Genomic DNA, 72,089 nt, shown 5'->3' with positions numbered 1-72,089 from the left:
TTCTCTCTCTCTCTCTTTCTCTCTCTCTAGCGGATCAAAGTATTTTCCTATGCGTTGCAATTATTAAAACTATAGCTTCTAATATAATGAAAGTTTCCTGGCAGTTTGATCTTGCAGTTAAGGTATCAGTCTAGAAGCCAGGAGACTGTGTTCTAGTCCTGGCTCAGGTATGGGAAGCCAATGGGGATGACTTAGGGCCAATCACTCTTGCCCAGCCCAGTTCATCTCTTAGGGTTGTTGTTGTTGAGGGGAAAGTGGGAGGAGGAAAGAGTGTTAACCTCCTTGAGTTATTTGTAAAAATAATAAAGGCAGGATTAATAAAAATTGAGGTAATCCCACATTTGGCATCCAAGAAAACTATGCTATGAACTTTTTTCTCTGTAAATGGGATCTACTGCTACTTGCCTAGTCAGTATTCTTTTAGCACTCTTTAAGGAGCCAAGCGCTATTCAAAGTATAGAGTTGACAATACTGAATACAATGATCCCTCGCCACTTCGCGGTTCACCTTTCACGGACTTGTGGCATCACTGGAGCTTAACCTGTTGTGGAGTGGAGCTTCCGGGAGCCCCTCGCGAGGATTCCCAGAGAGAGAGAGAGAGAGACAGAGGCAGAGAGATTAGAGGTAAAGAGAGAGGGGGGAGGTGAGGGACAATGTGTGTGTGGGAGAGAGAGAGAGATTTATTGTCCCTTCTTTGCGGATTTTCGTTTATCGCGGGTGGTCGTGGAACATAACACTCGCAATAAACGAGGGATCACTGTACTCAAGAGCAAATCCTCTAACTAGGGCTCCTGCTATATATAAATCCCCAACAACTTCCATCTATCCAAAAAGTCACAATCTCCCATCTCAAAGACACTAAAAGAAATAGCAAAAACAAAAGTCTTAGGATGCTAAGATCCAGAGGTGGGCTGCTGCTGGTTCATACCAGTTCAGATGAAACGATAGTTCTGACCAGCGGATGGGTCTGCCCACCCACCCCCTATGCTATCCTGCCCTATATAACCACTGTTTGAAGCCATTCACATGCACACAAATTCATGTTTTCAGTTCTGAGCGAACCAGTTGTCACATTACGTGATTCCCACCTCGTCTAAGATCTAAGGTTTATATTAGTATTTTTCTGCAAGATTTCCATCTTTAGAGGAGAAGTCTGACTAAAAGTCTACAGAGAGGGGCAGCATACAAATCAAATAAATAAATTAATTAATTAATTAATTAATTAATTAATTAATTAATTAATTAATTAATGAATAAATAAATAAATAAATTCAATCAATCAATCAATCAATCAATCAATCAATCAAAGGAATTTCCAGGTTTCTGAAGCACTTTGCTGCTTGGATTGCCTCTTTAAGATTGCTTCTGCCTCATCTCTCTTCTTGATTCTGGGAATCATATCTGTGGCTACTCCCTAACACATGTATCTCCTTGCTCATCAGTTGGACACTACCAAATCTTTTCTGCACAATGTCAGACAGCTATTTATTTATTTATTTATTTATTTATTTATTTATTTATTTATTTGTTTGTTTGTTTGTTTGCTTGTTTATTTGTTTGTTTATTTATTTATTTATTTATTTATTTATTATTTAGATTTGTATGCCGCCCCTCTCCGCAGACTCGGCTAACAGCTAACCCCTGTTATTGTCAAATGTTTTCAGATGCAGGAGCTGAGGCTACATAATCAATCTTTGGCAAATAATGGGTTTCCCATTTCCGGAGTGAAATCTATGAATTTCTGGGTCATCCCTTTTTTCCTGAAATCAAAATAGTAGGGTATGAGCAGCAGAAGAAATATTCTTTCCATAATGTTCCTTCAGGCTGATTCATTCTGCCTTTGAAGCTGATTCCCTGCAACGTCTTGTTAAGCCCATGAATAGAATGTGCAGGAGAAATTGCACTGCAAGAAACCTGGCTGGGCTCTGTCTTGATCAGGCAAGCCTAATATAACATCTAATTAATTCTTTCTCATTTTAATTACATTTCTCTTGTGCCTTAATTCAGGAAACATTTGGCTATTCAAATAATTCAAACATTTTCTGCATCATGCTATCCTGTTGTGATTCCGTCCGAGGCCCCTCAGGGAACGGCTGATCTTCTGTCGGTTTCCTGCTCAGAGGGGGAGGATGAGGAACAGGAGGTGCAGGCAGACGAGGAGGAGGAATCCCAGGCTGAGGAAGAGGGGGAACAGCCAGAGGCCCCCGAGAGGGAGCTCTCCCCAGCAAGCAGCCTGGATTCCTTAGAGGAAAATGCACAAGCAATAATCGATCTGCGACAGAGAAGAGCAAAACAAAGAAGGGACCAATTGGCTAGGTACTTTCAGCACTAAAGAGGCAACAGCTGGGTTTGGGTATGGTGCTCTCTGGAAAGGCTAAAAGGCAGACCCACCCTTCCTGGCTTGTGGAGTATTATCTTTGGGAGTCCTGGGACCTGGCTGTGATCTTTGGCGTCTTGGAATTCTGGTTTGTGACTTTGAATACTGAAACCTTGGGGGGGAAAGGTGGGGGTCTTATGCTCTACAGTGGTGGGTGTGCCAGCAAGAAGTTTGCTGTATTGTCTGGACATCAGGACTCTGCTGTAAAGTCTCCTAGCCTGCCTGTTGGGAAGAACAGGTTTTTCTCTGTGTTTATTTTTCAAGCTATAAAGTACTTTTGCTTTTACCAGCGTGTCTGGCTGTTTTTTCCAGTTGGTGTTGAGGTCTGGGGGAACCCAGACAGAACACTATCCTATTCTGCTGGAAAAGATGACACGACAATATTAAAATATCTACAGGTTACTGCCACTAATGAATGTGATCTTCCTGAAAACTCAGCACGGAAGGAAGGAAGGAAGGAAGGAAGGAAGGAAGGAAGGAAGGAAGGAAGGAAGGAAGGAAGGAAGGAAATTATTGCCACACAAATCCCAGCGGCCGGTTGAGTCCCACAGAGTTGGCCTTCTCCGGGTCCCGTCGACTAAACAATGTCGTCTGGCGGGACCCAGAGGAAGAGCCTTCTATGTGGTGGCCCCGACCCTCTGGAACCAACTCCCCCCAGGGATCAGGACTGCCCCCAACCTCCTTGCCTTTCGTAAACTTCTTAAAACCCACTTCTGCGTCAGGCATGGGGGAACTGAGACATCCCCCCCCTTGCCTATGTAGTTGTATGTATGATATGTTTGTGTGTATGCTTTTTTATATACTGTATTGGGTTTTTTTAGGCTTTTTAATGTAAAATTGTTATTTTAAACTTTAATATTAGATTTCTTACTGTATATTGTTTTTATCATTGCTGTGAGCCGCCCCGAGTCTGCGGAGAGGGGCGGCATACAAATCTAATAAATAATAATAATAAATAATTATTATTTCCTCCTTTGCTTTGATCCTCTTATGATTTATAGGGCAACTCTTTTAGATTTATAGCACTACAAATATATTGTCTAAACTTTTCATGAGAGACTGAAACTTATTAAAATGTGTATATTTCCCTGAAATGTGGCAAATAAATGAATAAAACACAGCACATTATGTAGACACAAGTATTAAATGAGGACAATTAATCACCGAGAAAATAAATCAGCAGTGACTAGGTCATTCTGCACAAGAATGAGAAGTGGCTTGGCACGCAAACTAATCCATATGGGGAAACCTGTGCATTTTCCTTAACTGCAACCCATTATCTCCTAAACACAGCTCACATTTCTCTTAAGAGACAAAGAGAAATTGATTTATGCCCATTAAACACTACTGACTATGGCAGATTGTGTACCAAAGATTTGAATCAATGCAATCAGCTGTACATAAGGAACCATAAACTGTTTTATTTTCAGAATTACTACCCACTTCCTGATCATCTCCCCAAAAAATTGACCCACAGAGAATTCAAAATCCAAAAGAATCTTAAGAGCTGCAATATATGACAATGAAAAAGCAAGAGATAAAAGAGGAAATCTCGATTTAAAATAATTATTTAAGTTCATTTTCAGCAACCGCTGTAAGTTTTGTGGAGCCTTTTTTCATTGTTTATGGCTAGATTATATTTAAAAAATCCAAATTGATTAATGAAATGAATATCAGTTCACCAACTCATTATGTCATCAACTGACTAAAGCTGCATAGATGAATTTAACAGACATTTTGAAGAAATAGCTTCTTGGCCCAGCTCCTGCCCCAAGAAATGTGCAGGTGGATGTGGGGGAGACATCCACATGCTGCAGGCCCATTTTGCTCCCAGTGGAATCTGCCGATGAAGTCTCCTCTGACCAAGAAGGGCTGAGTGACAGGGAGGAGGAGAATTTGGCAGACAGCCCAGGAGGAGATCAATCATCTGTATCATCTCTGGATTCTGAACAAGAATTAATGACACATCCATGCATGCGTAGAGTGATGCACAGGAAGCAACAACTAAAGGATTATTACAAGAGAAAATGAGGCCACCTGTGGTTGGGTGGGGCTGCTGTAATTAGTGCTGCTGCTATAAAAAGCAGCGTGTGGGTTTGGCCATTATGGAGAATTATCTGATCGTTGTGTTTCATGAATGTCTTGCTGACTCCAGCCTTTGTTTGTTGACTTTTCACCACTTTGAAACCAAAGCAGAGCAAAGTGTGTTTCACTTCGTGGAAGAAGGGCTGTGACTTTCTTCACAGCTGCAAGTTAAATACTTACGAACTGATAAGGGACTTGTACAAACTACCAGGTTGTTTTAGGACGAGTGCTCTTTGTAATACAAAAAGAGCGCTTAGTTTATTTTGAATTTTGTGATAAAGAACATTTTTTTGAATTTTCAAACATGTGTGTGTCTGAAATTTGTACCTTTGAATTTTCGGAAGGCTCCTACCACAGAGTCCGGCAGAACATCAAGTATATCAATGTCGTAGCTGCAGGTGACATCTGAAAGGAGGCATTCCCACCTGGGTGAAAATAAGAGCCCTACCATCTATAGATTGTGTTTTAAAACATATTGTTCCAAGATTTGGGCAAAGGCCTGGAAAATTTTAACTAAGTAGGCAGTCAGCTATTGGCAGCAATAAGCACAGTTATATTTCCATTCTTTTTCATTTCTCTTGTAAGCCTTTGCTATTAAGTGTTGTGATTCCGTCTGAGGCTCCTCAGGGAACGGCTGAACCTCTGCCGGCTCCCTGCTCAGAGGGGGAGGAGGAGGAACAGGAGGAGGAGGAGGAGGGCCAGGCAGAAGGGGAGGAGGAATATCAGGCGGAGGGAGAGGGAGAACAGCCAGAGTCCCCGGGGTGGAACTCTCACCAGCAAGCAGCCTGGAGTCCTTAGATGAAAATGCTCAAGCCATCATCGATCACAGGCAGAGAAGAGCAGAACAACGAAGGGGACAATTAGCCAGGTACTTCCAGTCCTAAATAGGTAACAGCTGGGTTTGGGTGTGGTTCTCCCCAGAAAGGCTGAAAAGGCAGACCCACCCTTCCTGTCTTGTGGAGTAGTATCTTTGGGAGTCCTGGGACCTGGCTGTGATCTTTGGCGTCTCTGATTCTGACTTGTGGCCTTGAAGGCTGAAACCTTGGGGAAAAAGGCGTGGGGGCTTATTCTCTACAGTGGTGTGTGTGCCAGCAAGAAGTCTGCTGTATTGTCTGGCCGTCAGGACTTTGCTGTGAAGCCTCATAGCCTGCCTGTTGGGAAGAACAGGTTTTTCTCTGTGTTTATTTTTCAAACTATAAAGTGCTTTTGCTTTTACCAGCGTGTCTGGCTGCTTTTTCCAGTTGGTGTTGAAGTCTGGGGGCACCCAGACAGAACATTAAGTGATTTGGGAAAGGAAACTATTTAAGTCATCTCCAGCTCTATAGCAGGTTTAACTGATAAATTAAGGTAATTATTTGAAGTCAGCCTTCCTCTGCTTTTATATCTTCCATGCCTAGCCTTCTCTTTATGGTAGAAGGAGGAGGAGGGGGAAGGAGAAGGAGGAGGAGGAGGGCTGGGGAACCATCTGGATATTTGTTTGTATGTTTGTTAAACAAATTTATAACCCTGGTTGGACAAAAGTGACATTTGAGTATTGAAATTAATTCACACAACATGGAATCAGTTTTAGTTTTTACACTGCTCAAAAAAATAAAGGGAACACTTAAACAACACAATATAACTCCAAGTAAATCAAATGTCTGTGAAATCAAACTGTCCACTTAGGAAGCAACACTGATTGACAATCAATTTCACATAATGTTGTGCACATTCAACTTTGTACAGAACAAAGTATTCAATGAGAATATTTCATTCATTCAGATCTAGGATGTGTTGTTTGAGTGCTCCCTTTATTTATTTATTTTGAGCAGTATAGTTTCCATTGTACTACTAAAGGCCAAGAGCAGCTCTGGGCTTGAAAAGCAGTCATACAAATTCTGGGGGGAAAAAACTCAACTTATTGGAATCATGATCAGGAGTTTCCAAACTTTTGGACCAGATGCCAGAGATGGCATGAAGTATGCCCCTTCAGAAAGCAGAGCAGGCAGGATGCCATCTTTCAAATGAAGTCCATTACTGCTTAGGAATCCCGGATTATTTGTATGTGATTTGATTCTCCCTTGTACTCACAAACGCACGCGTGCAAGCATAAGCAACCTACCTACCAGCACAATGTAATTAGCAGCTTGAATGTTACCAACTTTCCTGGGAAATAATGACTCAGGCTCTTTTCGTTGCTGCTAATGCTGCAAGGCTGGCAGCCATCCTTGTATTCAGATGGCTGCCCCTCCATCCATCCCTTTGCCCATATTTCAAATCTGATTGCATATTTGCTTGTCATACCAGATACAGTGATATCTTGTCTTACAAACTTAATTGGTTCCGGGACGAGGTTCTTAAGGTGAAAAGTTTGTAAGACGAAACAATGTTTCCCATAGGAATCAATGGAAAAGCAATTAATGTGTGCAAGCCCAAAACTCAACCCTTTTGCCAGCCGAAGCACCCGTTTTTGCGCTGCTGGGGTTCCCCTGAGGCTCCCCTCCATGGGAAACCCCACCTCCAGACTTCTGTGTTTTTGCAATGCTGCAGGGGAATCCCAGCATCGCAAAAATGAGCGCTTTGCTGGCAATGGAAGTCCGGAGGTTTGGTTTCCCAGCGAAGGGAGCATCAGGGGAATCCCAGCAGTGCAAAAACACTGAAGTCCTTGAAACCCCACCTCCGGACCTCTGTGTTTTTACGATGCAGCAATTTCACTGAGGCTCCCCTCGCTGGGAAACCCCACCTCCGGACTTCCGTTGCCAGCGAAGTGCCCGTTTTTGCGCTGCTGGGATTCCCCTGCAGCATCACAAAAACACGGAAGTCCGGAGGTGGGATTTCCCATGGAGGGGAGCCTCAAGGGAATCCCAGCAGCGCAAAAACAGGTGCTTCGGTGGCAATGGAAGTCCGGAGGCGGGGCATCCCAAGGGTGGCGGTGGGTTTGTAAGATGAAAATAGTTTGTAAGAAGAGGCAAAAAAATCTTAAACCCCGGGTTTGTATCTCGAAAAGTTTGTATGATGAGGTGTTTGTAAGATGAGGTATCACTGTACCACCTTTACTGAACTAACACAGGAAGAAGACAGCCTACCCAAAATTATTCCTGGGTCCTAAAATAAATTGCACTTAACTAAAAAACTAATAAAGAAAAATTAGATGAGGAGAGAAAAGAGCCTCTATTGAGTGAGTAATAAAAAATGAAAAGTTTATTGATTTTAAGCATTGTTGTTGTATTTATAACTATATGTTGTTTTATTTTATGGTGGAGAAAATAAAATATTTTATAACCCTCCCCCCCCCCAAAAAAAATCCTGTTGTCATCCACCATGGTGATGATTCAGAAGAGAAGTGCTTTATGTTTTCGTGATCAGGTGGAGATGGAATGCAGGGCAGTGATGGCTTTGTATCACCTACAAAGCCCTACATGGCTTAGGACCAGATTATTTACGGGACCATCTTCTGCCTCACATGTCCCAGCGACCAATTAGATCCCACAGAGCTGGCCTTCTCCAGGTCCCATCGGCCAAGCAATGCTGGCTGGCAGGACCAAGGGGAAGGGCCTTCTCTGTGGTGGCTCTGGTCCTCTGGAATCAACTCCGCCTAGAAATTTGCACCAGCCCACACCCTACTGTCCTTCCAAAAGGCTTTAAAAATATGGCTGTGCTGGCAAGCCTGAATCAGAAACCATGTCAAAAATAATGGAAAATCTTTATTTATTTATTTATTATTTATTTTGTCCAATACACAATGAGGGTTTTAGTGGGTATATATCTATATGCACATAGTAAAATACATGATAATAATAATTAATAATAATTTATTAGATTTGTATGCCGCCCCTCTCCGAAGACTGATGAAGGTTATAGAGGAGATACTCATTGTAAAATATATCTAAGAAATAATAGAAAAGAAGGTATAGTAATAGAACATATCAATGAAAGAATAGAAGACATATAGGAATAAAGGTATAGGAGATATAGGAGAGCAATAGGACAGGGGACGGAAGGCACCCTAATGCACTTGTCCTCGCCCCTTACTGACCTCTTAGGAATCTGGATCAGTCAACCATAGATAATCTAAGGGTAAAGTGTTGGGGGTTTGGGGATGACACTATGGAGTCCAGTAATGAGTTCCATGCTTCGACAACTTGGTTACTGAAGTCATATTTTTTACAGTCAAGTTTGGAGCGGTTAATATTAAGTTTAAATCTGTTGTGTGCTCTTGTGTTGTTGTGGTTGAAGCTGAAGTAGTCGCCGACAGGCAGGACGTTGCAACATATGATCTTGTGGGCAATACTTAGATCTTGTTTAAGGTGTCTTAGTTCTAAACTTTCTAGGCCCAGGATTGAAAGTCTAGTCTCGTAGGGTATTCTATTTCGAGTGGAGGAGTGAAGGGCTCTTCTGGTGAAGTATCTTTGAACATTTTCAAGGGTGTTAATGTCTGAGATGCGATATGGGTTCCAAACAGATGAGCTGTATTCGAGGATGGGTCTGGCAAAAGTTTTGTAAGCTCTGGTAAGTAGTGTGAGATTGCCAGAGCAGAAGCTACGCAGGATTAGGTTTACAACTCTTGAAGCCTTCTTGGCTATATTGTTGCATTGGGCTTTGGCACTTAAATCTTTTGTTATTAGTATACCAAAGTCTTTAACAGAGTGGGGATTATCTGTGATAATTTGATTATTCAGTTCATATTTGGAGTTCAGATTCTTCTTCCCAATGTGTAGGACAGAGCATTTGCTAATTGAGATTAGGAGATTTCTTGTCAGAAAGTACACCAGAGAGAGACAAAAACAGATTTGCAGGCTCTGTATTGTCCAGGAGCCTCAAGCTGAACATCCCTAGTTTCATAGCTTATAATCAGTTCAGCTGCCTCTTGACTTTGTTCATTGCTTAACATCGGCTATGCAACTTGTGGCTGAATGTAATGTGTGAACACAGATAATATTTTGCTAGATAGATGGGGATGGGAAGGGGATGGGACTGGATAAAGGACAGCTTCCATTGTATTGCAAGGATTCCTAGCGGACTTAAAAGGAGAGATGCTTTTCAGAGGAGTCTCCGGGTTTAGTAACATCCACAGAAAACAGAAAGTTCTTGTTCCTAGATTAAGGTTTACCAAGATTTGGGCGACGCAAGCCAAAAATATTAACAAGAAATGACATGGTTTTTATACTTTTTGTGAAAGCTCTCAGGCTTGCAAAGGCAGGAGGAAGGAAAGAATAGCTGCATACAGCTCCCCCCTCCCCCCCCCACACAAACACATAGACACACACAGAGAGAGTTTCTGTTTTGATTCATGGCAGTATTATCAGCCTGCACCACTACAGGGAGGAAAATGCTAAATCCAGAACGAACAAGAAAAGCTGTTTCTGAATAAGATAAAGAACTTAAAAACAAACGCTATTACGTTCTGCACAGGGAGTAACAAAACTATTAGCGAGAAGGATCAAGATTTCAGAGCACCATTTCTAGCACCTAGCAGTGTCCCGATATAATGCCATCATGAAGCCAATCAGGAAAGAGAACACCTCGAGGGGGAGGTGTGGCCATAGCCACAGCACTACGGATATGAGTAAGAGGGAAGATATTGGTATCAAAAGAAGCAATTAAACGATAAAGGGGGTAATGGGGAAAAGGGACTAGGAGGAATTAAGAGCAGATTTACACAAATAATAAAAAAGAAGAAAAGCAATTTGGAAAAAAAGAAGTTAATGGCATAAAAATAAAAGAAAGAAAAAGAAAAGGTTAAGAGAAGAGGTTGGAAGGGGAAAACCTACAAGAAATGGAATTTTTGAGAGTAGAATGGATGAAAAGGGGAGGTCAATAGAACGGGAAAAACTTATTTATTACTCATTATTTTATATTTCATCATGTCAACACTATTAGTTGTGTATAATTTATCAGCATAATTATCTTGTTAAAAGGTTTTTTTATGAGTTAATAGTTCTATATTAGATTGGTACATGATGGTTTGAATTAAATTGTGATGATGAAAGAGAAAAAAGAATAAAGAATAGGAAGGGAAATAAATTGGACTATATTAGGCCAATTGTTGGAAGATTATAAAATTTGAATAATCACTACTTTTCTTCATAAGATTTGTTTTTATAAAAGATTTGTATAACTTATAACATTGATTTAATGTTGAAAAGGGTTTAGATATTTACTGAAATAGTTGGAATGCTACAAGAGATTTATAATTATCATTTTTAAAGTTCTTTATATAAGATTATATAATTTATAAATAGGATTTTTGTTGCAGGCCTTTTTTATAATTATAATTAGGGGTTCTTTTTTTCTTTATTACTGTATATTGGGAAATTGGTAATGTTATTAACCAATGGATTGAAGTATAATGATGAGATTAGAATTTGTTTAAATATGGAGAATGAGTTAAAATAAAAATTGACTAATAAAATTGAAAGGGAGATATGACATGGGAAAAGAGATCAGGAATTTAGGGCATTTAGAAATGACAGAATATTTTAAAAAATGATGAGCAAAGATATAAATTGAAGTAAGGGCCTAAAATTAAGAGGTACAAGAGATAATGAGCATATCTGGAAGATAAGCTATAGCGATTGATTTGAAAGAAAATTGAAAATTAAAGTTGGTAGACCCAGGCAACAAAAATAGGAGGTAAGGAGGCAGCATTAGAATAACTAGAAGAACACACACACACACACTCAGAGAGGGGAAAGGATATAAGTTTAAGATTAGCACCGATGCTGGTATAAAGTTAAGGTTTTGAATTTATTTTATTTTAATTTATTTTATTTATTTGTTTTGTCAAGTATGTATTGGTGGTATACAAAGATAGAATAATATTTATATACAAGACACTCGTAAAAGAGAAACATTAGGACAAGGGACGGAAGGCACTCTGGTGCACTTATGCACGCCCCTTGTTGTCTGGTAACTATAAAATGGATTAGAGGTACTCAGGGAAGGATAAGAGGGAGGAAGAGGAAGTAGAAAGGAAGGGGGACAGGGAGAAGGGAAGAGGGAGAGAGGAGAAAGAAAGTAGAGGGAAGAGAGGGAGATAGAGGGAGTGGAGTAGTATGAAATATAGAAGGAAAACAGGCAGGAGATAAAAGTACAAACAGTGCAAATTTAGAATATTTGTTTATGGCCTTTTGGAAAGAAATGTATCATTATGTATGTTTTGATATTATGGCATGTGTATGGATGCTTATATAAAGATGGTGAATTTTTTTAAAAAAATTTTAAAAAGGAAAGAGAACACCTCCAATGGTTAGCCATGCCTCACTTGATGCTTTCAGAGCTCCTAAGGGGCTTGATAGAAAGGAAGGGAAGTGAAAAGTATTTATTGCCCCACACATGAAAAGCACAATTTGGTTTTGCTTTGAAGCAACGTTTATTGTGTGTAAGAAAATAAGATTGGAAGTCCAATTTTGGACTTTTCTGTTTGGCCTAATAAGTAAACAAAGCAGGGGAACTAATTTTGGTTCCAGATAAGTGCAGCAGTCCCGTTTTTGAAGGATAAAATGAGCTAATCGAATATTGGCACTTCTGTTAGGGATAAAATGAAATATCTATACGATAAATATATAGATGTATTGATAATTACCTTGCTACATAAATGTATTCACATAGAAGTATGGGATAAATGAAAGTTGTATAGGATATCTTTTAGCCATGAGGAAAATCTGTCTATGTGGTTAATATAATAATAATAATAATTTATTTTGTCCAATACACAATGAGGGTTTTAGTGGTATATATATCTATATACACATAGTAAAATAGATGATGAAGGTTATAGGGCAGATACTCATAGTAAAATATATCTGAGAAATAATAGAAAAGAAGGTATAGTAATAGAACATATCACTGAAAGAATAGAAGAAGAGATATAGGAATAGAAGAAAGGTATAGGAGATATAGGAGAGCAATAGGACAGGGGACGGAAGGCACTCTAGTGCACTTGTACTCGCCCCTTACTGACCTCTTAGGAATCTGGATAGGCCAACCGTAGATAATCTAAGGGTAAAGTGTTGGGGGTTTGGGGATGACACTATGGAGTCCGGTAATGAGTTCCACGCTTCGAAAACTCGGTTACTGAAGTCATATTTTTTACAGTCAAGTTTGGAGCGGTTAATATTAAGTTTAAATCTGTTGTGTGCTCTTGTGTTGTTGTGGTTGAAGCTGAAGTAGTCGCCGACAGGCAGGATGTTGCAGCATATGATCTTGTGGGCAATACTTAGATCTGGTTCCTAGGAATGAGAAAAAATTGTTTGATGGCACATAGTGAATCCATCTATCTATCTTTGAGGTACTTTGCAACTTTGCTCTAGCAACAGAAAAGTTTACTGTGGAAGCCTGGAGCATAAAGTAAATAGATTGCAAAATTCAAACTGAGTTTGCTAGTCTTCAACACACATATGCATGCGCGCGCACACACACACACACACACACACCTAACTATAGCAGAAACCTTCCCTGGTAATATCTTTTCTCTTTCATGTTCCCTTGATATTTTCTTTATTTCATCACTAGACCATGAATGAGACAATTCTAAATCATCCTTAGCTATACAAATATTAAAATTGTATTTTTCTCATTATTCCAAACCCATTTAAGATGCATAAAATCTGATAGGCTTTATTCCTTGCCATTACCCAGCAGGGAAATTGGGTGACAGGAGTAATTGGAAACAGAGGCAACCATAGAAATCAGTAAGGGGACAGCAAACATCACTCCACCATAGTTTTGTACTTAATCAAGAATGAGTAGAAACTTGAAGTTGAACTTGATAAAAAGAAATCACCCAGATTTGGAATGAACTTAGATGTCTATGGATATTTTCAGGTCATGGTTGTTCAGAACTGAAGACATTTCTTGAATGAGAAGCAAATTGTCTTCGAGAAAAATCAAAGAAAATCCAGCTGCCTTTTGGAGAAAAAAAACCTTTGGGGAAAAAATAGAATTTGCTTTTTCAGGACAAAGTTATGTAAATATCTCTTTCAGTTCTGGAATGGTCCAATATGAATTTGGACCATCACCAAAAGGTTAAGAAAGTCTAATTTATCTCAGACATCTGGGAAGAAATTGTGAAATAAAAGTGGCTCCACTAAAAATAGAGTTACCCACCATGACAAATTGAAGAACCAACAAATAGACCTGCTATTTGTAATTCCTCTCTGGACAAGAAGGGGACTTGAGATCACCCACAAGTATTTCTTACAGCTGCTCTTCCCAAGGAGACTGCAAGACACTGAATTCTGGCATGTTTAGTGTTCTGGGGCAGGTATCTCAAATCTTGGCAACTTTATTTATTTTTTTATTTTATTTATTTATTAGATATGTATGCCGCCCCTCTCCGCAGACTTGGGGCGGCTCACAACAATAACAAAAAACAATGTATCACAAATCTAATATTAAAAAGTCTCTAAAAACCCCTTATTTAAAAAAACAAGACACACACACAAACATACCATTCATAAATTATATAGGCCAGGGGGAGATGTCTCAGTTCCCCCATGCCTGACGGCAGAGGTGGGTTTTAAGAGGTTTGCGAAAGGCAAGGAGGGTGGGGGCAATCCTAATCTCTGGGGGGAGCTGGTTCCAGAGTGTCGGGGCCGCCACAGAGAAGGCTCTTCCCCTGGGTCCCGCCGAATGACATTGTTTAGTCGACGGTACCCAGAGAAGGTCAACTCTGTGGGACCTAACTGATTGCTGGGATTCGTGCGGCAGAAGGCGGTCCAGGAGATATTCTGGTCCGATGCCATGAAGGGCTTTATAGGTCATAACCAACACTTTGAATTGTGACCGGAAACTGATCGGCAACCAATGCAGACTGCAGAGTGTTGCTGTACCATGGGCATACCTAGGGAAGCCCATGATTGCTCTCGCAGCGGCATTCTGCACAATCTGAACTTTCTGAACACTTTTCAAAGGTAACCCCATGTAGAGAGCTTTAAGAACTTTAAGAACTGTGGACTTTTTATTTTTTGTATTATGTATTAGTTTTTAATTATTCAGTTGTAATTTTAATAAAATTATTTTCAAGAAAGAAAGCCTAATTACTTTTCTCTGCTCTAGACTAAGAAATAATATTCAAAGATATTTACTTCTAATACAGAGATGTGTCTGTATCTGTTTGTCTCTGTTCATTCATCATTTTTTAATTGTGTAGCGAGGACGTGAAATTGATTCCTCCAAAAGGTATAACAAGATTATAGTTAATTCAACCATATTAGTGATGTAAAAAAAAAAAACACCTTAAGATCCTGAGAGTAAACTCCAGATTTTTCTGGAAGTGTCAACTTTGTGAGATAGTCTGGGTATGAAACACATCCAGATGAACTAATTCTACATTACTGTAAGGTAAGGTTAATAGAGTCTTGCAAGTCTGAAAGGTTCTCAATGGAAATGACATTGAAACTCAATCTGTATAGTCTGCAGGACAGAAGGAAAAGTGGGGACATGATCAAAACGTTTAAATATGTTAAAGGGTTAAATAAGGTTCAGGATGGAAGTGCGTTCAATAGGAAAGTGAATACAAGAACAAGGGGCCACCATCTGAGGTTAGTTGGGGGAAAGATCAGAAGCAACATGAGAAGTAGATGCTTGGAACAAACGGCCTGCAGACGTGGTTGGTAAATCCATAGTAATTGAATTTAAACATGCCTGGGATAAACATATATCCATCCTAAGATAAAATACAGGAAATAATATAAGGGCAGACTAGACGGACCATGAGGTCCTTTTCTGCCGGATTTGCGCATGCGCCGGAATAGATAGGCGCATCTACAGAGAGCTCCCTAATGTGAATTAGGAAAAGTGAAAGTTAACCCCTGACAACCCTCTCTAGCTTGGTGAAAAGCGGATTGAGGGGGAGCGGATTGAACAGAGTTTTTGAAAACTTTACAAATAAGAAGCAAAGAAGGAGCAAGCTGCAGTTCTAAACGTGAGTAGGGGAAAAAGTGAGAACAAAGGAAAGATGGCGACTACTACGGATCTGGAGGGAAAAATGGATTCACTGTTAATGGCATTTGCTAATATGGGGCAGCTACTCAAAGAGATGCAGAAGGAGATAGCTGCCGTTGGTGCGGGCGTAACAGATTTAAAAGAGCAGTCGAAAACACAAGATCAGAGAATTGTGAAACTGGAGGAGGGGAAAAGTTGCCAGGAACTACGTATAAACAATTTGAAGGACAGACAAAGAAGAGCCAATCTGCGCTTGAGGGGATTTAAACAAGATTTTGCTGAGGGTAAACGTCTTATCCAAGCAATTCATCAATGGTTTGGTGAAAATAACATTAAATGTGATCCAGGTGAATATGAAAAAGCACATTGGGCATTTGGATCTCGGAGTCAAGGAGATCAAAAGGATGTTATCGTAAGATTTATTTCGGCAAGGAGAGCAGCAGAAATTTTCAGAGAACTAAAGCAGATTCCAAACTTACATTATAAAGCCACTCCAATACGCGTTTTAAAAGACTTGTCTGCAGAAACACTCAAGATGAGAAACCAAATGAGAGGCATCACGTCCCAACTATATGAAGGAGGAATCCGTTTCACATGGCGTCATCCTGCTACAATAATTGTCTTTAAAGATTCCAAAGTTTTCCAGGCAAGATCCCTGGATGAGGGGGAGAAACTGCTCCAATAGCTGGGGATTGATTCGAATGTTAATTTCCAGGCATCAACAGCGAAGGGCAAGCCAGAAGTAGGAGATGGAAGAGATGGAAGAGGAGAAGATGATCTGTTTACACTCCAACCAACTCGCGCAGCAGAACAAAGAAAAAATGAAAAATTTGCAGCTCTACAAAAGGATCTTGATTTACTCCAAGAAAAGGAAAAAAAAGAAGAACCAAGAATCACGCGTCAGAAGAAGAAATAATGAACTGAACTGAGCTGATCTGCCAACATGGTATTATTGTTCTCAACTAATTAACTTCTTCTTTGTATATTCTACGCTAACTAACAAGGGATAAAGAGGGAAGGAGGGGGGTCTTTCTTTACTGCATTAAAAGGGGAGAGATGGGGGAGGTCTCTAGTGGAACGCAAATTCAGGAGTGCCTCTTGGATAACGAAAATTCTTTCCGTTGCCTCCCCTTAGGGGGGGGTGCAAGGGAAGGGGCACGAGGGTGGGGGGTCAAGACAATTAACAAATACTTTTCCAACAGGCTCTGTTTTGCAGGAGGGGGAAGCACACTTAAAACTATGTAAAATGGGTGAAACAGTGATATTGTCGTTAAATGTAAAAGGTCTTTCATCACAGAAAAAACGTTATAGAATTATGAAGCTGGCTAGGGATAGTAGAGCCGATATTTTATTTTTATCATAAACTCATAAAGGGAGGAAAAGATCAGATAAATTAGTTACCAATAGCGAGTGGCAACGGGTCTATGAGTCGAGAGGGACGGCAAAAAGCAGAGGAGTCGCCATCTTGATTAACCAAAGAGTATTATTTCAATTAATTAATATTAAAAGAGACAAAGAGGGCAGAATGCTATTTATTAAGGGGAAAATAAATAATAAGACAGTAAATTTAGCAGTAATCTATGCCCCCAATGCAAATGCAAAACAATTTATAATGAATGTAAAGCGTAAATTAGACAATTTTGCGGAAGGCACAGTGATTTTAGCAGGCGATTTCAACTTGGAATTAACAGCAGGGAGGGGAGAAAATAAAAAGTTACATTTAAATAAAATTAATATGTTGGACCTCCATGAAAACATAGTAAACAGGGATACGTTTTATTCGGCAAGACACAATAAATTTAGTTGCATTGATTATATATTAATGAACAAAACAGGGGAGGTACATCTTAAGAAAGCAGAAGTTAAAAGCATTTGGTTATCAGATCATGCTCCACTGTTAGCAGTGATTGAAATGGATGTTAGTAGGCAACAAAGGATTTGGAGATATAACCCTGTGGTTTCGGCTAGTGAGAAAAATAGACTCAAATTACAAAAGGAATTGAGTGAATTCTTTAGTATTAACGAAACAGGAGAAACCAAGCAAACAATAGTTTGGGATACACACAAGGCTGTTATGAGAGATAATTGTATTAGCACCGAAGCTTTTATTAGGAAATCCTGGGAAGCTGAAAGAGAAAGTCTATTAAAAGAGATAGATTTAATTCAAGAGACTTTGAAAACTACAAGAAATAGAGCTTGGAATATATTATTATTATTTAAGAAAAAGAAATTACAATCTCTTGAGGAAGAGAGATGGAATAAAATGAAGATGATTGTAAAACAGAGAATTATGGGTTGGGGGAACAAATCAATGAAACAAATGGTACATTATTTGAAAAAAAGAAAGGAGAAATCCCATATCTCTGCTTTAAAGGATAAGGAAGGTGCAATAAAACGTAGTAATACAGAAATGGAAAAAATAATGAGTGATTTTTATGGGAATTTATACAAAAAAGAACACATTACAATGCAAACAATAGAGGTTAATGAGAAATTAACGGAAGAAGATAGACAAATTTTAAATGCAAAAATAACAAATGATGAGATATCTAGAGTTATTAAAGGGTTGAAACCTGCTAAAGCCCCAGGCCCAGACGGTTTTACTGGTGAATATTATAAGACTTATAAGAATGAATTATTACCGCATCTGGAAAAATTGTTTAATAATGTATTTGAGACTTTTGAAACCCCACAGTCGTGGAAAATTTCAGAAATTATAACTATCCCAAAGCCGGATCGTGATTTAATGGACCAAAGTTCCTATCGCCCTATCAGCTTACTTAACCAGGATTACAAAATATTTATGAAAATATTGGCAAACAGAGTAGAGAATATCTTACCAAAGATAATTGGAGAAGACCAATATGGATTTGTTAAAGGAAGAAAGATTTATGAACCAATTAGAAACGCCGTTAATGTGATACACCATGCTACCACCACCAAAAGAAAATTAGGTATTTTAAAGTTAGATGTGTACAAAGCTTTTGATAAAGTTAACCATGATTACTTGTTTCAATTATGTAAAGATTTAAATATGGGAGATTCATTTTGTAGAATTATAGAAACAATTTATAAGGATAATATAGCTTATATTAGAGTAAATGGCAACAGAACAGAGAAGATTAAAATTCAGAATGGAACTAAGCAGGGTTGTCCACTATCCCCAATGTTATTCGCATTGGCAATTGAGGTTTTAGCAAATAAAATTAGAAATGATGAAAAGAATAATGATCTTGCTCCAGGAATTCAAAGACCAATTGGGACTTATGGTTAATATAGAGAAATCAGAGATAATTTGTTTAAATATAGGCCCTAAAGAGCAAATCGAGATACAAAAAGTATCAGGATTGAAACTAGGATGCAAAAAAATGAAATATCTAGGAATTTGGTTGTTTAAGAATCCTATGAAAATTGCGACGGCCAACTATAATTTAATATGGAAGAGATTTCAAAAGCAGATAAAAAATTGGAGGGAAAAAAGGTTGAGAAGAATTGCCAAGATTAGAATTATTAGAAGAATTGCCAAGATTAGAGAGAAAGGAAAAACCTCTCTAAGAGGGCTCACTTATCCAAAAAAAAAACAAAAAAACCCCGAAAAAGGGATCAACAGGGGCTTGAAAAAACTTCCCTGAGTTACTAGGAGAAGCAATTAATGCCTCGTAGCTGAGGCCTGGGAATTAAGTAAACAGACAATTTCTCCTGCGTCACAAGCTATCGGCCTTTTTTTTACTCTCTCCCAAGCTTCCTGGAAAATCTGACACGGAGTCAGAAACCAGCTCTCTGGTAGGGAATCAAGATAAAATGAAATCACCACTAAGACTGTAGCCAGCCCCAGGGGCAAGTAGTCACTCTGAGGTCTCGCACGTTCTGACTAGGGAGGATGATAAATGATGATAATACCAAAAATGATGTATTTATTTCAGGTTTTACCAGGTACTTTTCCTGGTGCAAAATTGAGAGAATGGGATAGTAAATTAAATTCTTGAATTGAAGGAAACAAAAGGCCTAGAATAAGAAAAAAATGGCAGTTTGCCCACGAGAAAGAGGGGGGGGAGCCCATGCTTAGTATTATATAGAGAAGCGTTTCAAATAGAAAGATTAATGGAATTACAGTTATGGGGGGAAAAGAAGTGGGTGAAATTGGAAAAGGAAATTAATAATATAAATAATAAAGAGCTATTATTTAAAAAGTGGAGTAGAATAGAAATCAATAATTTAACCGACCCTCTGAAAGCAAGCTTAGAAATATGGTCCAAATGGCAGGGAAAATATGGAACTAGAAATTCAAAATTATCAACGTTACACGTATTGAATACAGGTAATGATGTTAATTTAAGCAGAATTATAAAAGTATTAAATAGCAAAGGGATAATGAGAATTGAACAATTATATGAGAAGGACGGGAGAGTTAGCAGAACTCGGTTGGAATGGTGGCTTGGTCAACAGAAATGGCTGCAGATTAATGCAATAAGTAAATACTTAAATAAAAGTGAGAATAAAGAAGCTTTCTTGCGAGAAGAAAATTGTTTAGAAAAAATAATAAAAGAAAAGATCAATGATACAAAAGCTCAAGCTAGTAACATATATAGAATGTTATTGCAAGTGGAAGAGGAAGTAATAAAAAGTTTGACAAGATGTTGGCAAAATGATTTACAAATAGATGAAAGTGAAATGAAAGAAATAGTAGAAAATATACATAAGATTAAAAATACAAGAGTTAAAGAGATGAGAAGGAAAATCTTACACAAATGATACTATACACCGGTACAACTTGCACACTTCCAGGGGAAAGAGAAGGGTAATTGTTGGCATGGTTGCCAAAAGAAGGGAATCTTTATGCATATGTTCTGGGAGTGTGTAGAAATTCAGACATTTTGGAAGGAAGTGCAGAACGAAATTAATAAAATGTTAAATATTAATTGGACAATTACAAAAGAAATAGCGATTTTAATTAAACAAAGAGAACTAGGAGAATTCAAAGAAATAAAAACCGCAGCATTGGAAAGTGCTCAAGCAGTAGTGGTATTGGGTTGGAAAGAATCTATAAAATGGACATTACAGAATTGGTACTGGTACATGGTGGATCACATACATTTCGAAATTATGGAAATAAGATTAAACAATTTTGATGAAAACAAACTGGAGAAGCTGATGGTACGATGGAATAAGGTGAAAGGTTATATGTTGAGTAGAATCTGTGATGTAAATGTGAAAAATAAACTGCAATCACTCTTTTAGTAATATCTAATGCAAGGTAGAGCCAAGGAAATATATATAAACAAATTAGTAAATTTTGAACCCCTTGTAATGGGTGGTGGTGGTGAGGGTTTTTTTTTTTGTCTGTTAGGTGATGGGCACATGCACTGTGCACTGTTTTATGTTTGTTTTTTATGTAACCATTTTATAAAAATCAATAAAAATATATTTCAAAAAAAAAAGAGGTCCTTTTCTGCCGTCAATCTTCTATGTTTCTATGAAATAGCAAAGGACCAGCCCGCACTCCTTTGGAAGCCAAAATGGGGTATACTGTGTTTTTGACCTGGACGGCCTTCTGCAGCAATTTTACTGGCCACAATGGAGATCAGGGGGAGGGTCATGCAGCCCCCAGATGGTCCGTTTTTACCTGGATGGCATCCTGTAGCATTTTGCCAGCCACACACCCTGTTTGGACAGGTAGGGTGCTGCAGGAGGTGTCCATCCCATCTTTCCCTCCTCTGTTGGAAGAGAACTACTCCGGCCCTCAAAAAAAACAAGCTTTACACCCCTGTTCTAAGCATTCAACTGCTACTAATCTACAGCTCTCTTTCCCAAGGCCATTCTCACATATTATTACAATAATGCTGTTTGATTATACCTGAAATTAATCTTACAAGCTGGAAGCATAAACCACCTCAGAGGATTAACTTCCATTAATTAATGTCTAGAAAACTACCAGACCATCCTTTGAACAACTAAATTTGTATTGTCCTGGTCAATTATGAAATATCCTGGACTCCCATTCTTAAAATGTTCCATTTTACTCTTCCTAATCCTGATCGAGACTCCATGCACTTCAGAAATGAACCCCAAAAAGGGAACCACGTAAGGCAGATGTCTAGTATCAACACCTCCATTTTGTACGATATTTCCAGAAAGGATGAAAAATGTAAACAAAGTGGTCAAAGATACAGTTCTCAGCATGAGATAAGCTTCAGAAGAGGACTTCGGAAATTTTATCTATGAATATTTTAATCTTTTTTTTCTTGATGTGTTTATTTTGTATCTTCTTTTAATTACTGCAAGCTATTTTGACTGCATGCATGCATAATCAGAACAGGGAGGGATATCCAATGTAATCATAAAACATAAATATTTAAATATAGGACTACAGCTCTGTGGCAGTGAAGATGCTTTGTATTCAGGTCCCAGAGTACAATCCTAGGAAATTCTAATCCCTGGAGAATTCCTGCCTCTTGGTAGAAGGAATGTTAAGCTTGATGTTATAGTTGAGAATATAACAGCGCATAATGTCTTGTAATTGATAGCTATGCTTAAAACAAATTTAGAACTTTTATGCACCACTTGGCTTGTTCTCTACTGGCATTGCAGATATGCAATTGGCTTCACATCGTAAGGTTCAAACGAATGGCATTCAAATGATCATTTTTCAAAGTCTGCTGGTTATCAGAAGGCTACAGAAGATGCATAAACCACATGCTAATTTTTCCCCCTCTACCATGAAAGTTTCTTATAAAATCCTGGGAGGAACTGCACTGCAGGCTGCTTTTCTGCATGGGAGAGAATCAGCTTGATAACCAATATCTTGAAATAAAATGCATAGTGGGGATGAGGAAACTGTGATGAAAAATAATGCACCGTTCCACTTGCCAGAATAAATAGATAGTGAAGATGTGTCTTGGATTTGCAAAACAATTGATTCTCTGAATCACTACCAACCTTTTCTCATCCCTCAATACTTCTTTATATGAAATTATTTTTAAAGCAAGTTGATGAAAATGCATGCATATGACTTTGTGGATCACCTTATTCAAAGATTTTGCATAATGCAAGGCTGGAATTTCCTGAAAAAAGGGGATCTTTCTGAATATTTATCAAGTATAGCATTGCAAGCAAACTCTCCCAACAGCTTGATAGGGCTCAAGATTGACTCAACCATCCATCCTTCCAATATTGGTAATATGAGGACCCAGATTGTTGCGGGCAACATGCAAATAAATGCTTGTAAACCATCCAGAGAATACTATGGAGTGGCATGGTATATAAACCTAAATGCTACTGCTATTACTCTGGAGTTGTGGTTACCTCATCATTGGAAGTTTTCAAGAATAGACTGGACAACCACTAGAGAGCTTAGAACTACGATGCCTAAAACATGATCTAAGTATTGCCCACAAAATCATATGCTGCAGTGTCCTGCCTGTCAATGACTACTTCAGTTTCAACCGCAACAACACAAGAGCACGCAACAAAATCAAACTCAATGTTAATCGCTCCAGGCTTGACTGTAAAAAATATGACTGTTAAAAATATAACCACATGGGATAAGTTCTACAACTGGATCAACGCAAGGGAGAGAGATATGGAAAGAAATAAAAATAAAATAAAATAAAATAAAAAACAAAAATAAAGGAATAGAGATTTATTTAACAACTGCAACACTTTATTTATTCGCTGACTCCTTTTCAGAGACTAAAATCAATTACAATTATAACAATCATAATACAAAATACAACATTTAGAAAAGGAAATTTGAGATTAACAATTGAGTAAACTTAAAGAGATAAGATTTCGCTGATGCAAAAACCGTGAAAATAAAACAGAGTATAGCTGCAGACTGGCAGCGGGGGGGGGGGAGGAAAAGGGTTGTTTGTTTGATGTTATTGTTAAATGTGGCTTGTTCGACTTTACTGAAAACACTGATCAGATGCTCATGACATGAACACCCTGTCTTGTCAATATTGTTCTGTACTGTCTTTTATATTTGTATATATTCAATAAATATTATTTTTTTAAAAAATAAAAAAAATATGACTTTAGCAATCGAGTTGTCGAAGCGTGGAACTCATTACCTGACTCAGTAGTGTCAACCCCTAACCCCCAACATTTCACCCTTAGACTATCCACGATTGACCTCTCCAGGTTCCTTAGAGGTCAGTAAGGGGCGTACATAAGTGCACCAGTGTGCCTTCCATCCCCTGTCCAATTTGTCTCCCCTTATCCCATATGTCATATATCTTTCCTCCCTTTCATATATCTTCTCCTCCATTTTCATATCTTTTCCTTGTATATAATACTTCATGCCCATTCCCCTTGATGTGTTTTGTGTATTGGACAAATAAATAAATAAAATAAATAAAATAAATAAATGGTATAAAGTTTCCTGCCTTGGGCAGGGGGTTGGATTAAAAGATATCCAAGGTGTCTTCCAGTTCTCTATTTCTGTCATTTTTGTGGAAGAGTTTTTGAGTGCATTAACAAAGCCATATTTACTATATGTCTTTAAGTGGATGCTACAGATGATTTTAAAAATAATTTTTTAAAAATCTTTATTTTACTACATTTTTTTAAAATTACACAAATATTACCCCCTTAAATTTTTTAAAAATTAAAATTTTATATATTCAACTGATAAACAACAAACAAAACCACAAAAAAGGAAAAACAATCAAATCATCTTACCTATTTATCAAATATGAATATTAAATATTGTATATAAAATGACTCCCTCTTCTTTTGTGGATGCCCCTCAAATACTGGAATACTGCTATCATGTCCCCCTAGTCCTTCTTTTCTCTATACTGACCATACCTAATTCCTGCAACGGTTCTTCATATGTTCTAGTCTCCAGGCCTTTAATCTTTTTAGTTGCTTTTAGTTACCCCCTCAACAATCATTTCTGTAATCCAAGAATTTTGAAGAGCTGATGCTCATCATCCATTATTTAAATTTTATGTGAGTTTTCCATATATATTCTAGCAACTAATCAAGTACAAACTCCCATTTTAATTGATATTGCATTATTCTTTTCCATTTCCATACACTTTGTGAAGATCTTTTATGTTGTTTTGTGATTCTCTTCTTTTTCTTTAGACATTATACACCAAGATCAGTCAGAGTCTGTGATTAAATGAAAGGCTGTAATTTTCATCACCGCCTCTTAAAAATTTAAATTAATTGTTATGGTTAAAAATTAATATCATTAATGGTTTAGCTACTCATTTTCTTATCAAAACTGTCTCTAGTTAAAAGCTCGTTTTTCCCTCAGATTTTATATATGACTAATTTCTCACAGAGTATTTATGAAGCTTTGGTTTTGTAAAATTGAGTTTCTTTTTTCTTTTGTTTGCAATTTTACTCTTTTCCCCACTCACACATACAGACATTCGGTTAAACATGATGCGTCATAATCACATTCTTCTTTTGTTGCTTTAGCTGGTTCAATGAAAGCATTGCTCTGATATAGAATAAGGAATTTACATTTTGGACAAGAAGATTAATTTCCTTTAAAAGAAAGAGAATGACTCTCTACCGGCTTTAAGCTTCATTCTATTACAGGAACAAACTTTGAAAACGTAAGAACAACTGGATAGAAGTTCTGATGTTAAGCTGATACTTGGATCTTTTTGTCTCTCTTTTGAAACTGCATATTGTCTTTGTCAGTAGTGATGGGCGAACTGAACCTGCACAATTCGGGTCCGTACCGAATTCTGCAGTGTTCAGTATGCCGAACACGAACCCGAAATTTTTCCAAAGTTCGGGCAAAGTTCGGGGTCATGTTCGGCGTTCGGAGCTTTGATGTCACCGACAGGTTGCTAAGGACGCCAAGGTGATCACTTCCTGGATTCCATGGAATCCAGGAAGTGATCACCTTGGCATCCTTAGCAACCTGCCGGTGACGTCAAAGCTCCGCCCCCGGAATCTCTTCATGGGAGGGATTCCACATTCGGGTTCGAGTTCAGGTTCGGTTCGGGTTCGACCGAATTTTGCGTAAAATTCGGCCGAACTTGCCGAACCCGAACACCGTTGGGTCCGTCCATCACTATTTGTCAGTTCAAGACAATGAACATATGGGAAAAATCAACCCAGAGAATTAAGAATAGGAATAAAGCAAGGTGAATTTGCTGTTGATTTTATTCTGCCCCAGCTATGGACCAGAAAGAATGTACCCACATGCAGTCCCTTCTGTCCCCTGTCCTATTGTCTCTCCTACATTTCCTATATCTTCTCTTCTATCCCTATATCTTTTCTTCTATTCTCTCATTGATATATTTTATTCCTATATTTTCTTTGAGTATTCCTATATTTACTTTGAGTGTATCCTCTATAACCTTAATTGTGTATTATTGTGTTTTGGACAAAATAAATAAATATATATAATAAAACCTATGTTCACTGAATTAACAATTACTAATAAACTTGCCTAATAGTTGACACACACAAACACAAGTTTGTGTTAAACTTGTCTTTGCTTGAAAAAACAGCTGGCATTAACAGCTAGCATAAATCTATAAAGTCAGAAATTAAGTCTAAGCAATTAATCCTAGATATCTCAATACGCTTACAAGGGTTGGCAAAATGCCTAGAAGCAGTCTGCAAGAAGAATGCCAAAACAGATAAGCTGAGCAAATGTTTTCAAAACACGAAGGCACATGAACAAACAAACAGTATTTCCTGCAGAGTTTTTGCTGTCATTGTCACCCCTTAAGTAGGCCTGGGGAGTGGCCAATTAGCCCCATGCCTTACTCCTGAAGAGACCTCCTCCAGAGGAAACATTCCTGCCTTTTGGCAGCTCTGCATGCTTGTGCATCAAGAAGAGGAGAAGCCTCTTCTTCCTCATCACTGATGTGAGGTGCTGGAGGTTCTGAAGGTCCTGGCTGAACCTCTGCCTCTGGCACCAAGTCCTCACCAGCCTCCTCACTGTCTGACTCAGGTGCCAGCTGCATAGACTGCTGTTGCATCACCACTTTGGCCTCTTCCACTACCAGCTGCACAGGCTGCTAGCAGGTCACAACACATAGAATAGAATAGAATAGAATAGAATAGAATTTTTATTGGCCAAGTATGATTGGACACACAACGAATTTGTCTTGGTACATATGCTCTCAGTGTACATAAAATAAAATATACATTTGTCAAGAATCATGTGGTACAACACTTAATGTTTGTCATAGTCAAATAAGCAATGAAGAAGCAATATTAATAAAAATCTTAGGATATAAGCAACAAGTTACAGTCATACAGTCAACATGGGAGGAAATGGGTGATAGGAATGATTAGAAAAACTAGTAGAATAGAAGTGCAGATTTAGTAGAAAGTCTGACAGTGTTGAGGGAATTATTTGTTTAGTAGAGTGATGGCGTTCGGAAAAAAAAATGTTCTTGTGTCTAGTTGTCTTGGTGTGCAGTGCTCTGTAGCGACGTTTTGAGGGTAGGAGTTGAAACAATTTGTGTCCAGGATGTGAGGGGTCAGTAAATATTTTCCCCGCTCTCTTTTTGACTCGTGCAGTATACAGGTCCTCAATGGAAGGCAGGTTGGCAGCAATTGTTTTTTTCTGCAGATTCAGAGATTGTCTGATTTCAGGACTATGCCTTCTTTCATTCTCAATGAGGTTTTGTTAAACCAAAAAGGATGTACCGGTATTTACAATCTAGTGGGCGGTGTGTGGAGTGCTTCCTGGGTTAAAAGCTCCAGCTCAAATAACAGATGAAAAACATGGCCCGAAGGGCTTTTGCACAGATTTAGCTGATGCAGCAGTTATGGCTAGGATGAACAGGAGATGGTTACACATGTCCTTGACATTCCTCAACTTGTTTAGTATAATGTGCACTAAATGCAGCTCCCATCTAAGATAGCTAAGAACAATTAATAGTTAGAACAATTGATCGGTGGAATGGCTTGTCTTCAGAGGTTGTGGGTGCTCCATCATAGGAGATTTGTAAGAAGAGATTGAACAGCCATGTATCCAGAATGCTTGAGCAGGAGGTTGGATTAGAAGATCTCCAAGGTCCCTTCCAATTCTGTGGTTCTGTTATGATTTTAATGCTATAGTTCAAACTAGGAAACTGGCAGAGGTACTTACAGTTGTAATTAGAAAACAAACCATAGTCCCATTCTGAGTTCAAGTTCAATAAAGTAGGTCCAGAGGTAGATTCCTCCCAGTTCATTTTTTTAAAATATAATTTTATTGATTTTTTTTTAGAATTTTACAAAAAACAAAACATAAGCATAGAATGTGCCATCACCAAAAAGAAAAGAAAAATTCCCTTCACCAGGGAAGATTCAATTTTGTATCCTTCATTTGCTTCATCTCTGGGTTACATTGTTCATACTTTATAAAGTGATTGAATTTTATTTCTTACATTTGCATCACTTACTGATGTTGTTAATATATAATTTTTGACCTTCTCCCACCGCCTCAATGTTGCTGCTAATTTCTCCTCATTGTAATTATGTAGTCTAATTTCCATAATTTCATAGTGAATGTGGTCCACCATGTATCTGCACCAATTTTTTATCGTCCATTTATTGTTATCTTTCCACCCAAGCACTATTGTTGCCTGGGCACTTTCTATCGCTGCAATTTTGATTTCCTCATATTCTTTTACCTCACTATTTTTTATCAACAATGCTGCTTCCTTAGTTATTTTCCAATTACCATTCGTAATTTTATTCACTTCCATTTGTATTTGTTTCCAAATTTTTTGAACTTTATTACATTCCCAAAACATATTCATAAATACTCCTTTTTCCTTACACCCATGCCAACAATTTCCTTTCTTCGTTCCTCCCAGTTCATACTAGTTCACCAAAACTGGTAGCAACCCATTGGTGATGTCACGATGATATCATCAAACCATTTCGGTCAGTGCTGGTTCGCGGGAGCCACATTTTACAATTATTTAGAAACATAGAAGACTGATGGCAGAAAAAGACCTCATGGTCCATCTAGTCTGCCCTTATACTATTTCCTGTATTTTGTCTTACAATGGATATATGTTTATCCCAGGCATGTTTAAATTCAGTTACTGTGGATTTACCAACCACGTCTACTGGAAGTTTGTTCCAAGGATCTACTACTCTTTCAGTAAAATAATATTTTCTCATGTTGCCTTTGATCTTTCCGCAAACTAACTTCAGATTGTGTCCCCTTGTTCTTGTGTTCACTTTCCTATTAAAAACACTTCCCTCCTGGACCTTATTTAACCCTTTAACATGTTTAAATGTTTCGATCATGTCCCCCCTTTTCCTTCTGTCCTCCAGACTATACAGATTGAGTTCATTAAGTCTTTCCTGATAAGTTTTATGCTTAAGACCTTCCACCATTCTTGTAGCCCGTCTTTGGACCCGTTCAATTTTGTCAATATCTTTTTGTAGGTGAGGTCTCCAGAACTGAACACAGTATTCCAAATGTGGTCTCACCAGTGCTCTATATAAGGGGATCACAATTTCCCTCTTCCTGCTTGTTATACCTCTAGCTATGCAGCCAAGCATCCTACTTGCTTTTCCTACTGCCTGACCACACTGCTCACCCATTTTGAGACTGTCAGGAATCACTACCCCTAAATCCTTCTCTTCTGAAGTTTTTGCTAACACAGAACTGCCAATGCAATACTCAGATTGAGGATTCCTTTTCCCCAAGTGCATTATTTTACATTTGGAAACATTAAACTGCAGTTTCCATTGCTTTGACCATTTATCTAGTAAAGCTAAATCATTTACCATATTACAGACGCCTCCAGGAATATCAACCCTTTGATGCACACTTTAGAGTCATCGGCAAATAGGCCAACCTTCGCTACCAGACCTTACCCTATGTCACTCACAAACATATTTAAAAGAACCCTTTTGTTTCTTCTTGTTTTTGGCTTTTTCTAAATTTATTTTTTCAGATTTCTTGGCACTGTGCATGCGGCGTGAGAAGAAATGAACCAGCAGTGAGGTAAGTTAGAACACACACCTAAGTTGGTGCAATATAGTTGGACCACCTAAGTTGGTCCAATATTGAGGTTTTGTTGTAGGATAGCAATGAAAGAAAGTGGAACCTAGAGCCACCAGAAAAAAATGGATGGATGGATTAATTTATTGATTTCACAGACATTTTGCAATGCTAATCAAAAGCCATGGCTTTGCTCCTGTCTCTTTAAAAGTTCAATCAGAAGGAAAAATCGTGTAGCAACTTGGCAATGAGATTTTGTGGCAACAGATATTGTTTTACTCTCCACAAGAGACAACTAATACAGTTAAGAGACTCCAAGATGATACAAGTTCCACATTTGATTGAAATGCCAAAGCAATTTCATTTCCAGATTTTAACAGTTTATCATGTGACAGGAAAAGCTGCTAATGAAAGAAAAGCATCAACTTTTGTTCCAATTTTGTTAGGAGGATTTCTGGAGTTGGTGATAGTAAACTTGCTATATATTTTTTGGTAGTTGTTCTTGTTGTTGTGTGCAGAACCTGACTGGGAGAGAGAGGCGTCTTCTGGTGCAAGTAGACATAGAAGGGTAGTAAAACCTCAATTATCTTCCTTTTGCAAAGTCAAGCATAGCAAAAACCAGTTCGTTGCTTTTCAGGATAGAGTACTGAGAGTACACTCTGTGTAATGTCAGCCAATTCACCATGGCAATATTTCAAGAAGGATTTTTCCCCCTCCTGTTTTAAAAGCAACAACAATAGACAGTCTTCTAAGGTACTAAAATAAATTTGTTGCATAATGCAACAAATACCAAGCTGAATTTGGCTGATTTTGAAACAGAAACTTAAAGAGTGCTAAAATAAACGTTTAGTGTTTCTTTCTTCTCTTTTTTAGCATTTTATTACAAATGTTTTACTGCATTTTAGCAAGCTGCTAAATAAATGCATAATAAGCTGTTAAGCGGGTAGGCAGTAAAATAAAAATAGATTTTTTTTTACATAAATAAATATAAATGGGGGGATGGGATGATGAAAAAATAATTAGCTATAGATATTAGCATTATTATTTTGACCAATCAATTAATTATTTAACTACTAGACTTTTAACATAAATATCCAAAAACAATTTAGTTTACTCCCAGGTTTAAAATCAATTAAGATGGGGGCATGAGAATTATCTAATACATTCCCCTGATTTTCAGAATTTTGTATTTACACATTTGTTGGTAATCATAAGTACTATGGGATTTTGGCTCAGTAAGTAGCTAGAATTCCATGGAGATGATAAGAGACTTGAGGAGGTGCCACGGTCTGCTTCTAACATAAACCTGGAAACAAAACCTTCTATCCAGTGGTGGGATTCAAATTGTATTTATTTATTATTTAATTCGACTTCTATGCCACCCAATCCTGAAGGACTCAGGGCTTCTTACAACAATATAAAATTACAAATACCATAAAAAGAAGTCAAATGTACAGTCTAAAACTGTAAAACCCTAATTAAAACCCATTAGTTGAACTATCCAATCAGCATACATGCATACCATTCATACAATTTGGCCATGATAGATGTCAAATTTTTTTGCTACCAGTTCTGTGGGCATGGCTTGGTAGGCATGGCATGAATTGGTGGGCATGGCTTGGTAAGAATGGTAGGGAAAGGATACTGCAAAATCCCAATTTTCTCCTGATCAGCTGGGACTTGGTAAGCAGAGAATAGATGGGGGCAGGGGCAGTCAGGGGTGGTATTTACCGGTTCTCTGAACTATTCAAAATATCTCTGTTAGGCCAAAAATGGGGGAATCTATTTGTGCTCCCAACGGGGTATGTAGGCCAAAAATGGTTGGGTGGGGGACCCGTCTTTGCTCCCAGCATTCTTTTCTGAAAACCGCTAAGCAAAAAGTGGGGAGTGGGGGTAGAAAGAAAGAGAGGGGGGAGAGAGAGGGGGAGGGGAAAAGGAGAGGAAGGAAGGACTACAAACCTGGCACTAGATAATTATAATAATAATTATTGTTATTATAATTATAATAATTATAATAATTATAATAATTATAAGAAGAAGAAGAAGAAGAAGAAGAACAAGAAGAAGAACAAGAAGAACAAGAACAAGAAGAAGAAGAACAACAACAACAACACAACAACAAAACAATAATAATAATATTTATTATATTTTATAAATTTATATTTAATAAATTAATAAATTAATATTTATTATTTATATTATTTATTATTTATAATATAATAATTTATTATAATAAAAATAATTTATTAGATTTGTATGCCGCCCCTCTCTGAGGACTCGGAGATGCAGCTTCAGATGATAATACAGGTCTGGAAAGGACCTGGAGGTCATCTAGTCCAACCCTGCTCCAGCAAGACATTGTTAAAGTGAGTTTCTTTTCATGCCCCAGTCACATGACTACATAATCATGGCCACTCAGTCACATGATCCCCACCAAGCCATGCCCACCAAGGCACACCCACAGAACTGGTAGGAAGGAAAAAAATGATTTCATTACTGAACTAGTTTCCAGCTTGTTAATATGCACCACATTAAAAATATATATGATCTGGTCTAAAATCATTATTAGCTTAACTTTTTTGGAAGACTAGAATAAGAATCACGTTTTTTATGCTTTATTGGAGAAATGCATTGCTTTGAGGCTTAACCTTCCAAATGGCTGTTGCATTAAAAGCTAACAGGATTGTTCAAAACACCAATAATACTCATAGATATTTGAAATAGATGTGTGGATTTTCACAAATCCTTTATCAATTCCATCTTTCAGAAATGGTCATGAAATTATTTTGTATAACATGAAGCAGGTTTAACTCTCCTTTGCTCTAATATTTTCTTATTATTATTTTTCCTATATTTATTTATTCTATTTATTTATTTATGCTATTTGTATGCTTTCCATCTCCCTAGGGATTCTAGGTAGGTCTATTTTTATAAAGAATAATTGAATGATCCCTAGGTGGGTGGTCCAAGGTCCTTGGTTGGGACTAAGTAAGTTTCTCTCTAGCCAGAGTTAAATACAGTGATACCTTGTCTTACGAACTTAATTGGTTCCAGGACGAGGTTTGTAAGGTGAAACAATGTTTCCCATAGGAATCAATGGAAAAGCGATTAATGTGTGCAAGCCCAAAACTCACCCCTTTTGCCAGCCGAAGTGCCTGTTTTTGCGCTGCTGGGATTCCCCTCCATGGGAAACCCCACCTCCGGACTTCCGTGTTTTTGTGATGCTGCGATTTCGCTGAGGCTCCCCTTGCTGGGAAACCCCACCTCCGGAATTCCATTGCCAGCGAAGCGCCAGTTTTTGTGCTGCTGGGATTTCCCTGCAGCATCACAAAAACATGGAAGTCCAGAGGTGGAGTTTCCCATGGAGGGGAGCCTCAGGGGAATCCCAGCAGCACAAAAACGGGCGCTTTGCTGGCAACAGAAGTCCGAAGGCGGGGCATCCCAGTGGCGGCAGCTTGGGTTTGTAAGGTGAAAATAGTTTGGAAGAAGAGGCAAAAATATTTTAAACCCCAGGCTTGTATCTCGAAAAGTTTGTAAGACAAGGTATCACTATACCTAATATTATTGAGTTTAACTGCGAGGGGTGGTTATATTTGTTTGTTTGTTTGTTTATTCATTCATATTCATTCATTCGTTCATTTATATTTTTGTCAAACATTTATAGGATAGTAGTAGTTTGTATAAACATAACATAAGTAAAAAGTAACAATAAAAGAAGACAATAGGACAGTAGGACAGGGATGGTAGGCACAGTGGTGTGCTCATGCATGCCCCTTACAGACCTCTTAGAATCGTTAGACTATTTCTGACATTCGAGACTTCTGACTTTGAAAAGACAAAGTGTGCTGTTGGAGAAGAGAAAGAGGCTTTAAAGCAGATCAAAGCAAAGAGAAATTCTTCGAAATAAGTTGGCTGTGTAGCCTCAAGGAGTGCTTTACTTGAACCTCTTTTAATGACACATTTCTTTGAAGGCTTGCGAAGCCCTAAAGGACAGGTCTAATTTCTTCTGCCCAAGTGCATTTTAATATATCCTGGGCTGGAAGACCAGATGTTCCACAATAAGTTGCTGCCTCTATTTCTCTATCACAGGAATTTTATTTTATTATTTTTTTATTTTAAAAAAAGCCTTGTGCAATGTGTAGGACATTGTACCAAAAGAAAAAGTGGAGGGGGTGAAATTTCCATTGGGTAAATCTAATAAATTCATATTAACTTTTTTGTGCAAATAATTTTATTGAGTTCTTGAAAATAATAATAAAATACAAAATAATACAAAGAGGGAAAATTGGGGAAGGTAAAATAAGGAGGGGAATGTAGAAGATAGCAAGGGAAAATACAGGGGGTGGACAACAAAATGGAAATACCTTGAAAAATCATCAAAATATCTTTAAATATGATGTTGGTCTACCTTTTGCGGCAAATACAACCTTAATTCTCCAAGGTATTGATTCATACAAATTGTGAATTGTTTCCAAAGGAATTTTAGCCCATTCTTAAGTTAAAGCACCTTCCAGTTCTTTTAGAGACGATGGTGGTGGAAATTGACTTCTTACTTGAATCTCTAAAATCGACCATAAATGCTCAATAATGTTGAGGTCTGGTGATTGTGGTGGCCAGATGCTGAACTTCATTAGAATGTTCCTTGTGCCATTCTTTAACAATTCCTGCTCTATGGATTGGTGCATTATCATCTTGAAGGATGGCATCCTCCTCTGGAAACAGTTCTTGAACCTTAGGATGAATTTGGCCGGCCAAAATTCCTAAATAGTGATGGCTGTTAATTCTTCCATGAAGGTAAATCATTGGCCCAGCGGATTTCCAAGAAATAGGGTGAGGGCAGTTCTAATCTCCAGGGAGAATTGATTCCAGAGGGCCGGGGACGCCACAGAGAAGGTTCTTCCCCTGGGGCCCACCAAACGACATTGTTTAGTCGACGGGACCCAGAGAAGGCCAACTCTGTGGGACCTTATCGGTCATTGGGATTCGTGCGGTAGTAGGTGGTTCTGGAGGTACTCTGCTCCAATGCCATGTAGGGCTTTAAAGGTCATAACCAACACTTTGAATTGTGACCAATGCAGGCCACAGAGTGTTGTAGAAACGTGGGCAAATCTGGGAAGCCCCACGATGGTTCTCGCGGCCGCGTTCTGCACAATCTGAAGTTTCCGAACACTTTTCAAAGGTAGCCCCATGTAGAGAGCGTTGCAGTAATCGAATCTCGAGGTGATGAGGGCATGAGCGACTGTGAGCAATGACTCCCTGTCCAAATAGGGCCACAACTGGTGCACCAGGCGAACCTGGGCAAACGTCCTTCTCGCCACAGCCGAAAGATGATGTTCCAATGTTAGCTGTATAAGACACACCTTAGTTTTGGGGGAGGAAAATAGGGGGGGGACTGTTTATCAGGTATTCAACCGGCTAGCATGTTTAGTCTGGTCAGCTTCAGCACATTATTTTATCCCCCGGTTAGGGCTTAAAAAACCTTATTCAGAGCAAGTAACAATGAAAAAAAGCCTGCAAAAACTTAGGGCTGGAAAAAACTTTCTTTGAGTAGAGTAGCAATGAAAAAGCCTGCTAAGCAGGTAAGTTCATTAACAACTTGTTAGGACTGGAAAAAAACATTCTTAGAAGCAAGAAGCAATGAAAAAAGCCTTCTAGCCGGGAAGGGCCAGGAAGATTGTTGGCGCCACTTTAGGGCTGGAAAAAAACCCAGCTTCAGAAAAGCTACATTCAGAGCATAAGACACACCCAAATTTTCAGCCTCTTTTAAGGGGGAAAGGTGCAACTTATACTCCAAAAATATGTTACATTTATTATCCATCTAAATAAGCATTGCTATTTTTAATATTAATTATTAGCATTTTCTATTAAATCTTTTTATACAGTAGTCCCTCGCTATACCGCGCTTCACCTACTGCGGCTTCACTTCATCGCAGGTTTTCAAGAAATATTAATGAGAAAAATCATTCGCGGATCTTCTCTGGTTCGCGGGTTTCTGAGGAAGTCGATCGGCAGATTTAAACAGCCCGCCGAACTCGATTGACAGGTTTTTCAAAAAATATATATCTAAAATTGTAAATACTGTATTTAAATACTGTATCTAAAATAAATACTGTGTGGGAAGGGTTTATAAACACTTAAAACAATGAAAACTTACCAAACAATTACAATATAAATACTTAAATAAGTACTATCAGTCGATAAATTCCCCATCGCGGATTTCGCCTATCGCGGCCGGGTCTGGAACGTAACACCAGCGATAGGTGAGGGACTACTGTATATCTTTGTGCTTCTCATCTTGCTGCAGGCCACATAGGTTGACCCTTAAAGAATGTCCACATCTATGTCCAGCTGAATAAGAGAGATTTTAAGGTAAATAAGGTATATTGTTTGCAGCTTTGCTGGAATGCCAAGCTTATTCAAGACTTATTAAAGTCTGGAAGAATTCTGTGAGGAAACCCCCAACAAATGAGAAGGAAGAAAGTTCTGGGATATTCTTTGGCAGGACTAAAAATCAAAACCATTAAAAGTAAAAGGAAGGAATATAAAGTTTGTTTATTTGATCAAGGTTAAAATAGAGATATTGTTTTCTGTGAACTTTTACTGACATCAGGTCCGTAATGAGAAAAGATGTAGAAAAGAAGAGGAGGGAGTATTTTTCAGAGGAGTAAGAGGCAGCATAAGCCCAATATTATCTGTGAGAAAAATATGAAGACAGCCCCTCGCTAAAGGTTCATGCAATATATTGTAATGCATATATTAGAGTCTTCAGCCTGGCAAGGTTTTGTCTTATAGCTTGGAAGAATCATCACATGTCAATCTTTATTTGCAGCATGACAATAGCTCACTTTAATCTATTTTATGTTTGCATCATCATTGGTTCCTTTGCCTACTAAAGTGTACGGTAGAGATACTAGTGCTAAGTTACAAAAAACCTGCCTACATTGGAAGGCAGCAAAGAGATTCTAAAGCCACTATTTTTTTTGCTGCCATCCAGTAGTCATCTGGGTTCCTTTGCAATGATTAGTTTAGAAGGAATTGGACGGAACATTGTTTATGTATTACGCAGCAGCCTTCTTGGCTTGAATTCCTAGCTCTTTAGTTGGATTGGCAGTTCCCTGTGTTTAAAAGGGGAGGGGCGGCATACAAATCTAATAAATAAATAAATAAACAAATAAATAAATAAATAAATAAATAAATAAATAAATAAATAAATAAATAAATAAATAAATAAGTAAGTAAGTAAGTAAGTAAGTAAGTAAGTAAGTTAATTAATTAATTAATTAATTAATTAATTAATTAAAATAAATTAAATTAAAATAAAATAAAATAAAATAAAATACTGGGAGAACTCAAACAATTTTTCCTGGATGTGCCCTAGAAGGAGTTTACAACCACCATGGCCACCATAAACCTGACTGAGGTTATTAGAAACTCTGTTAATAGTGAAGATCATCCATTAATGGTGTGTGTGTGTGTGTGTGTGTGTGTGTTTTGTCCCAGGGTAGTGGCAATGTGGTATTAGGGGGATTTTCCTATCTTGATTATGCCAATTCTTTTATTAATTGCTAGTATCTGGATACCTGTGCTTTGCTACAAAACTGAACTGTGAGCCGTCCCGAGTCTACGGAGAGGGGTGACATACAAATCTAATAAATAATAATAATAATAATAATAATAATAATAATAATAATAATAACAACAACAACAACAACAACAACAACAACAACAACTCCTTAGCATGGAGTAGAATGTCTAAACTCCCAGCTCGCAGGCTGGATGAATCATGCACTGGCCACACTCATTGGCAGTTGGAACTGAGTTCTTTTCAGGTGAGGAGGGGGAGTAGAACATCTAACTCCTTAGCATTATTTATTTATTTATTAGATTTGTATGCCGCCCCTCTCCGAAGACTCGGGGCGGCTCACAACAACAACAATACAATATGCAAAGTACAAATCCAATATAAATTAAAAATGAAATTTAAAACCCATAAATATTAAAAAACAATCATTACTGCACAATCATACCATTCTCATGTATTACAGTCAGGAGAAAAAAAAATTAGAGTGTGTTAATAATAATATAAGAAATTAATGATCTGATAGTCCTTTCAAAAAATTCTTTCTTAGCGAGTACCTAGAAGCCAAGAGGAACATATGTGCCAAATTTCATTTTGTAGGTTTTACGGCTCTGGAGATTTCTTGATGATGCATGAATGGTATTTTGCTTTTTTATATATATATATATATAGATTTTGCTGTGAATGCCATTTTTCATATTCATCATGCACTCTGGCAGTCTTTGTGTTTTTTAGGACAGGAAATCTGACAAGTAGATGAACATTATTTGAGTATTGCAGGGTCTCTTTTACTCATAGGCTGCCTTTTTGTTTTCTAGTGTGTTTTTCTGCCTCCACTTTCACACAGCATCTCTGAAAGCACAAAATTCAGTACCAATTTTCAGAATGACTTCTGGGACTTCAGTGCCGACTTTGGAGAATGGGGATTGTCTAAGCCTTTGCTCGAAGGTTAGTTTTTAATCAAGAATACTATAAATCCTTAAATTAAAACTACTGCCACAGTAAATGTACTCATTACTCTTCTTGAAGTAAAGCCTCTTGTGCATTCAGGAATGTTGCAAAAGATGCTGATACTTGCAAGCTGACCTGGATTGTGCATCTTCATGAAATTGTGCTTTTAAAAATGTTACTGGTTAATCTGTAACTACCTGTATATTTTCTAGTGGCGATTTTCAATACTGTGTCAGGTTTTATGGTTTTAATACACTGGTCAAAAAAAAAGGGGGAACACTTAAACAACACAATATAGTTTCAAGTAAATCAAACTTCTGTGAAGTCAAACTGTCCACTTAGAAAGCAACACTGATTGACAATCAATTTCACATGTTGTGCACATTCAACTTTGTACAGAACAAAGTATTCAATGAGAATATTTCATTCATTCAGATCTAGGATGTGTTATTTGAGTGTTCCCTTTATTTTTTTTGAGCATTATGTTTTGATTTTTACTTGTTCTATTCTCTTATTCTAAGTTCAGGGGTGTTCAAAGTCGATTTCATAGAGGGCTACATCAGGGTTGTATTTGACCTTGGGGGGCTGGGGTGAATGTGGTGGGCATGTGGTGCATGTGATGGCCAGAGTGCTCCTGAGCTCCATTTTTGGCTGTGATGGCCTCCTGCAATCCTCTGCCAGTGAAAACAGAGCTTAGGAGTGCCACACGTGTCCCTCTCAAGCTCCATTTTCACTGGAAGAGGCACTATGAGCTAGTCCTTTGCTGTTTCCAGGGTGGCCCCAAGGGCCAGACCTAAGCAACCTGTGGGCCAAAACTAGCCCCTTGGCCTTGAGTTTGACACCCCTGTTCTAGGTCATCCAAAAAACATTCGTACAGTGTTCCCTTGACTTTCGCGGGGGATGCGTTCCAAGACCACCCGTGAAAGTCAAATTTCCGCAAAGCAGAGATGCGGAAGTAAATACACTATTTTTGACTATGAACAGTATCACAAGCCTTCCCTTAACACTTTAAACCCCTAAATTACAATTTCCCATTCCTTTAGCAACCATTTAGATTATTACTCACCATATTTATTTATTAAAGTTTATTAAAAATATATATTTATTAAAGCTTGGTGATGACGTATGACATCATCGGGCAGGAAAAACCACGGTATAGAAAAAAACGCGCAAAGTATTTTTTAATTAATATTTTTTGAAAACCAGTGGTGTAGACTTTTCGCGAATGTCGGACCCGCAAAAGTCAAGGGAACACTGTATAAGTGTTTGGCATTAATATCTGAATAGAACAAGGACTTTCTGAACAAGGACTTTCTTCCAACCAGGGGAGCATAGCCTATGGATCCACAACCACAATCTGCCTTACTTTTTATCTGAAACCTCCAGACTTCCTTGCTGAAAAACCATGGCACACCATTTGTCTCAAACACCTTGGCAGGGAGTCTATGACTGTTCATCTCCTCCACTTGGCCGCGCATGTTTCGTCCCCAGCCTTCCGCCCCCAGCCATTTTCCTCTTGGCCCAAATGCCCTTTCATACTGGCCTTTTGGACTCAGTGGACACTTTGCCGCCAGCCAATCATAAAGTGCAAGAATCTCACCCCCTTCTTCATTCATTCATTTGCACTGAAATGAAAACTCTAATTCTAGTGCCACTTTCTCGACATTATTTCCACTTCTCTTTCTGACAATTGCTGAACTTTTTGGTCCGGACGGCCTCCTGCATCACCCTGCTGGTAAAAACAGGTCACAAGGTTGTGTGCTTAAGCCCTTCCCCCCATGCCCCATGGGGCAGATTTAAGCACCCCGCAGGCTGGATCCTGCCCACAGGCTTTGAGTTTGACACCCAAGACTTAAAATAACTTGCCATTGTTTTTGGAGTATAAGATGTACCGAAGTATAAGACACATCTTAGTTTTGGGGGAGGGAAATGAGGGGGGGGGGAATCTACCTACCAAGTATTCATCTGGCTAGCATCCTTAGTCTGGTCAGCTTCAATACATTATTTTATCCCCTGGTTAGGATTTTTTTTAAAAACTTTTTCGGAGTGAGTAGCAATGAAAAAAAGCCTGCAAAGACTTAGAGCTGGAAAAAGTGTTTTCGGAGACAGTAGCAAGGAAAACGCCTGCAAGCTGGGAAGATCATTAGCACCTCATTGGGGCTGAGAAAGAAAGCTTTGAAAAAGCTACATTCTTAGTATAAGGCGCACCCAAATTTTTAAATTCTTTTAAGGGGGAAGGTGCATCTTATACTCCAAAAAAGATACAGTAGCTGGCGTTATGCCAGTTCGGCAAAATTAGAACTCCAGTTTTTAGTCTAGTGGTTTTAACCAATACACCAACAATTTCTGTGGGCCTCGGCCCCATAAGAAAAATGTAAGGCACTAACCACAATGCTGTCCTATAAACTTAATGAAAAGAATTTTGTCTTAAGCCATAGAAATATAAATAAGAAGAAACTCCTGAGGAATGCTTTATCTAGTCACAATGACACATGAAATAAAAATCCTAAAGACACACCATTCCTTCCAGAAGACCAACTTTAAATATAATTATGTTCCTCCTTATCTAAGTATTTGCTGGCAGTGTTCTCTGCCAAACAGAAAAAGAAAATGTTATTTATTTATTGTTAAGCTGTAAATGTTAAATAAACAGCAAAGACTTTTAATGTAAGGGGGGGGGGACTACCATCCAAAGAGCCAAAAATATGGAAAGGGAGACAAATGAAAACAACCACAGTATATTTTAATCAGCAAGGCTGAAAACTGAGGACATTAAATCCACTGTGTCCAAGTCTGAAAAATACGATAACAAAGAGAATTCTGTCCTTTCCCTCAATTAATATTTTCAGATTGCTTTTTAGGAAACATTCTGTCACTAGTAAATAAAAACACTGATAATGAAGCATTGGAAAGAGATAAATTTATTTGTTTATGTAACAATTTGACTCTGTTTAGAGCATTGAAAGTTGTCCTATAGATAATACACAAGCCAAGAACAGATAGGTTGCAGCAGTACAGAATGGGCATGATGTGGTGGACATGCTCTGCACTTTATGTCTCTGGCTAATGCTGCTGCTGCTGAGGGCACAGTCCATCCTCTTGCTCTGTGTTTTGGATGATCCACCCATTCACCCCACCCTGTGTGCTCTACCCATCGCTAACTTGTCCATCTGCCTGGGCAATTGAACAGTGGGCAGAATTGTCTCCATGGTGAGTTGGCCATGCCAAGCTGCACTGCAGCAAGTCAGTGAATTGGTAGAAGTGAGTTGACAGCAACACACTAGTGGCGAGAAATTGGTCGCAACAAGTTGGGCACAGTAATTTGTCAAAGATCCTGTAGTAATTTTCACTAGTTTTCATGATTTTATAAATAAGTTGATGGATGGATGGATGGATGGATGGATGGATGGATGGATGCATGGATGAATGAATAAATAAATAAATATAGGGAGGTGGGTGGAAGGAAGAAGGAAGGAAGGAAGGAAGGAAGGAAGAAAAGGAAGGAATTTCATTTTGTATTTCCTTTTACTGTGAATTGTCCAAAATAATATTATATATTTGTATAATTTGTGTTTTTATGGCATTTTACTCTTCTTGTGCACATATGATGTTGTAATCATAGGTTTTTAAGCACTGGAATTTGGAAATAAGATATTGCTGGAGAGTGATGTTTTAAGCCTAAATCGTGTGCTGAATAAAACTTTAATTCTTCCTCTATGGAAAGGCAGCCCAGGCTGAATAAGCATTCTGCAGAATCATGACCATGTATGGAAAGCATTTCAAGAAAACCTATAGAACTTCCATATAAGGAAATATAAGGATGCATTACTGACATTCCTTTGCAATCACACATTCCTGGGAAAAGGCAAGGAATGTAGCTTCTGAGAAGCTTGCCTTATAAGGTACAAAAGTAAATAGTTGCTGGAGAATGGTTTAAATGTATGTGGTGCTCGCGAATTGGTCATTCTGTACCACATGTCAGAACTGTGAAAATACAATAAATAGGAGAGGTCTTGAGGCATTCAAGGTCATCCTCCCATCGAGAAAACATTATCTCTGTCATTTCATTCTGATGTGACAATCATGGCATGCAGTGCCTTCCCTAGAGGGCGACCCACTGAAGGAAGGCTGCATGCCTTCAATATGATTGCATTGTTTTATTCTTTTTAGCATTGTAAACTGCCTTATAGTAGAGAAGGGCGGCAAATAGATTTAAATACGGTAATAAACAATAAATAAATTAGCAGAAGCCTGTTCTATGTGATTGAATTCACTGTGAAATTGTTATTACTGTTAGGATTGTTTTTCTTGTACTGAATTGGACTCTGCCTTCTTATAACCTATATTCGGGGGGGACACACACACAGTTGGGTAGCAAAAATGGAGCTCCATCCCAGAGCACCCAATTTTCACTGAAAGGTGTTGAAAGAAAATGCAGGGCATCCTGCGTAAGCCATGCCCACAGTGTGGTAGTAAAAATTTTAGTAGCCGTTCACTGCATATACCCATTAACCTGTGTCTTGCACTCTTACAATTGTCCCATGGAACATCATATGTCTTTTCATTAAAGATTGGGCCAAAAGACATGGCTTTAAAAGCAGGTATACCCTTTGCATTCCTGCACATTGGGAAGCATTTTGGGGAGACTGAATCCAAAGTGTCACATGGTTCAATTATGCACCTAGCTATGTTTGTTTGTTTGTTTGTTTGTTTGTTTGTTCGTTCGTTCGTTCGTTCGTTCGTTCGTTCGTTCATTCATTCATTCATTCATTCATTCATTTCTATGACTGGCCATCTAGTCAATTACTTTTTTCTCCATAAGGCAGGACTATAATAATAAAAGAGATTCCATTTCAGGTCATCAGCCTGTCGGGTTGTTTTGCTTACATACAATATCAACTCCCCCCCTTTCCGGGCAGGCAGATGAGAAAAATTCCTCTGTCTTACCCACTCTGTCCCAACTAACACTCCCCAAGGGAAGGCGGTGTGAAGCTCCATTGATCTCCTTTAATCGCTCCAAGAAGATGTTCAATAAAGGCCATTGCTCTGCTTTACCTAAATTATACCAATTGCTGTAATTAGCAAGCTCTGTGAAAGCTTTGTTTATTTACCCAACAAACCGATTGCTTGGGGAATCGCTAGAGACATGACTCCTTATGGTAGTAAACCTTGCATTTCATCAAGCAAAATTGGGGTGAAGTACAGAGGAATTATTTCCATGAGTTTAACCTTTGTGGATGAATAGAGAGGTGTAAGAGCTAGCTGAATGAGTGTTGTTTTTCTCATTTTCACATGGTGACCCATTCTTTTCACAAACTCCTCAAATTCACTCCATCCTGAATCACAAATATGTTTGTTTGTTTGTTTACTTGACTTACATAGCTGACCATCTTAATACATGACTCTGGTTGGTTCACAACATTAAAACAGAAAAATATCTACACGTACACGTACAAAATACCTATTCTCCAAAGCACCTGAGAGTAGAACAAGAAGCAATGGGTGGAAGCTGAACAAGAAGAGAAGCAATTTAGAATTAGGGAGAAATTTCCTGACAGTTAGAACAATTAATCAGTGGAACAGCTTGCCTCCAGAAGTTGTGAATGCTATAACACTGGAAGTTTTAAAGAAGATGTTAGATAACCATCTGTCTGAAATAGTGTGGGGTTTCCTGACTGAGCAGGGGGTTGGACTAGAAGACCTCCAAGGTCCCTTCCAACTCTGTTGTTGTTATTATTATTAAATAAGCAAGAAATAAACATAGAGCAGCCAGAGAATCATAAAAAGCCCTCAAGATAACCAGGAAATAGATTCCATCACACATCCATGGCTTTAGGCTAAAGCACAGAATCAGGTCTTCAAGATCCTGTGGAAGGCTAGCAGAGTTGTAGGGCTATCACAATACCTAGAGTGCTGATGTTCCAGAGGGCAAATGCTACAGAGGAAGGTCTGTTGTGCATCTCTAGCTTCTGGGTGTTTATATCTCAGCGTCACATACAATCAAGAAAATTGGTTGAACGATGATAATAGATAAACTATGTGTATTCATTGGCAACCTTCAATCTTGAAAGACTATGGTACCTAGAAGACTATTTTTACTGAGGGCAAATCATGTCAGACCAATCTCATTGATTTCTTTGACTATGTCACAAAGGTGTTGGATCAAGGTGGTGGTGTGGATATTGCCTATCTGGACTTCAGCAAAGCCTTTGATATGGTTCCACATAAAGAGCTGATAGATAAATTAGTGAAGATTGGACTTAATCCCTGGATAGTTCAGTGGATTTCAAGATGGCTGAAGCATAGACATCAGAGAGTTATTGTTAATGGCGAGTATTCTGAGCAGAGACAGGTTACAAGCGGTGTGCCACAAGGGTCTGTTCTGGGTCCTATTCTTTTTAATATGTTTGTGAGTGACATAGGGGAAGGTTTGCCTATTTGCCGATGACTCTAAAGTGTGCAATAGGTTTGATATTCCTGGAGGGGTCTGTAATATGGTAAATGATTTAGCTTTACTAGATAAATGGTCAAAGTAATGGAAACTGCAGTTTAATGTTTCCAAATGTAAAATAATGCACTTGGGGAAAAGGAATCCTCAATCTGAGTATTGCATTGACAGTTCTGTGTTAGCAAAAACTTCAGAAGAGAAGGATTTAGGGGTAGTGATTCCTGACAGTCTCAAAATGGGTGAGCAGTGTGGTCGGGCAGTAGGAAAAGCAAGTAGGGTGCTTGGCTGCATAGCTAGAGTTATAAGAAGCAGGAAGAGGGAGATTGTGATCCCCTTATGTAGTGCGCTGGTGAGACCACATTTGGAATACTGTGTTCAGTTCTGGAGACCTCACCTACAAAAAGATATTGACAAAATTGAACGGATCCAAAGACGGGCTACAAGAATGGTGGAAGGTCTTAAGCATAAAACGTATCAGGAAAGACTTAATGAACTCAATCTTATAGTCTGGAGGAAAGAAGGAAAAGGGGGGACATGATCGAAACATTTAAATATGTTAAAGGGTTAAATAAGGTCCAGGAGGGAAGTGTTTTTAATAGGAAAGTGAACACAAGAACAAGAGGACACAATCTGAAGTTAGTTGGGGGAAAGATCAAAAGCAACGTGAGAAAATATTATTTCACTGAAAGAGTAGTAGATCCTTGGAACAAACTTCCAGCAGACGTGGTTGGTAAATCCACAGTAACTGAATTTAAACATGTCTGGGATAAACATATATCCATTGTAAGATAAACAACAAGAAATAGTATAAGGGCAGACTAGATGGACCATGAGGTCTTTTTCTGCCATCAGTCTTCCATGTTTCTATGTTTCTATCTTGGGTGACTGAAAAGGCCAATCTAAGAGTGGCAACCCCTTCCACACTGCGGGCAGATCCGTTCTGTCCCCTGCCTGGCCTGCAGATTTTGCCAGTTTTAGGACTGCCTCTTTGCCTCAGCTTGCCGAACAGGTGCCTCCTCCAAGTGGAGAATGCCATGCTGAATCTTTAGCCTCAAAGCTGAATGATCAGAGGTCAAGTTTTCCCAGTTGTTAATGCCCATTCCCAAGGCCTTTAAATCCCTCTTACAGATAACCTTATATTACAGCTGTGGCCTCCCTCTGGGGTGCTTCCCCTGCACTAAATCACCATACAGGAAATCTTTCGGAATCTGTCCATCATCTATCCTCACAACATGCCCAAGCCAATGAAGACATCACTGTTTCAATATTTGTTTGTTTGTTTGTTTGTTTGTTTGTTTATTTATTTAGTCCAATGCACAATGAGGGTTTTAGTGGATATATATCTATATACACATAGTAAAATACATGATGAAGGTTATAGAGGAGATACTCATAGTAAAATATATCTAAGAAATAATAGAAAAGAAGGTATAGTAATAGTAATATAGTAATATAGTAATAGAACATATCAATGATATGTATAGAAAGCTATAGGAGATATAGGAGAGCAATAGGACAGGGGACGGAAGGCACTCTAGTGCACTTGTACTCGCCCCTTACTGACCTCTTAGGAATCTGGATAGGTCAATCATAGGTAAAGTGTTGGGGGTTTGGGGATGACACTATGGAGTCCGGTAATGAGTTCCACGCTTCGACAACTTGGTTACTGAAGTCATATTTTTTACAGTCAAGTTTGGAGCGGTTAATATTAAGTTTAAATCTGTTGTGTGCTCTTGTGTTGTTATGGCTGAAGCTGAAGTAGTCGCCGACAGGCAGGACGTTGCAGCATATGATCTTGTGGGCAATACTTAGATCTTGTTTAAGGCGTCTTAGTTCTCAGCTTTCTAGGCCCAGGATTGAAAGTCTAGTCTCGTAGGGTATTCTGTTTCGAGTGGAGGAGTGAAGGGCTCTTCTGGTGAAGTATCTTTGGACATTTTCAAGGGTGTTAATGTCTGAGATGCGATATGGGTTCCAAACAGATGAGCTGTATTCGAGGATGGGTCTGGCAAAAGTTTTGTAAGCTCTGGTAAGTAGTGTGAGATTGCCAGAGCAGAAGCTACGGAGGATTAGGTTTACAACTCTTGAAGCCTTCCCATAGAATACCTACCGAATAGGCAAACTATGGGTAGGTATTCTGGGAATGCAGTCATTTAATTCTTTATTTTTGTCTCTCAGGCCATGGTACCTGTCTTTAGCTGCAAGCAATGCCATATCTTTGCATTTATCTTCCTTTGCATCCTTTTGCCAGAAAACTCTTATTTGCATTATCTTTACCTGTGAATGTTCTCTTCCTTTATAGGCAGTGCAGTTTACCCCTAGTCTATCCAAGCATTTGTAATTAGAGCCCAAATTCTCAGCAAACCTACAACTCACCTCACTCTGTACCCATGTACGTGTTTTTCCACTGACCTAACTCGTTTCTTTCTTAATGTGCCTTTTGTATTCACTATCTCACTACTCAATGATATTTTTTCAATTGCCCCAGTGAGATAATCTGAATATTCATGTGTTTGAGTGTTGCTTGTTTGTTTGTTTGTTTGTTTGTTTGTTTATCTATTCATTTGTCCAACACACAAATACATAGGAAGAAAAATAGACATGTGATAATATAAATGAGGGTGAAAGTGAACTTAGAGGAGAGGATATATGAAAGGAAGAGAATATATATGATAGGTGAAAGAAAGGAAAGACAATTGGACAGGGGACGAAAGGCACACCAGTGCACTTATGTACGCCCCTTACTGGCCTCTTAGGAACCTGGAGAGGTCAATCATGGAGAGTCTAAGGGAGAAATGTTGGGGGTTAGGGGTTGACACAATTGAGTCCGGTAATGAGTTCCACGCTTCAATAACTCGATTGTTGAAATCATATTTTTTACAGTCAAGTTTGGAGCGGTTCGTATTAAGTTTGAATCTGTTGCATGCTCATGTGTTATTGCGGTTGAAGCTGAAGTAGTCATTGACCGGTAGGACGTTGCAGCATATGATCTTGTGGGCAATACTCAAATCATGTTTTAGGCGCCGTAGTTCTAGACTTTCTAGGCCCAGGATTGTTAATCTATTTTCGTAGGATATTCTGTTTCGAGTGGAGGAGTGAAGGGCTCTTCTGGTGAAGTTTGTTTGTTTGTTTGTTTGTTTGTTTGTTTGCATGAAGTTGTGTTTGAGTAAAGTGTCGGATGGTTGAGTTTTTGGACAGGATTGCATATTTAGAAAAGTGTGTCAGAATATGAGCCAAGTTCATTATAGTCCTGGACATAGTTCCCTCTAAGCTGAGCAGTGAGCAATCGCTCACTTAAAAATCATCATCAACTCAGAGTTTTCCAAACCTGCCCAGAAGCCAAGAGGGAAAGAGTGAGAGGGAAGGAGAGAGAGAGGAAGAGAGGAAGAGAGAGAAACAGATAGAAAAAAGAGAGGAAGGAAAAGAAAAAGAAAAAGAATGGGAGTAAGGAAGAGAGAAAGAAAATCAAAATCTAGTTTGAAACTAGCTCAACTATTTAAGTGGCATTTTGATATTGATAAAGTTGCCCTATTATGAGCTCACTGTTATAGACACACAGTACAGTATTTTATTTTGAAATTCTCTGAGGCAAAACAGGGTGGGGGTTTTTTTTGTTTATTTATTTATTATTTCTGTGCCGCCCAGTCCCAAAGGGACTGCCGCTCAGACACTATACTTTTCCGCCCACCCCCCAAAAAAATTAGAGGGAACACTGGTCCTGGAACAGGCACAATAACAGAAATTGCTGTTTTCCCCACCATTAATGGCAGCACGGAAGCAGATATCCATAGGGACTGTGTTGAAGAAGTAGGCTAAGTAATATGTCAATTAGGAGTGTATGGATTTGCATATCATTAGATTTGTTTGGGGGTTTTGTATGCAGCTTCCTGTCTCAAACTTTCTGGATTCTTGGGGTCTTTAAAGTGGAAAGGTGGCTTGAAGTTTTTTCAGCTCCTCTTCCTAGAAATCACAGGTATGTGTGTGTGTGTGTGTTTTGCCATAGATAAAATGAAGGTACATACTGAGAAATGATGTAAAACATACTCTGTCCTTATATACATGTGTTCCACATCTGGTAGCAATAGCACTTAGACTTATACTGTTGTTGTGAGCCACCCCAAGTCTTCAGAGAGGGGTGGCATACAAGTCTAATAAATAATAATAATAATAATAATTATTATTATTATTATTATTATTATTATCTCCAGAATATCTCCGAGACTGCCTTCTGCTGCACAAATCCCAGCGACCGATTAGGTCCCACAGAGTGGGCCTTCTCCGGGTCCCATCAACTAAACAATGTCGGTTGGCGGGCCCCAGGGGAAGAGCCTTCTCTGTGACGGCCCCGACTCTCTGGAACCAGCTTCCCCCAGAGATTAGAACTGCCCCCACCCTCCTTGCCTTTTGTAAACTCCTCAAAACCCATCTTTGTCGTCAGGCATGGGGGAACTGAGATATCTCCCCCGGGCCTATACAATTTATGTATGGTATGTTTGTACATATGTCTGCTTAATAATGGATTTTAAAAAATATTTTAAATTGTAAATTATTAGATTTGTTATGAACTGTTTTATTGTGTTGTGAGCCGCCCCGAGTCTACGGAGAGGAGCGGCATACAAATCTAATAAATAAATAAATGAATGAATGAATGAATGAATGAATGAATGAATGAATGAATGAATAAATAAATAAATAAATAAATAAATAAATAAATAAATAAATATTAGAAACATAGAAACATAGAAGTCTGACGGCAGAAAAAGACCTCCTGGTCCATCTAGTCTGCCCTTATACTATTTTCTGTATTTTATCTTAGGATGGATATATGTTTATCCCAGGCATGTTTAAATTCAGTTACTGTGGATTTATCTACCACATCTGCTGGAAGTTTGTTCCAAGGATCTACTACTCTTTCAGTAAAATAATATTTTCTCATGTTGCTTTTGATCTTTCCCCCAACTAACTTCAGATTGTGTCCCCTTGTTCTTGTGTTCACTTTCCTATTAAAAACACTTCCCTCCTGGACCTTATTTAACCCTTTAATATATTTAAAGGTTTCGATCATGTCCCCCCTTTTCCTTCTGTCCTCCAGACTATACAGATTGAGTTCATGAAGTCTTTCCTGATACGTTTTATGCTTAAGACCTTCCACCATTCTTGTAGCCCGTCTTTGGACCCGTTCAATTTTGTCAATATCTTTTTGTAGGTGAGGTCTCCAGAACTGAACACAGTATTCCAAATGTGGTCTCACCAGCATTCTATATAGTGGGATCATAATCTCCCTCTTCCTGCTTGTTATACCTCTAGCTATGCAGCCAAGCATCCTACTTGCTTTCCCTACCGCCTGACTGCACTGTTCACCCATTTTGAGACTGTCAGAAATCACTACCCCTAAATCCTTTTCTTTTGAAGTATTTGCCAACACTGAACTGCCAATACAATACTCAGACTGAGGATTCCTTTTCCCCAAGTGCATTATTTTACATTTGGAAACATTAAACTGCAGTTTCCATTGCTTAGACCATTTATCTAGTAAAGCTAAATCATTTACCATATTACAGACGCCTCCAGGAATATCAACCCTATTGCACACTTTAGAGTCATCGGCAAATAGGCAAACCTTCCCTACCAAACCTTCCCCTATGTCACTCACAAATATATTAAAAAGAATAGGACCCAGAACAGATCCTTGTGGCACACCGCTTGTAACCTGACTCTGCTCAGAATACTCACCATTAACAATAACTCTCTGATGTCTACGCTTCAGCCAGCTGCAAATCCATTGAACTATCCAGGGATTAAGTCCAATCTTCACTAATTTATCTATATTATTGTTGTTGTTTGTTGTTGTTGTTGTTATATATTACTTTGTAGTGTTTTAGAGCCCTCTCTAAGCAATTTACAGAGTCAGCATATTGCCCCCAACAATCTGGGTCCTCATTTTACTGACCTTGGAAGGATGGAGGGCTGAGTCAACCTTGAGCCAGTGAGAATTGAATTGCTGCCTGTAAGAAGAAATAGCCTGCAATACTGTATTCTAACCACTGCCCCCCCCCCCCCATGGCTCTTACCATGAGGTCTTTTTCTGCCATCAATCCTCTATGTTTCTATGGTACCAATGTGGAAGTGCCCTCAAAGTTCAGAATTGTGGAAACTACTCTGAATTCATTGCTGACTACAAAGGTGAACTTGGTATCCAGAATACACTGAATATAAGAAAAATTATAAGCCCCTATAGTTTAATTGGTATTAGAAAGCCTTGCTTCTTTAAAAGCAGGCCTGTTCCTGGAAGGGGGAGGACTTATTCCTCACAGATTATGTATACAAATATGGTTACACTGGATACCAAGAATTGTGTAAGTGACCTTTAGAAAGGATAAATAAGAAATGTGGCAATAATGAAACACCAATAAAGGTATGATGGCCAATAATTAATGAAGTGGGAAAGTCCCAAGAAAAGTTTAGAAAAACATCCAAAAACGGGACAGTGCAGTGAAAGTGCTGTATCATCACCCCAAAGATGGAAATGGGGAAGAAATGCATTGGCTGCCGATCAATTTCCGGTCACAATTCAAAGTGTTGGTTATGACCTTTAAAGCCCTTCATGGCATTGGACCAGAATATCTCCGAGACCGCCTACTGCCGCACGAATCCCAGTGACCGATTAGGTCCCACAGAGTGGGCCTTCTCCGGGTCCCGTCAACTAAACAATGTCGGTTGGCGGGCCCCAGGGGAAGAGCCTTCTCTGTGGCGGCACCGGCCCTCTGGAACCAACTCCCCCCGGAGATTAGGATTGCCCCTACTCTTCCTGCCTTCCGTAAACTCCTTAAAACCCACCTTTGTCGTCAGGCATGGGGGAATTGAAACATCTCCCCCTGGGCATGTTTAATTTATATATGGTATGCGTGTGTGTATGTCTGTTAGTATATGGGGTCTTTTAAATCTTTAAACATTCTAAAATTGTTAGATTATTCTGATTTGTTGTTACATGTTGTGAGCCGCCCCGAGTCTTCGGAGAGGGGCGGCATACAAATCAAATAAATAAATAAATAAATAAATAAATAAATAAATAAATAAATAAATAAATAAATAAATAAATAAATAAATAAATAAATAAATAAATAAATAAACAAACAAACAAACAAACAAACAAACAAACAAACAAATAAATAAATAAATAAATAAATAAATAAATAAATAATAAATAAATAAATAAATAAATAAATAAATAAATAAATAAATAAATAAATAAGTGTTAGGGGTGTGAATAAGAAAATAAGAAACCTATAAAAAAGATGTACTCTGTATTAGCAAATTACTCCCAGATTTACATGGCATGTTTTCTGTGATGTCTTTGGGTCACAGTTTGCATACTTTATTTATTTGTTTGTTTGTTTGTTTGTTTGTTTGTTTGTTTGTTTGTTTGTTTGTTTGTTTGTTCATTCATTCATTTATTTATTTATTTATTTTGTCCAATACATAATACACATTGAAGAGAAAGATATGTAATAATATAAGTAAAGAAAAGAATAGAAGAAAAGATATAAAAGTATAGGTGAACATGCTTGAAAGGAAGAAAAGATAAATGAGATAAGGAGAGACAATTGGACAGGGGACGGAAGGCACACTGGTGCACTTATGCACGCCCCTTACTGACCTCTAAGGAACCTGGAGAGGTCAATCGTGGATAGTCTGAGGGAAAAATGTTGGGGGTTAGGGGTTGATACTACTGAGTCAGGTAATGAGTTCCACGCTTCGACAACTCGGTTGCTGAAGTCATATTTTTTACAGTCAAGTTTGGAGCGGTTAATATTAAGTTTGAATCTGTTGCGTGCTCTTGTGTTGTTGCGGTTGAAGCTGAAGTAGTCTTTGACAGGTAGAACGCTGCAGCATATGATCTTGTGGGCAATACTGGTCTATTTTTTTTTTTAAATTTTGTTCACAAATAAAGTTTTTTCTGACTTTACTTTCCCTGATCCTGGAGTTTTTCTTATAATGAATAACAAAAATATTACTGTAAACAGTTACCTTTCTCTCCGCTTAATGGACATATCAGACTTTTACACTCCCATCAGAGGCCATAATGAAGGAGAAAATGTCATGAGATTAATCACTGCTTCTGACAAAAGAGCATAATAAAAACAGAGGGATAGTGCAACCTTAAATCACTCTCGTTACATTCTTAGCAGCTTTTCTTAAACGGACTCCCTGCTGGACTGCTGATGCAGAATCAGGGTGTTACTACCCATAGCAGGGCTCTTCTGCCATTCCCTAAAGGGATTCTGTTTCCTAAATGGCAAGAAAAGATGACAGGAAGAGGGGACAGCCTTAGGTGAGGAGAACTCATTCAACTGCAAAACCAGAATGTTACATTTTATGCATATATAATGATGGCAAAGGACAATCTAAAATGTCTCCAAGGCTCTTCAAGACTTTTTCCCCCCTAACTGCAGCCTTCACTGTTTGGCTACTAATATTTTCTTTCTCCGGAGTGCTGATATAATGCTGAATAAGAGGCAAGAAACTTGTGACTGTAAGAGAGGCATCATTAAGTAGACGTAATATTCCAATGTGACAGATTACCTTAATGGAAGATCTTCTTTTTTAGGTACCTGTAAGAAAAAAAACAGAAGACCAGGAATAACAAAAGCAAAAACTTTATTTTGAACAAAATTGATTGATTGATTGATTGATTGGATTTTTATTTATTTATTTATTTATTTATTTATTTGTTCGTTCGTTCGTTCGTTCGTTCATTCATTCATTCATTCATTCATTCATTCATTCATTCATTCATTCATTTATTTATTTATTTATTGGATTTGTATGCCGCCCCTCTCCGGAGACTCGGGGCAGCTAACTGCAATAATAAAACAGCATATAATAATAATCCAATATTAAAAACAGTTAAAAACCCATTATTATAAAAACCAAACATACATACAGACATACCATGCATAAAATTGTAAATGCCTAGGGGAAAGTATCTCAATTTCCCCATGCCTGGCGGCAGAGGTGGGTTTTAAGCAGCTTACAAAAGGCAAGGAGGGTGGGGGCAATTCTAATCTCTGGGGGGAGTTGGTTCCAGAGGGCTGGGGCCACCACAGAGAAGGCTCTTCCCCTGGGTCCCGCCAAGCGACATTGTTTAGTTGATGGGACCCAGAGAAGACCCACTCTGTGGGACTAACTGGTCGCTGGGATTCGTGCAGCAGAAGGCGGTCCCTGAGATAATCTGTATGCCGCCTCTCTCCAACTTGGGGCAGCTCACAACATGTCCAAAACAATATACCATATACATATCTAAAAATCCAATTAATATACAGTGGAACCCCGACATAAGAGCTGCTCTACTTAAGAGCAACTCGAGATAACAGCTGGGAGGGGAGAGATATTTTTGTTCCACTTACAAGCCCAAATTCGAGATACAAGCGCCAAGGAGCTGTCTCCTGAAGCCAAACGCTAACTTCCGCGTTCGGCTTCAGGAGACAGCTGCGAAGCGGCGCGCGTGTTTTAAAAGGTTGCAGCCGGCCTGGGGGGCTCGGGGGGGTGCTTGCAGCTTTCTTTCTTGCTCTTTTTCTTTCTCTCTTTTACCTTCCCTTCCTCTATTTCTTCTTTTCTTTCTCCTTCCCACCTTCTTCCCTCCCTCCCTCCTTTCACTCATTCCTCTCTTATTCTCCCCTTTCATAAGTTTCCTTGCTTCCTTCCTCTGTTCCTGTCCCTTCCCCCTTTCTTTCTTTCTTTCTTTCTTTCTTTCTTTCTTTCTTTCTTTCTTTCTTGCTTTCTTTCTTGCTCTTTTTCTTTCTCTCTTTTACCTTCCCTTCCTCTATTTCTTCTTTTCTTTCTCCTCCCCACCTTCTTCCCTCCCTCCCTCCCTCCCTCCATTCATTCCTCTCTTACTCTCCCCTTTCATAAGTTTCCTTGCTTCCTTCCTCTGTTCCTGTCCCTTCCCTCTTTCTTTCCTTCCTTCCTTCCCACCCTCCGTCCATTCATTCACCCATTCCTCTCTTGATCGCTTAAAGCCGGTCCCTGGTGCAAAAAGGGTTGGGGACCTCTGTCCTACAGGATTGGGTGGCAGAGAAGTTGAACATATGTAAATTTAAAAGTTTAAGAAAGTTTACAAGTTAAGTGAAAGAAACTTCATTATTCATGTATATGTACATGTACATTTCTTCATTAAAAACATGTCTTTCTGCATAATTTAGACTAACTTTGTGAGTTTTTTGAGGGCTGGAACCAATTAAAATTATTTACATTAATTCCTATGGGGAAAAGTCGTTCGAGATAAGAGCTGCTCGACTTAAGAGCCCAGGTCTGGAACGAATTAAACTCGTATCTCGAGGTACCACTGTACTAAAAAACTGAAAAAAGAACTCTAATAAGATTTAAAATCAGAGCAAAACATACAGTACTACACTCATCGGCCAGGGTTCTAGGGTCTAATGGCCCCAAGCCTGGTGGCATAAATAGGTCTTTAAGCTTTTACAGAAGGCAAGGAGGGTGGAGGCAGTGCGAATCTCTGGAGGGAGCTGATTCCAGAGGGCTGGGGGCCCTACAGATAAGGCTCTACCCCTAGGTCCCGCCAAATGACATTGTCTAGTTGACAGGACCTGGAGAAGGTCGACTCTGTGGCACCTAAATATAAAAAGAACAGATCAATATGCATATTGAGATGAGAGAAACCATGGGAAAAGATCATAAAGGTAACTAATCTGTACAGAATATAGCATTTTTATACATTTTTCACTCTCATATCCTCCCATATTCCACACCCATAATTTACTCCCATATTGGGGCGGTTCCTTAATGATTCAACATTTTCACTGAACATGCTTCTCCGTTTTGGGATGTATCTCCCACAACTATTTGGAACTTTTCAGAGTTCATCCATCATTGATATTCACATCTTTCTTGGTCCTACACCACATAATTTCCACATCTCCTGTTCATTCTTTCTAAAGGTCATTTGCACATGGGCCTCTGATACATTTCCTTGTTTGTAGAGGAACAGCTCTTCTCCTTTTATAGGAACAGGGCTCTTGTTTTTTTACAGAAACAGAGTTGTTTGGGGCAATTAGAACACAGGGCCTTATGATTTTTCTTATAGTACCTGTCCCATCATTACAATATCTTCTGCTGGGGTTGTCAGCCCTTGAAACCACTTTGGAAATTTTCAGGACTGCTACAGCAAGGCCCGTTTCTGTGGTGGGAACATAAGGAGGGAGATAGAGATAGCTGCGGGGAATTGTAGCCAAAATCATTTCCTTCAAGGTCATCTTTTCTTCAGCACCAGCTGGAAGTACAAGGGAGAATCGTGGAGGTTGAGAGAACTGGAGTGGTCCATGTGATGCTCTTGTGAGTGTAGGGACAAGAGATGAACATTAACCTGGATGGAGAACTGTAGGAAAAGTTAGTATCGTGTTGACTATAGTTATCTACAGAGGAGAATCCTAAGTATTTTTGTATGATTGCGCACAGATCCAAGTAAGGTAGCCTTTTGCAACTGACAGATCGCAATTTTGTCAATGTGTATTGTTTATAAATGCCTGCTGAGGTCTTTTGGCACAGCACCCATACGTGGCCAGGTTTGACTGTTTTCTAATTGCGAATGGATTTTCAGAGATTTCTGATGACCGCAAAAGGGCTTATTTCCTCGGATTTTGCGGCACGGAAATGTTCGAGACAGCTCGAGCGTTGTTTGCCCCGGTTTCCATAAACAATGTGCCCTGGGACGAGTTTCTAAAAACTCTTCAAGATCATTATGCCCCGGCTCCCTCCCGTTGTGCTCGACGGTATAAATTCTATCAGAGGAATCAAGGTGAGGGGGAATCGATAAATGACTATGTAGCTGCCTTACGCAGAGCAGCTCTTTATTGTGAGTTTTTGGATTTGAACGATTACCTCCTTGATAGACTGGTTTTTGGCATAAGAGATGGTCGCCTCAAACGGCGTTTATTGGCCATCCAGGATTTGTCATTTCACACGGCTTTGTCAGAGGCCAGGGCATTTGAATTGTCCACTCAATCTGTGGCTGCCATGGACTCTTCAGTCAATGTCACCTTGCCAAGTAGCCCTTCCCCAGATAAGCCAGGGGTTCCTGCAGATGCGGACGGGGCAGCGGCGCCTACTGAGGAGGAAGTTTGTCGGTTGACTGCGAGTCGTGGACGGGAGCAGCCACCCAACCGGCCCCCGGGCTCCACTGTCTCCTTGCCGAGGGTGCGGAGGGGGACACCTCAGAGTAAATTGCTCTTTCCGTGGTGCTTCTTGCTGGCGCTGTGGTGCAAAAGGGCACATTGCTAAGGTTTGCCGGTCCCGTAGATCTCCTCCGCCGGCTCAAAGGGATCAAAAAGACTATTCTAACTCAGGCTCTCGGTGGCAGAGACGGTCCTCGTATTCTCGCCGGGAAGACTGCAATGCTATTTTCACTTCTCCGCGTTCAACTACAGCGTACGTGCGAAAGACGTCCTCCGCGGTGGACAAGATTTCTGTGTGTGTGCGCCTGGGCCACACTGTTTGCCCGATGCAAGTCGACACTGGATCCGCCCGGTCCCTGGTGTCCTGGTCAACGGCAAAACGATGTTTTCCTGCGCTACGGAAGTCTCAGCTTCGGCCGTGTCAGCTCAACCTCAAGGACTATCAGGGAACTCTCATTCCTCTTGTGGGGGAGGGTACCTTTACAGTTCAATTTAAGGCTTTTTCTGGCAAACTACCTTTAATTATTGTGAATGGGCCTTTTGCCAATTTGTTGGGGCTGGACTGGTTTACTGCTTTGGGGTTATCTGTGACGGGAGTGAATACTGTAAGGGAGGAGACGGGTTTTGACAGGTGGGCCAAAGAATTTCCCTCAGTGTTTGACTCCAGCCTGGGCTGTTACAAGGGCTCTTTGATTTCTTTTAGCTTAGACCCTAGTGTCCCAGCTGTCCGACTTAAACCCCGCCGTGTACCCATTCCTCTGAGGCCCAAAGTGGACGAAGAATTAGATAGATTAATTAGCCAAGGGGTTTTGGAGCCTATTGACCAGGCAAAATGGGAAACCCCAGTAGTTATCGCGGTCAAGGGGGATGGGGGAATTCGCTTGTGTGGCGATTATAAATGTTCTATCAACCGGGCGCTTGCACATCATTCCTACCCCCTGCCAGTGGTGCAGCAGCTGCTCCACTCACTTGGGAAGGGCAGGTTGTTCGCGAGGCTGGATTTAACGCAAGCGTACCAGCAGTTACCTGTAGACCCCCAAACTGCTGAGGCGCAATCGATAATTACTCACCGGGGGGTGTTTAAGTGCAACCGACTTCAATTCGGGGTGTCTATTGCCCCTGGAATTTTCCAGGGGCTCATGGAGCGGTTGCTCTACGGAATTGGGGGAACCGTCCCCTATTTCGATGATGTATTGGTTTCTGGGGGGACGGTGGAGGAGTTGGAAATGAGAACGAGACAGGTACTGTCTAAGTTTAGAGACGCTGGCCTTAAGTTAAAGGCAAAAAAGTGTGTTTATGGGGTCCCGAGTGTGGAATTTTTAGGTTTCACTGTAGATGCTGAGGGAATCCACCCCACAGGGGACAAGACGAGAGCAATTAAGGAGGCGCCGAGGCCACAGTCAAAGCAAGAGCTGCAAGCTTTTTTAGGTTTATTAAATTTTTATGCCGTATTTTTGCCTCACAAGGCATCGGTCGCTGAGCCGCTCCATAGGCTGCTCGATAAGGAAGCTGTTTGGCATTGGGGGCGGCGGGAAGAGTCCGCATTTTTGGCGGTAAAAGAAATTCTGACTTCCAACAGTGTACTTGCCCAGTACTCCCCAACGTTGCCTTTAATTCTTACATGCGACGCTTCACAGTTCGGCGTGGGGGCGGTGCTGAGCCATAAGTTGCCAGATGGGAAGGAGGCTCCATTGGCATTCTTCTCCCGCACTCTAGCTAAGGCAGAAAGGAATTACGGGCATATCGATAAAGAGGCTTTGGCTCTGATTGCGGGGGTGCGGAAATTCCACAACTATCTGTATGGCCGGCATTTCGAGCTCGTCACGGACCATCAGCCTCTGTTAGGGTTACTGGCTGGGAACAGGCAGAGTCCGATTGTGTTGTCTCCGCGCATGTCGCGCTGGATAATATTTTTGGCCAATTATTGTTATACGTTGACTTACCGGCCTGGCCGTCACATTGCTCACGCGGATGCCCTGAGTAGATGTCCCCTTACTGAGCTCCTGTCAGATCCTGCTCCAGCCAGCACGGTTTTGGCCATTGGGGATGAGCCTGTTTTATTGGCAGCTCCGGAGGTAGCCAGGGAGACGGGGAATGATTTAATTTTGTCCAGGGTTAAGCAGTGGATTCTCCGAGGCTGGCCTGCCTCTTCTCCTGGGGAAGAATTTGCCCTGTATTTTCGTAGCAAGATAGAGCTGTCAGTGGAAAGGGGTTGTGTGCTCCGTGGGAGTAGAGTAGTAATTCCCCCCAAGCAACGTGCACATGTTCTGTCTGTATTACACAAAGGACATCCCGGCATTGTCCGTATGAAAGGGCTAGCTAGGGACTATGTGTGGTGGCCTGGCATGGATAAGGAGATAGAACAGCGGGTGGCAGCTTGCCAGGTGTGCCAAGAGAGTAGGTCTCTTCCCCCCCGAGCAGAAGCGTTGAGTTGGGAGCCACCTGCGGGGCCATGGGCAAGGCTACACATTGATCTGGCCGGTCCTTTTTTGGGCGAGAATTTTTTAATAGTGGTGGATGCCCACTCTAAGTGGCTGGAGGTGGCCCGCTTGAGGTCTACTCAGTCTATGGCTATTGTGGCAGTTTTGGAAACGCTGTTCGCGTCTCATGGGTTCCCTGACATACTTGTCTCGGACAATGGCCCTCAATTCACTTCTGTGGCTTTTGAGTCGTTTTTAGCAGCTGTGGGCATCAGACATGCCCTGGCATCTCCTTGGCATCCCGCCGGAAATGGGCAGGCGGAACGCATGGTACGCTCTGCCAAGGATGCCCTCAAACGGATGCCACATGGGTCGTGGCACCAGAGAGTCACGGAGTTGCTAATGGCCCAGCACTCCACGCCATGTGTGGCAACGGGTAAGACTCCGGCCGAATTGTTAATGGGCAGGAAGCTGAGGATTACCCTGGACAGGTTACATCCCTTATATGCCCCTGCTGCACAGTGGCCAGAGCCAGCGGGAAGGAGAATAGAGGTAGGTGACAGGGTGTATGTGCGGGCATACGCAGGGGGGCAGAACTGGAAGCGGGCAACCATAAGTAGAGCATTAGGGCCTCGTTCCTTTGAAGCAATATTAAGGGATGGCCGGGTTTGGAAAAGGCATTTAGACCAAATCAGGGTGGACCGGGCAAGAGATCAGGAGGGCACAGAGAGAGGGGAAGGCTTGCTGGAAAGAGAGGTGTTTCCATTACCACCCCAAGTTAGGGACTTAGGAAGTCCTGCCCCTGACATCTGTGCAGGAGTGGCTTCTCCGCACAGGGAAAGATTGACAGAGGGGGAGGCCCAGCCGGCGTGTCAGGAAGGACTCAGACGCTCCAGCAGGATTTCAAAAAGACCCGCCTATTTGAAGGATTACGTTTGCTCCATCCAAGAAGAAAGGAGTGTTATATCTGCCTGACGACCGGCAGCAGGGAAAGCCGCGGGGATTGGCGCCTTCTCCAAGGTGCTGATTGGCCGCGCTTACTAAGTAACAATGCAGGCGGGAGATTATGCTGTTCTGTATTGGTTGGCTCCTCAGCCTGTCTGCTGTATAAAATGTTATGCTTGTGCTGAAACCTTTCATGTGTGTATCTGCCTGCTCTGGCATGAGTTCTTAAAATAAACGGCCTGAATTATACGTGAGTTCCAGTTATTACAGATTGCGCACAGATCCAAGTAAGGTAGCCTTTTGCAACTGACAGATCGCAATTTTGTCAATGTGTATTGTTTATAAATGCCTGCTGAGGTCTTTTGGCACAGCACCCAGTGTGCCGATTACCAGTGGGACTACCTATTCTGGTTTATGGAAGAGTCATAGTTTGATTTTAAGATCCTGATATCAGCTAGGGTTTTTTTGTTTTTTTTCATCAATTCAAGTGTCACCTGGTATAGTGACATCAATCATCCACACATCATCATCATCATTATCATTATTATTATTATTATTACTGTATTATTATTATTATTATTATTATTATTATTATTATTATATTTAATTTAATAACAACAACCTATTGAAGTTCCAAGGCATACAGTGTTGCAGGAAATGAGGGGGGGAAGCCTTTCTACGCCAGTAACCTCCTCCTCTGAGATTAGGTCTACACATTATGCACAGAAATAATTCTCAATGGGTGGAAGATTTGTTGAGTGTTTCAGATGCTCAGAGATAATTAAGAATTCGTTCAGAGGACAAAATGGCAAACTTGAAAAGTGCAGAAGCTGCACAAATTATCCCTTAAAATTTGCAATATTTATTAGATGCCATGTAGGCTGGGAGGCAAGTTAACATAAGATGCCACTCTAGTTGTTTGACCAATGGAGCTATAATAGACATTTTTTAAAAAGAATTGAAGAAAAAAGAATAAAAACCACCCCCCCTACTCCACAAGTTTGTTTTAAAAAAAATAACCCAGTCACCTTTTGCTGCTTGAAATATTTGAGCAACATAATTCATTTCTGAATGAAGTTAAAGACAGCATAGTCCTGCTTCTTAAAATTACCCATAACCAACCAGAGCCGGAGTGGCGCAGAAGGTATAGTGCAGTACTGCAGGCCACTGAAGCTGACTGTAGATCTGTAGGTCAGCGGTTCAAATCTCATCACCGGCTCAAGGTTGACTCAGCCTTCCATCCTTCCGAGGTGGGTAAAATGAGGACCTGGATTGTGGGGGCAATATGCTGGCTCTGTTAAAAAGTGCTATTGCTAACATGTTGTAAGCTGCCCTGAGTCTAAGGAGAAGGGCGGAATAAAAATTGAATAAATAAATAAAATAAACTGGGTTCACTATTAAATTTCTTTAAAAGTTTGCATGATTAGAGATAAAGTTTTGAAGGCTGACAAGAGTTTCCCACTTTTTAGAAACATGTATTAGCATACCTGAATTGTATTAACCCTGGTCTATATGAGAAATAGCCCAGAAAGATCAATGCATACAAGCAATCTAGTTTTCATCCCAAACATTCAACAGGACGTAGCACGTGAAAAATAAACAGCTGGATAAATTGCAATGAGGAAATTTGTAAGACTGGGATTTCCAATTAGAGTGTTTGCCTTAAGCTAAATATATAAAAGTTGTTGTTTTCCAAAAGCTGCTTAAAGTATATCTGTATCTTTTACTGGTTATCTTAGATGAGGAACAAAATTGGAATCCTTTTTACAATAAACACATAATCACTTTATAGAATCCAATAATAAACCCAGATTTCCATATCAAAACTTCTCTTTCTCTTGTTCTTCTAATGAAGGCTGAATGGGTTCTGTTTTCCTGAAGAAAAAGAAGAGAGTGACAGAGACAGAGACTTGATTGCTGAACACCTGTTAAGGTAATAAACCCATTGATACTATTCTTGATGTTCACCAATTTCAGCTTCTAAACTACACATTTTGTCATTAATGAAGATATATTGTACATTTATTTATTTATTTATTCGATTTTTATGCTGCCCTTCTCCTTAGACTCAGGGCAGCTTACAACATGTTAGCAATAGCACTTTTTAACAGAGTCAGCATATTGCCCCCACAATCTGGGTCCTCATTTAACCACCTCAGAAAGATGGAAGGCTGAGTCAACCTTGAGCTGGTGATGAGATTTCAGATTTCAGGCACTTCAGATCACAGAGAAGGAGAAGAAGGTAGTGCTGTTTACTTTTTGCATTTGCATTTTTTGAATTCAAGGAGAAGGGGCATTTATAACTGGCTGTTACAGACAATTTTATTAGCAGTTTGTTTTCAAACACAGACCAATCAGATTAGGCTGGGGCAGGATTAGACTGGGAAGTATAAAAGGCAGGAAAAAGCCATTTTAATTTGCACTTCAGATCACAGAGAAGGAGAAGAAGGTAGTGCTGTTTACTTTTTGCATTTGCATTTTTTGAATTCAAGGAGAAGGGGCATTTATAACTGGCTGTTACAGACAATTTTATTAGCAGTTTGTTTTCAAACACAGACCAATCAGATTAGGCTGGGGCAGGATTAGACTGGGAAGTATAAAAGGCAGGAAAAAGCCATTTTAATTTGCACTTCAGATCACAGAGAAGGAGAAGAAGGTAGTGCTGTTTACTTTTTGCATTTGCATTTTTTGAATTCATGGAGAAAGGGCATTTATAACTGGCTGTTACAGACAATTTTATTAGCAGTTTGTTTTCAAACACAGACCAATCAGATTAGGCTGGGGCAGGATTAGACTGGGAAGTATAAAAGGCAGGAAAAAGCCATTTTAATTTGCACTTCAGATCACAGAGAAGGAGAAGAAGGTAGTGCTGTTTACTTTTTGCATTTGCATTTTTTGAATTCAAGGAGAAGGGGCATTTATAACTGGCTGTTACAGACAATTTTATTAGCAGTTTGTTTTCAAACACAGACCAATCAGATTAGGCTGGGGCAGGATTAGACTGGGAAGTATAAAAGGCAGGAAAAAGCCATTTTAATTTGCACTTCAGATCACAGAGAAGGAGAAGAAGGTACTGCTGTTTACTTTTTGCATTTGCATTTTTTGAATTCAAGGAGAAGGGGCATTTATAACTGGCTGTTACAGACAATTTTATTAGCAGTTTGTTTTCAAACACAGACCAATCAGATTAGGCTGGGGCAGGATTAGACTGGGAAGTATAAAAGGCAGGAAAAAGCCATTTTAATTTGCACTTCAGATCACAGAGAAGGAGAAGAAGGTAGTGCTGTTTACTTTTTGCATTTGCATTTTTTGAATTCAAGGAGAAAGGGCATTTATAACTGGCTGTTACAGACAATTTTATTAGCAGTTTGTTTTCAAACACAGACCAATCAGATTAGGCTGGGGCAGGATTAGACTGGGAAGTATAAAAGGCAGGAAAAAGCCATTTTAATTTGCACTTCAGATCACAGAGAAGGAGAAGAAGGTAGTGCTGTTTACTTTTTGCATTTGCATTTTTTGAATTCAAGGAGAAGGGGCATTTATAACTGGCTGTTACAGACAATTTTATTAGCAGTTTGTTTTCAAACACAGACCAATCAGATTAGGCTGGGGCAGGATTAGACTGGGAAGTATAAAAGGCAGGAAAAAGCCATTTTAATTTGCACTTCAGATCACAGAGAAGGAGAAGAAGGTAGTGCTGTTTACTTTTTGCATTTGCATTTTTTGAATTCAAGGAGAAGGGGCATTTATAACTGGCTGTTACAGACAATTTTATTAGCAGTTTGTTTTCAAACACAGACCAATCAGATTAGGCTGGGGCAGGATTAGACTGGGAAGTATAAAAGGCAGGAAAAAGCCATTTTAATTTGCACTTCAGATCACAGAGAAGGAGAAGAAGGTAGTGCTGTTTACTTTTTGCATTTGCATTTTTTGAATTCAAGGAGAAGGGGCATTTATAACTGGCTGTTACAGACAATTTTATTAGCAGTTTGTTTTCAAACACAGACCAATCAGATTAGGCTGGGGCAGGATTAGACTGGGAAGTATAAAAGGCAGGAAAAAGCCATTTTAATTTGCACTTCAGATCACAGAGAAGGAGAAGAAGGTAGTGCTGTTTACTTTTTGCATTTGCATTTTTTGAATTCAAGGAGAAGGGGCATTTATAACTGGCTGTTACAGACAATTTTATTAGCAGTTTGTTTTCAAACACAGACCAATCAGATTAGGCTGGGGCAGGATTAGACTGGGAAGTATAAAAGGCAGGAAAAAGCCATTTTAATTTGCACTTCAGATCACAGAGAAGGAGAAGAAGGTAGTGCTGTTTACTTTTTGCATTTGCATTTTTTGAATTCAAGGAGAAGGGGCATTTATAACTGGCTGTTACAGACAATTTTATTAGCAGTTTGTTTTCAAACACAGACCAATCAGATTAGGCTGGGGCAGGATTAGACTGGGAAGTATAAAAGGCAGGAAAAAGCCATTTTAATTTGCACTTCAGATCACAGAGAAGGAGAAGAAGGTAGTGCTGTTTACTTTTTGCATTTGCATTTTTTGAATTCAAGGAGAAGGGGCATTTATAACTGGCTGTTACAGACAATTTTATTAGCAGTTTGTTTTCAAACACAGACCAATCAGATTAGGCTGGGGCAGGATTAGACTGGGAAGTATAAAAGGCAGGAAAAAGCCATTTTAATTTGCACTTCAGATCACAGAGAAGGAGAAGAAGGTAGTGGCCCGCGCGCCTAACGGCGCGCGAATCATAAAAGTATAAACCAAAATCAGCAAAGTTTGGTAGCAATAGGGATTGTTGATTTTCCTGCTAAGTACTTGTATTTCAATACATTGTTAAGATGACTGGCCTGGTGCAGTGTAACATTTGTTTGGCTGTTGTCTTCCGTAGTACCTTGTGGAACTTGGGGTACTGCCCTCTTTGCATAAGGACATCTAGGTTAGATGGCGAGATCTCTAGATTGCAGTCCTTAGTTTGTAGCTTGCAGTCAGAAGTGGAAAGATTGTCCCAGCCACGTGCTGTAATGCAGCCATGTGTCCAGCCTCCACTTCCACAGCGCCCCCCGAGGAGGAGGGCTGTGTGGACAACTGTCGGTTCAGGAAGATTGCGTGCAGTTGAGCAAAAACATAGCAATTTTGGTCTCTCTGTATCGAATTCCTATAGTGTTCTTGCGGATTTAAATAGTAAGGATGTTGGAGATAGTAGCAAGGTCCCTCAGGCAGAGAATGAGGGGATGTTCAAAGGGGAAGTTGTCGTAAATGTCACCAAACCATCAAGTACAGTTAGTAGAAATAAAAAGAGGACACATTTTCTTGTGGGTGATTCGACCGTTAGAGGTGTTGATTTGGGACAGAGCAAGGATGTGGTTAAGGTGCTGAGGTGTCTCCCAGGGGCCACTGCCAGCAGGGACAGGAGGCGGATTACAAACATTGTTAAGACTGTGAGTAAAGGTAATAACGTTGATGTGGTGGTGCATCTTGGCACAAATGATTTGTCCCAGAGAAATGTTAATGTAGTAAAAAGAGATTTTCAATGTCTAAGTGTGGAGCTGGGTAAAATAACTGATTCAGTGACTTTCTCAGAGGTGTTACCGGTTTGTGGCCAAGAGGATAAAACAACGTGTATCAGAGAGTTTAATGTGTGGTTAAGGCAGTGGTGTAAAGCTGAAGGTTTTGGCTATGTAAGTCATGATGTCAGTAGGTGGTCTAATAGGGAGTTGTTTAAGAGGGATGGTTTGCATCCATCATACAGAGGTACCCAGGTGCTCGGTGAGGAATTCAGAACTTTTTTGGACAGGCATTTAAACTAGGTAAAGGGGACAGAGATGTAACTGATGTGGGTGATTTCTGTCCCCGACCAATGAGGATAAAGCAGTTTTTGGAAGCTTATGAAAAGGGAGCTGCAAATAATATAGATGTAGTTGTTGATGATAAGGGGCAAACTAATAACGAAAATAATGTTCTTCGGGTAATGTGCACAAATGCTCGAAGCTTGAGCAACAAGCTCTGTGAATTAATGGCCATAATATCTAGAGATAATTTGGACCTGGTTGCCATAACTGAGACATGGTTTAAGGATTCTAATGAATGGGAAATATCCATACCAGGATATACACTGTATAGGAAGGATAGAATAGAGAGAAGGGGAGGTGGAGTAGCCATTTATATTAAAGAAAGTCTAAAAACAACACTAATTCAAAATACGTGTCAAGATCTAGAGACTCTCTGGATTTGCATGCAAAATAAAGAAGGTTCTGTCATTAGAATTGGGGTGATCTATAGGCCTCCAGGGCAATCCGAGGAATATGACAACAAGATGATGGATGAAATTACCCAAATGGCAGTAAAGGGAGATATTGTGGTTATGGGTGATTTCAACATGCCTGATGTTGACTGGAATATCCCCAGTGCCCTTACATGCAAAAGTAAGAATATAGTAGAGGCCTTTACAGGAGCAGCTCTGGCACAGCTGGTTAAGACACCAACTAGAGGGGAGAATATTCTAGATTTAGTTTTTACGAATGGGAATTGGGTTTCAGATGTCAAGGTGGGAGAAAATTTAGGTTGCAGTGACCATCTATGTTTGTGGTTTGATGTAAAAACTCATTGTGAGCAATCCTATAATGCAACCAAAGTATTGGATTTCAGAAAAACAAATTTTAATGCAATGGGAGAATATTTAGATAATGAATTAAAGGGGAGGGATAAAATGGCAGGAGCGAGCATCCAGTGGACTGTATTAAAAAAGGCCATCTTAAAAGCCACTGGACTGTATGTAAGACAAATAACTAAAGGTAAAAGGAAGAAGAAACCGCTATGGTTTAGCAATGATGTAAGGGCTATAGTCAATGAAAAAAAGGCTGCCTATAGGAGGTATAAAGAGTCTGGAAGTATAGCTGATAGGGAGGTATATAAAATGAGACAGAAGGAGGCGAAACAGATAATATATGCTGCTAAAGCCTCAAAAGAGGAAGAAATTGCCAAATCTGTAAAGAAGGGGGATAAAACCTTCTTCAGATATATTAATGATAAGAAGAAGAAAAACTGCGGCATCACGAAGCTTAGTACCGGGAATAATACATGCATTAATGGGAATAAGGAGATCGCTGACCATTTCAATAGCTACTTCTGTTCAGTTTTCTCAAAAGACACCTTACAAAATAATACTATAGAGGGATATAGCATTGCTTCCAGCTGTACGGATTCAGCTCCAGTGATCTTAGAAGCCGATGTCTTAGAAGAACTTGAACAATTAAAGATAAATAAGGCAATGGGTCCAGATGGCATCCACCCCAGAGTTCTTAAAGAACTCAGATCTGTCATTGCTACCCCCCTGACTGATTTGTTTAACCAATCCTTGTTAACAGGAGAAGTTCCTGAGGATTGGAGAATGGCCAGTGTTGTGCCTATTCACAAGAAGGGCAGTAGAGAAGAAGCTGGTAACTACAGGCCAGTTAGCTTGACGTCAGTTGTAGTTAAAATGATGGAGACTCTACTCAAAAAGAGGATAAATCAGCACCTAAAAACAATAACTTATTAGACCCAAATCAGCATGGCTTTACTGAAGGCAAATCATGTCAGACTAATCTCATTGATTTCTTTGACTATGTCACAAAGGTGTTGGATGAAGGTGGTGCCGTGGATATTGCCTACCTGGACTTCAGCAAAGCCTTTGATACGGTTCCACATAAAGAGCTGATAGATAAATTAGTGAAGATTGGACTTAATCCCTGGATAGTTCAATGGATTTGCAGCTGGCTGAAGCGTAGACATCAGAGAGTTATTGTTAATGGCGAGTATTCTGAGCAGAGTCAGGTTACAAGCGGTGTGCCACAAGGATCTGTTCTGGGTCCTATTCTTTTTAATATATTTGTGAGTGACATAGGGGAAGGTTTGGTAGGGAAGGTTTGCCTATTTGCCGATGACTCTAAAGTGTGCAATAGGGTTGATATTCCTGGAGGCGTCTGTAATATGGTAAATGATTTAGCTTTACTAGATAAATGGTCTAAGCAATGGAAACTGCAGTTTAATGTTTCCAAATGTAAAATAATGCACTTGGGGAAAAGGAATCCTCAATCTGAGTATTGTATTGGCAGTTCAGTGTTGGCAAATACTTCAAAAGAAAAGGATTTAGGGGTAGTGATTTCTGACAGTCTCAAAATGGGTGAACAGTGCAGTCAGGCGGTAGGGAAAGCAAGTAGGATGCTTGGCTGCATAGCTAGAAGTATAACAAGCAGGAAGAGGGAGATTATGATCCCACTATATAGAATGATGGTGAGACCACATTTGGAATACTGTGTTCAGTTCTGGAGACCTCACCTACAAAAAGATATTGACAAAATTGAACGGGTCCAAAGACGGGCTACAAGAATGGTGGAAGGTCTTAAGCATAAAACGTATCAGGAAAGACTTAATGAACTCAATCTGTATAGTCTGGAGGACAGAAGGAAAAGGGGGGACATGATCGAAACATTTAAATATATTAAAGGGTTAAATAAGGTCCAGGAGGGAAGTGTTTTTAATAGGAAAGTGAACACAAGAACAAGGGGACACAATCTGAAGTTAGTTGGGGGAAAGATCAAAAGCAACATGAGAAAATATTATTTTACTGAAAGAGTAGTAGATCCTTGGAACAAACTTCCAGCAGATGTGGTAGATAAATCCACACTAACTGAATTTAAACATGCCTGGGATAAACATATATCCATCCTAAGATAAAATACAGAAAATAGTATAAGGGCAGACTAGATGGACCTTGAGGTCTTTTTCTGCCGTCAGACTTCTATGTTTCTATGTTTCTATGTTTCTATTTGAACCGCTGACCTTCAGATCTACAAGTCAGCTTCAGTGGCCTGCAGTACAGCACTCTACCTGCTGCGCCACCCCAGCTAACTGGCTTTCCTGACATCCAAAACCATTTCATTGGTTCATTGCATGCATGTGTGTATTCTAAATTCACTTTCCACAATAATAATGGTTTTAAACCCTACCTGAAGTATTATAAACTCTGGGCACTATGCTTTAAAGATACAGAAGGATTCTGTATTGTTCTGTTGTTTCTGGGTCCAATACAAGGTACAGCTGTGGATCAAGGAGGACGCCCAAGTTGCGGACCCTCTCTGAGGGGGTCAGTAACTCCCCCCCCCCGGGTGATGGACGGACAGATTGAATTGTCCTTGGGAGGCAAAACCCACAGCCACTCTGTCTTATCAGGGTTGAATTTGAGTCTGTTGACACCCATCCAGACCCCAACAGCCTCCAGACACCGGCATGTCACTTCTACTGCTTCATTGACTGGACATGAGGTGGAGATGTAAAGCTGGGTATCATGCAACACAGGCATTCAGAAACTGAAGATGATGAAGAATGAAGACAATTCAGTAGGAACTGGTTGAAGAAGTTTTACTCTTCAGTGTATCAATAATAGAATCTCTCCTATTCTTCTATTTACCAATTGTACTTTACTACAACTGTAAACTAACCAAAAGACTAACTACACACCAGAACTAACCAGCCAACCAACCATACCCACTGCAAAGGTGCATTGCTTCTTTTACTGTTCTAGCCCAATCAGGTTGCAGCTTAGTCACTATGACTCAGCAGTATGACTGCTTTGCATACTCACAATCTTTTTACCTTAAATATAATATTACCTAGGATAGTACTAATCCTTGACAATAAGAGTACTTTCTTTCTTCTTTCCCCCCTTATATTCCCCCTATTCACTATCATGAAGACTCAAAGGAGACTCAAATATGATGGCTGAGTGGATATCATCAAAGTTGACACCAGCCAGAGCACAGAAAAACTTAAAGAAATTGTGCAAGATTGGAAGATGTGGAGAGACCTGGCCCATAGAATTCCTAAGAGTTGGACTTGCAGAAAGGGATAACATCGTCATCATTATTGACCCCAAAATATTTTATTTTTTACAATGTACAAGCCAGCAGGAGATGGTCAATCTTGTCAGCATTAATGCAAATATGCAATGGGACTCATTACTATCCTCTTCCATTGATGAATAGGGGCTGGCCAGAGCAATACAGCTGAGGCATAGTTCATCCCAATTGCCAGACAGATGAAAAGTTGAAGACCAACACAAAGAACTTGGTCCGGTTACATGTTGATGCACACAAACATTCATGAGTTGCTAGTGGGGTAGAGAGTGGATAAAGAGTGAATACTGTAGTAAAGGTCACAATTTGGAGAAGTCTGACTTAAGACATGCCTGCCTTCCTTCCGTCCCTCCCCCCTTCCTTTCTCTTTCTTCTTTCTTCTTTTTATTTTTTTTCATTCTTTTCTTCTTTTTCTTTCCCTGCCTGGCTTAACTCTATAAACCTTATTACTCTGATTATTTCAGGTCCAACCTATGTTAAATGGTAAATGATTTAGCTTTACTAGATAAATGGTCAAAGCAATGGAAACTGCAGTTTAATGTTTCCAAATGTAGAATAATGCAGTTGGGGAAAAGGAATCCTCAATCTGAGTATTGCATTGGCAGTTCTGTGTTAGCAAAAACTTCAGAAGAGAAGGATTTAGGGGTAGTGATTTCTGACAGTCTCAAAATGGGTGAGCAGTGTGGTCGGGCAGTAGGAAAAGCAAGTAGGATGCTTGGCTGCATAGCTAGAGGTATAACAAGCAGGAAGAGGGAGATTGTGATCCCGCTATATAGAGCGCTGGTGAGACCACATTTGGAATACTGTGTTCAGTTCTGAAGACCTCACCTACAAAAAGATATTGACAAAATTGAACGGGTCCAAAGACGGGCTACAAGAATGGTGGAAGGTCTTAAGCATAAAACGCATCAGGAAAGACTTAATGAACTCAATCTGTATAGTTTGAAGGACAGAAGGAAAAGGGGGGACATGATCGAAACATTTAAATATGTTAAAGGGTTAAATAAGGTTCAGGAGGAAAGTGTTTTTAATAGGAAAGTGAACACAAGAACAAGGGGACACAATCTGAAGTTAGTTGGGGGAAAGATCAAAAGCAACGTGAGAAAATATTATTTCACTGAAAGAATAGTAGATCCTTGGAACAAACTTCCAGCAGATGTGGTTGGTAAATCCACAGTAACTGAATTTAAACATGCCTGGGATAAACATATATCCATTGTAAGATAAAATACAGGAAATAGTATAAGGGCAGACTAGATGGACCATGAGGTCTTTTTCTGCCGTCAGTCTTCTATGTTTCCTCAAGGCCTCAAAATGAGGGGTAGAAAGAAGAGCATCATGTTTGCAACAATGAGATCATCTTACAGTTCCACTTCCAAAGAATATCAAAGCAACCTTTGCCAAGACCAGAATAGAATAGAATGGCATGGCATGGCATGGCTGCTCCATTGCCCATTTTTCCATTGCAGTGCAGTGCGGCATCCAGAATCCACTTTGATGGGTGGGGGGCTTAATTAAACAACCAGTTCCCCCAGGGTCTGGTTGGCCATTGCAGGAAGCTCATCCCACTTGTGCAGCAGAGCTGGGGGATGGGGAGGGGCCACACCTCTCATGAGAGCCAACCTGACTCTGGGTCAACCAAGTGCTAAATTGTTTGAATCCCATCATTGATTAAAACATACAAGAATAACTGTCTGATGTTGCTGAACCCAAAATATCATGGCACATACATCATAGGTTTGCCATCATTGGTGTAGTAGACTATCAGCCAACCACTTAGGGAAAGGAAGGGGAGGGGAAGGATGGAAGGTAAACTTCTACTGCCTCTGTCCTGAGAACTGAATGAAATGCATGCACTTTAGAGAAATAATAGAAAGAGAAATGCTGTAATGCGAAGAATTTCAAATAGATAATGCTAATGCAATTTACATAAATCCATAATGCATTTTCAAAATGCAAAATACTCTAATTCAATAATGTCTCTGATGATTGCTGTAATAACTTTGCATATTTGTAAATTGTATCAGGATTTACAGTCATTTGTGGGTGGGATATGTATGCTTGTTTATTATTTTCCAAATACTGAGTTTTTTAAAAAAAATGATGGCTCTGAAAAGGAATGTATTTTATCTCACCAAAATAAATTAATTCTAGTCCAGATAGAAAAATGAGTGTGGGAGTGTATGCAAAGTTGCAGATCCACATGGATGCAACTCTTATCCCCATTAATTTTGTGCGTACAGAAGATATCCAACATAGAGCTTAAACACACAGCCCTTTTAACATTAGAATAGGATTCATGTGACTATTTCTCATTCTCCAGAATGAG

The sequence above is a fragment of the Erythrolamprus reginae genome, chromosome 1, assembly GCF_031021105.1.
Source record: "Erythrolamprus reginae isolate rEryReg1 chromosome 1, rEryReg1.hap1, whole genome shotgun sequence".
Classification (NCBI taxonomy): Eukaryota; Metazoa; Chordata; class Lepidosauria; order Squamata; family Dipsadidae; genus Erythrolamprus; species Erythrolamprus reginae.
The sequence above is the reverse complement of the archived record's forward strand: the minus strand, read 5'-3'. Positions refer to the sequence as shown.